Genomic DNA, 72,089 nt, shown 5'->3' on the forward strand with positions numbered 1-72,089 from the left:
TCATGTTCTTTTCTGCAGGTTGAATGTGGCATTTGTTGGACAGAAGCGTCTCATCTCAACAAAAGCACCTCTTCAGTGCTGAGGCATGATGGGGCCAGGCATGAGAATGAAGTCCCAGATCCACCAGGATGAACTCAGGTATACAGCCACTCTCCAACTGACTCACAGTTGCTTCATTGATCATTAATTCCTCTTCATTTCTTCTCTCCTTCATCTTTAACCATCCAGCTTCCAGGAAGCAGATGCTGGATGAGGCTCTGCTGAATTTCATCCTGAAGGACTGCCAGCCCCTCAGCACTGTTGAGAGGGAAGGGTTCAGGGAACTGGTTCAGGTCCTTGAGCCTCATATGTTTGCCAACCAGAAAGGTTTGTGTGGAAATGATCTAAAGCAGTCGTTGATATCTCCAGTTTATTTCATCTCTAATTTCAATGTATTGATTTACTCTGGGTGTCATTTTCAGACCATCAAACAAACGGTGGCCAAAAAGTACCAGGAGGAACGGGAAGGAGTGAAAAAGGAAGTCCAGCTGCCATGTGGACATCTGTGGACATGGAGGCTCCCTTGGCTCTGACCTGTCACTGCATTCGTGAGAATGAATGTGTTGGGAGTGCAAGACTTTCCACAAAGTCACCCTGCTGACAGTTTGGCCCCAGTCCAAAGAGGCCTGATGGAGGACTGGGCCATCACCAACAAAGTCAAGTGTCTTGTGAGCGACGCAGCACCAAACATGACAGCATCCACTAGACAGCTCCAAATTCACCACTCAGTCTGCACTGCACATCGTCTGAATCTAGGAGTCAGAAAATCCTGTGATCAGATCCCCACTTCCATCATCAGACACAAAGCCAGGAACACTGTCACATCCTTCAGATCAGCACTACAGCCAAGGAGAAGCTGGCTCAGGTGCAGCAACAGATGGGAGGGCCAACCCTGAAACTCATCAGTGAGGTGCCAACACGCTGGAACAGCACACACAGCTGTCAGGGCTGCATGATGAGAGGGAACCAGTGTGGGAACCTCTGGCCTCTCTAAGACAGATTTGACTCCACTGACAGCTGAGGAGTTCACCACCATAGGAGAAGCACTTCTAGTAAACAGAGGTCATTCTAGTAGCCTGGTCCCTCTGTGGTTGAGCTATAATTTTAGGAAATATGGTCATTATTCAATGGTGACATCTCTCTGCTGAATAATGTAGAACTGAACGGATCCACTGGACCTTCTTTTTACAAACAGCAGCATGCAGCAGCTGTCCTGAGTGGAAAACTGCACATTTCTGTTGGTGAGAGTTAATCAAGTGATGGACTTTGTCTCTCAACAGAAGCTGTGTGGAAAAACCCTGCAGCTACGAGCGCTTCAGATTCTGAGAGTGATTCTTCCGCCATTGGCTGGTTTAACCTGACGTCTGACCTTGGAGGTGGCCGAGAGGAGTGTGACATGGCTGCACAGGTAAATCAACTAAAGCAGTGTTAGTCTTTGGCAGCAGGCCAGGCCGACAAATGCTAATGTCTCTGACTGACTGACTGATGAAGTTGGACCATTGGTCAGCCACAATGATGCATGACCACAAATAGAGGCCTGGGTCTTGATGAAGCTCACATGACTGTCAGCATCATTTGGAGGATAGTAGCAACTCTCACCACATCACTGTAGCATCATTTCTTAGGTTCATAGCAACTCTCATTACATCACTGTCAGCATCATTTTCAGGTTTTTAGCAAGGATACTACATTACTGTCAGTATCCTTTTGAGGTTTTTAGCAACTCTCACTACATGACGGTCACCATCATTTTCAGGTTAGTAGCAACTCTCACGACATCACTGTAGCATCATTTCTTAGGTTAGTAGCAACTCTCATTACATCACTGTAGCATCATTTTTAGGTTCGTAGCAACTCTCACTATATTACTTTAGCATCATTTTGAGGATAGTAGCAACTCTCACAACATCACTGGAGCCTCATTTTTAGGTTACTAGCAACTCTCATTACATCACTGTAGCATCATTTTGAGGTTCGTAGAAACTCTCACGACATCACTGTCAGCATCATTTTAAGGTTAGTAGCAAGTCTCACTACATGACTGTCACCATTATTTTTAATTTCGTAGTAACTCTCACTACATTACTGTAGCATCATTTCTTAGGTTAGTAGTAACTCTCATTACATCAGTGGAGCCTCATTTTGAAATAAGTAGCAACTCTCATTACATTACTGTAGCATCATTTTGAGATTAGTAGCAACTTGCACCACATCACTGTAGCATCATTTTCAGGTTTTTAGCAACTCTCACGATATCACTGTCAGCATCCTTTTGAGGTTTGTAGCAACTCTCACTTCATCACTTTCAGCATCATTTTGAGGATAGTAGCAACTCTCACTACATTACTGAAGCATCATTTTGGAGGATAGTAGCAACTCTAACGACATCACTGTAAGCATCATTTTTAGGTTAGTAGCAACTCTCACGACATCACTCTAGCATCATTTTGAGGTCGGTAACAACTCTCACCACATCACTGGAGCATCATTTCTTAGGTACATAGCGACTTTCACAACATCACTTTAGCATCATTTTGAGATTAGTAGCAACTCTCACCACATCACTGTAGCATCATTTCTTAGGTTTGTAGCAACTCTCATTACATCACTGTAGCATCATTTTGAGGTTCGTAGAAACTCTCACGACATCACTTTCAGCATCATTTTGAGATTAGTAGCAACTCTCACCATATAACTTTAGCATCATTTTGAGGATAGTAGCAACTCTCACGACATTACTGGAGCCTCATTTTGAGGTTTTTAGCAACTATCACTACATCACTGTGGCATCATTTCTTAGGTTTGTCGCAACTCTCATTACATCACTGTAGCATCATTTTGAGGTTCAAAGAAACTCTCACGACATCACTGTCAGCATCATTTTAAGGTTAGCAGCAAGTCTCACTACATGACTGTCACCATCATTTTGAGGTTAGTAGCAACTCTCACCACATCACTGTAGAATCATTTCTTAGGTTAGTAGCAACTCTCATAACATCACTTTAGCATCATTTTGAGATTAGTAGCAACTCTCACTACATCACTGTAGAATCATTTTGAGGTTCGTAGTAACTCTCACCCCATCACTGTGGCATCATTTCTTAGGTTAGTAGCAACTCTCATTACATCACTGTCAGCATCATTTTGAGGTTTTTAGCAACTCTCACCACATCACTGTGGCATCATTTTAAGGTTTTAAGCAACTCTCACTGCATCACTGGAGCATCATTTTGAGATTTTTCGCAACTCTCACCACATCACTTTAGCATCATTTCTGAGATTAGAAGCAACTGTCACTACATCACTGCAGCATCATTTTGAGGTTTTTAGCAACTCTTCCTACATCACTGCAGCATCATTTTGAGGTTTTTAGCAACTCTTCCTACATCACTGTCACATCATTTTGAGATTTTTAGCAACTCTCACGACATCACTGTAGCATCATTTGGAGGATAGTAGCAACTCTCACGACATGACTGTCAGCATCATTTTTAAAGGTTTTAAGCAAGTCTTACTGCATCACTGGAGCATCATTTTGAGGTTTTTAGCAACCTAATACATTACTGTAGCATCATTTTGAGGATCGTAGCAACTCTCACAACATCACTGTAGAATCATTTTGAGGTTCGTAGCAACTCTCACCACATTACTTTAGCATCATTTTGAGGTTCGTAGCAACTCTCACCACATCACTGTAGCATCATTTCTTAAGTAAGTAGCAACTCTCATTACATCACTTTGGCATGATTTTGAAATTACTATCAACTCTTACCACATCACTGTAGCATCATTTTGAGGTTCTTAACAACTCTCACTACATTACTGTCAGCATCATTTTGAGGTTTTAAGCAACTCTTACTGCATCACTGGAGCATCATTTTGAGGTCCGTAGCAACTCTCACTACATCACTGTAGCATCATTTGAGATTTTAAGCAACTCTCACTACATCACTGTAGCATCATTTTGAGATTTGAAGCAACTCTCACGACATCACTTTAGCATCATTTCTTAGATGAGTAGCAACTCTCACTGTATCACTGTAGCATCATTTTGAGGTTTTTAGCAACTCTCACTACATCACTGTAGCATCATTTTGAGGGTCGTAGCAACTCTCACTACATTACTGACAGCATCATTTTGATTTTTTTTTTCAACTCTCACCACATCACTTTAGCATCATTTTGAGTTTTTTAGCAACTCTTACCACATTACTGTCGCATCATTTGGAGGATAGTAGCAACTCTCACGACATCACTCTAGCATCATTTTGAGGTCGGTAAAAACTCTCACCACATCACTGGAGCATCATTTCTTAGGTACATAGCGACTTTCACAACATCACTTTTGCATCATTTTGAGATTAGTAGCAACTCTCACCACATCACTGTAGCATCATTTCTTAGGTTTGTAGCAACTCTCATTACATCACTGTAGCATCATTTTGAGGTTCGTAGAAACTCTCACGACATCACTTTCAGCATCATTTTGAGATTAGTAGCAACTCTCACCATATAACTTTAGCATCATTTTGAGGATAGTAGCAACTCTCACGACATTACTGGAGCCTCATTTTGAGGTTTTTAGCAACTATCACTACATCACTGTGGCATCATTTCTTAGGTTTGTCGCAACTCTCATTACATCACTGTAGCATCATTTTGAGGTTCAAAGAAACTCTCACGACATCACTGTCAGCATCATTTTAAGGTTAGCAGCAAGTCTCACTACATGACTGTCACCATCATTTTGAGGTTAGTAGCAACTCTCACCACATCACTGTAGAATCATTTCTTAGGTTAGTAGCAACTCTCATAACATCACTTTAGCATCATTTTGAGATTAGTAGCAACTCTCACTACATCACTGTAGAATCATTTTGAGGTTCGTAGTAACTCTCACCCCATCACTGTGGCATCATTTCTTAGGTTAGTAGCAACTCTCATTACATCACTGTCAGCATCATTTTGAGGTTTTTAGCAACTCTCACCACATCACTGTGGCATCATTTTAAGGTTTTAAGCAACTCTCACTGCATCACTGGAGCATCATTTTGAGATTTTTCGCAACTCTCACCACATCACTTTAGCATCATTTCTGAGATTAGAAGCAACTGTCACTACATCACTGCAGCATCATTTTGAGGTTTTTAGCAACTCTTCCTACATCACTGCAGCATCATTTTGAGGTTTTTAGCAACTCTTCCTACATCACTGTCACATCATTTTGAGATTTTTAGCAACTCTCACGACATCACTGTAGCATCATTTGGAGGATAGTAGCAACTCTCACGACATGACTGTCAGCATCATTTTTAAAGGTTTTAAGCAAGTCTTACTGCATCACTGGAGCATCATTTTGAGGTTTTTAGCAACCTAATACATTACTGTAGCATCATTTTGAGGATCGTAGCAACTCTCACAACATCACTGTAGAATCATTTTGAGGTTCGTAGCAACTCTCACCACATTACTTTAGCATCATTTTGAGGTTCGTAGCAACTCTCACCACATCACTGTAGCATCATTTCTTAAGTAAGTAGCAACTCTCATTACATCACTTTGGCATGATTTTGAAATTACTATCAACTCTTACCACATCACTGTAGCATCATTTTGAGGTTCTTAACAACTCTCACTACATTACTGTCAGCATCATTTTGAGGTTTTAAGCAACTCTTACTGCATCACTGGAGCATCATTTTGAGGTCCGTAGCAACTCTCACTACATCACTGTAGCATCATTTGAGATTTTAAGCAACTCTCACTACATCACTGTAGCATCATTTTGAGATTTGAAGCAACTCTCACGACATCACTTTAGCATCATTTCTTAGATGAGTAGCAACTCTCACTGTATCACTGTAGCATCATTTTGAGGTTTTTAGCAACTCTCACTACATCACTGTAGCATCATTTTGAGGGTCGTAGCAACTCTCACTACATTACTGACAGCATCATTTTGATTTTTTTTTTCAACTCTCACCACATCACTTTAGCATCATTTTGAGTTTTTTAGCAACTCTTACCACATTACTGTCGCATCATTTGGAGGATAGTAGCAACTCTCACGACATCACTCTAGCATCATTTTGAGGTCGGTAAAAACTCTCACCACATCACTGGAGCATCATTTCTTAGGTACATAGCGACTTTCACAACATCACTTTTGCATCATTTTGAGATTAGTAGCAACTCTCACCACATCACTGTAGCATCATTTCTTAGGTTTGTAGCAACTCTCATTACATCACTGTAGCATCATTTTGAGGTTCGTAGAAACTCTCACGACATCACTTTCAGCATCATTTTGAGATTAGTAGCAACTCTCACCATATAACTTTAGCATCATTTTGAGGATAGTAGCAACTCTCACGACATTACTGGAGCCTCATTTTGAGGTTTTTAGCAACTATCACTACATCACTGTGGCATCATTTCTTAGGTTTGTCGCAACTCTCATTACATCACTGTAGCATCATTTTGAGGTTCAAAGAAACTCTCACGACATCACTGTCAGCATCATTTTAAGGTTAGCAGCAAGTCTCACTACATGACTGTCACCATCATTTTGAGGTTAGTCGCAACTCTCACCACATCACTGTAGCATCATTTCTTAGGTTAGTAGCAACTCTCATTACATCACTTTAGCATCATTTTGAGATTAGTAGCAACTCTCACCCCATCACTGTGGCATCATTTCTTAGGTTAGTAGCAACTCTCATTACATCACTGTCAGCATCATTTTGAGGTTTTTAGCAACTCTCACTACATGACTGTAGCATCATTTTTTAGGTTAATAGCAACTCTCACCACATCACTGTGGCATCATATTAAGGTTTTAAGAAACTCTTACTGCATCACTGGAGCATCATTTTGAGATTTGAAGCAACTCTCACCACATCACTTTACCATCATTTCTTAGATTAGTAGCAACTCTCACTACATCACTGCAGCATCATTTTGAGGTTTTTAGCAACTCTTCCTACATCACTGTAGCATCATTTTGAGGATAGTAGCAAATCTCACTTCATGACTGTCAGCATCATTTTGAGGTTCGTAGCAACTCTTACTACATCACTGGAGCATCATTTTGAGGTTCGTAGCAACTCTCATTACATCACTGTAGCATCATTTTGAGGTTCGTAGCAACTCTCACCACATCACTGTAGCATCATGTCTTAGGTTAGTAGCAACTCTCACTATATCACTTTAGCATCATTTTGAGATTTTTAGCAACTCTCACCACATCACTGTCGCATCATTTCTTAGGTACATAGCAACTGTCACAACATCACTTTAGCATCATTTTGAGATTAGTAGCAACTATCACTACATCACAGTGGCATCATTTCTTAGGTTTTTAGCAACTCTCATTACATCACTGTAGCATCATTTTGAGGTTCGAAGAAACTCTCACGACATCACTGTCAGCATCATTTTAAGATTAGTAGCAACTCTCACGACATCACTGTAGCATCATTTCTTAGGTTAGTAGCAACTCTCATTACATCACTGTAGCATCATTTTTAGGTTTGTAGCAACTCTCACTATATTACTTTAGCATCATTTTGAGGATAGTAGCAACTCTCACGACATCACTGGAGCCTCATTTTTAGGTTAGTAGCAACTCTCATTACATCACTGTAGCATCATTTTGAGGTTCGTAGAAACTCTCACGACATCATTGTCAGCATCATTTTAAGGTTAGTAGCAAGTCTCACGACATGACTGTCACCATCATTTTTCATAATGTAGTAACTCTCACTACATTACTGTAGCATCATTTCTTAGGTTAGTAGCAACTCTCATTACATTACTTTCGCGTCATTTTGAGATTAGTAGCAACTTGCACCACATCACTGTAGCATCATTTTCAGGTTTTTAGCAACTCTCACTACATCACTGTCAGCATCCTTTTGAGGTTTGTAGCAACTCTCACTTCATCACTTTCAGCATCATTTTGAGGATAGTAGCAACTCTCACTACATTACTGAAGCATCATTTTGGAGGATAGTAGCAACTCTAACGACATCACTGTAAGCATCATTTTTAGGTTAGTAGCAACTCTCACGACATCACTCTAGCATCATTTTGAGGTCGGTAAAAACTCTCACCACATCACTGGAGCATCATTTCTTAGGTACATAGCGACTTTCACAACATCACTTTAGCATCATTTTGAGATTAGTAGCAACTCTCACCACATCACTGTATCATCATTTCTTAGGTTTGTAGCAACTCTCATTACATCACTGTAGCATCATTTTGAGGTTCGTAGAAACTCTCACGACATCACTTTCAGCATCATTTTGAGATTAGTAGCAACTCTCACCATATAACTTTAGCATCATCTTGAGGATAGTAGCAACTCTCACGACATTACTGGAGCCTCATTTTGAGGTTTTTAGCAACTATCACTACATCACTGTGGCATCATTTCTTAGGTTTGTCGCAACTCTCATTACATCACTGTAGCATCATTTTGAGGTTCAAAGAAACTCTCACGACATCACTGTCAGCATCATTTTAAGGTTAGCAGCAAGTCTCACTACATGACTGTCACCATCATTTTGAGGTTAGTAGCAACTCTCACCACATCACTGTAGAATCATTTCTTAGGTTAGTAGCAACTCTTATTACATCACTTTAGCATCATTTTGAGATTAGTAGCAACTCTCACCCCATCACTGTGGCATCATTTCTTAGGTTTTTAGAAACTCTCATTACATCACTGTAGCATCATTTTGAGGTTTTTAGCAACTCTCACGACATCACTGTCAGCATCATTTTAAGGTGAGTAGCAACTCTCACCACATCACTGTAGCATCATTTCTTAGATTAGGAGCAACTCTCACGACATCACTGCAGCATCATTTTGAGATTTTTAGCAACTCTCACGACATCACTGTAGCATCATTTGGAGGATAGTAGCAACTCTCACTACATGACTGTCAGCATCATTTTTAAAGGTTTTAAGCAACTCTTACTGCATCACTGGAGCATCATTTTGAGGTTTTTAGAAAACCGAATACATTACTGTAGCATCATTTTGAGGATCGTAGCAACTCCCACTATATCACTGTAGCATCATTTTGAGGTTTTTAGCAACCTAATACATTACTGTAGCATCATTTTGAGGATCGTAGCAACTCTCACTACATCACTGTAGAATCATTTTGAGGTTCGTAGCAACTCTCACCACATTAATTTAGCATCATTTTGAGGTTCGTAGCAACTCTCACCACATCACTGTAGCATCATTTCTTCAGTAAGTAGCAACTCTCATTACATCACTTTGGCATGATTTTGAAATTACTATCAACTCTCACCACATCACTGTAGCATCATTTTGAGGTTCTTTACAACTCTCACTACATGACTGTCAGCATCATTTTGAGGTTTTAAGCAACTCTTACTGCATCACTGGAGCATCATTTTGAGGTCCGTAGCAACTCTCACTACATCACTGTAGCATCATTTGAGATTTTAAGCAACTCTCACTACATCACTGTAGCATCATTTGGAGGATAGTAGAAACTCTCACCATATCAGTGTCGCATTTTTTTAAGATTTTAAGAAACTCTCACCACATCACTGTAGCATCATTTTGAGATATGAAGCAACTCTCACTACATCACTTTAGCATCATTTCTTCGATGAGTAGCAACTCTCACTGTATCACTGTAGCATCATTTTGAGGTTTTTAGCAACTCTCACTACATCACTGTAGCATCATTTTGAGGGTCGTAGCAACTCTCACTACATTACTGACAGCATCATTTTGATTTTTTTTTTCAACTCTCACCACATCACTTTAGCATCATTTTGAGATTTTTAGCAACTCTTTCCACATGACTGTCGCATCATTTTGAGGTTTGGAGCAACTCTCACTACATTACTGGTGCATCATTTTGAGGTTCGTGGCAACTCTCACTACATCACTGTAGCATCATTTTGAGGATTTTAGCAACTCTCACCACATCACTTTAGCATCATTTTGAGATTTTTAGCAACACTTACAACATTACTGTAGCATTATTGAGGTTCGTAGCAAGTCTCACTTCATTACTTACAGCATCATTTTGAGATTTTTAGCAACTCTCATCACATCACTTTAGCATCATTTTGAGGATAGTAGCAACTCTCACTACATGACTGTCAGCATCATTTTAAGGTTTTAAGCAACTCTTACTACATCACTGGAGCATCATTTTGACGTTCGTAGCAACTCTCACTACATCACTGTAGCATCATTTTGAGGTTTTAGCAACCTAATACATTACTGTAGCATCATTTTGAGGATCGTAGCAACTCTCACTACATCACTGTTGCATCATTTGAGATTTTAAGCAACTCTCACTACATCACTGTAGCATCATTTGGAGGATAGTAGCAACTCTCACCACATCACTGGAGCATCATTTTGAGGTTCGTAGCAACTCTCACTATATCACTTTAGCATCATTTTGAGATTTTTAGCAACTCTCACCACATTACTGTCAGCATCATTTTGAGGTCTTTCGCAACTCTTACCACATCACTGTCGCATCATTTTGAGATTTTAAGAAACTCTCACCACATCACTGTAGCATCATTTTGAGGTTTTAAGCAACTCTTACTGCATCACTGGAGCATCATTTTCAGGTCCGTAGCAACTCTCACTACATCACTGTCGCATCATTTTGAGGTTTTAAGCAACTCTCACCACATTACTGTAGCATCATTTTGAGGTTCCTAGCAACTCTCACTACATGACTGTCACCATCATTTTGAGGTTTGTACCAACTCTCACTTCATCACTTTCAGCATCATTTTGAGGATAGTAGCAACTCTCACGACATCACTGTAAGCATCATTTTTAGGTTAGGAGCAACTCTCACGACATCACTCTTGCATCATTTTGAGGTCGGTAACAACTCTCACCACATCACTGTAGCATCATTTCTTAGGTACATAGCAACTTTCACAACATCACTTTAGCATCATTTTGAGATTAGTAGCAACTCTCACTACATCACTCTAGCATCATTTTGAGGTCGGTAACAATTCTCACCACATCACAGTAGCATCATTTCTTAGGTACATAGCAACTCTCACAACATCACTTTAGCATCATTTTGAGATTAGTAGCAAGTATCACTACATCATAGTGGCATCATTTCTTAGGTTTGTAGCAACTCTCACCACATCACTGTAGCATCATTTTGAGGTTCGTAGAAACTCTCACGACATCACTTTCAGCATCATTTTGAGATTAGTAGCAACTCTCACCATATAACTTTTGCATCATTTTGAGGATAGTAGCAACTCTCACGACATTACTGGAGCCTCATTTTTAGGTTTTTAGCAACTATCACTACATCACTGTGGCATCAGTTCTTAGGTTTGTCGCAACTCTCACCACATCACTGTAGCATCATTTCTTAGGTTAGTAGCAACTCTCATTACATCACTTTAGCATCATTTTGAGATTACTAGCAACTCTCACCCCATCACTGTGGCATCATTTCTTAGGTTAGTAGCAACTCTCATTACATCACTGTCAGCATCATTTTGAGGTTTTTAGCAACTCTCACTACATGACTGTAGCATTATTTTTTAGGTTAGTAGCAACTCTCACCACATCACTGTGGCATCATTTTAAGGTTTTAAGCAACTCTTACTGCATCACTGGAGGATCATTTTGAGATTTGAAGCAACTCTCAACACATCACTTTAGCATCATTTCTTAGATTAGTAGCAACTCTCACTACATCACTGCAGCATCATTTTGAGGTTTTTAGCAACTCTTCCTACATCACTGTAGCATCATTTTGAGGATAGTAGCAAATCTCACTTCATGACTGTCAGCATCATTTTGAGGTTCGTAGCAACTCTTACTACATCACTGGAGCATCATTTTGAGTTTTTTGAAACTATTACCACATCACTGTCACATCATTTTGAGATTTTTAGCAACTGTCACGACATCACTGTAGCATCATTTGGAGGATAGTAGCAACTGTCACTACATGACTGTCAGCATCATTTTTAAAGGTTTTAAGCAACTCTTACTGCATCACTGGAGCATCATTTTGAGGTTTTTAGTCAACCGAATACATTACTGTAGCATCATTTTGAGGATCGTAGCAACTCTCACTACATCACTGTAGCATCATTTTGAGGGTTTTAGCAACCTAATACATTACTGTAGCATCATTTTGAGGATCATAGCAACTCTCTCTACATCACTGTAGAATCATTTTGAGGTTCGTAGCAACTCTCACCACATCACTGTAGCATCATTTCTTAGGTTAGTAGCAACTCTCATTACATCACTTTAGCATCATTTTGAGATTAGTAGCAACTCTCACCCCATCACTGTGGCATCATTTCTTAGGTTAGTAGCAACTCTCATTACATCACTGTCAGCATCATTTTGAGGTTTTTAGCAACTCTCACTACATGACTGTAGCATCATTTTTTAGGTTAGTAGCAACTCTCACCACATCACTGTGGCATCATTTTAAGGTTTTAAGCAACTCTTACTGCATCACTGGAGGATCATTTTGAGATTTGAAGCAACTCTCAACACATCACTTTAGCATCATTTTGAGGATTTTAGCAACTCTCCCCCCATCACTTCAGCATCATTTTTAGATTTTTAGTAACTCCTACTACATTACTGTAGCATCATTTTGAGGTTCGTAGCAACTCTCACTACATCACTGGAGCATCATTTTGAGGTTCGTAGCAACTCTCACTACATTACTGACAGCATCATTTGAGGTTTTGAGCAACTCTCATCACATCACTTTCGCATCATTTTGAGATTTTTAGCAACTGTCACGACATCACTGTAGCATCATTTGGAGGATAGTAGCAACTGTCACTACATGACTGTCAGCATCATTTTTAAAGGTTTTAAGCAACTCTTACTGCATCACTGGAGCATCATTTTGAGGTTTTTAGTCAACCGAATACATTACTGTAGCATCATTTTGAGGATCGTAGCAACTCTCACTACATCACTGTAGCATCATTTTGAGGTTTTTAGCAACCTAATACATTACTGTAGCATCATTTTGAGGATCATAGCAACTCTCTCTACATCACTGTAGAATCATTTTGAGGTTCGTAGCAACTCTCACCACATCACTGTAGCATCATTTTGAGGTTCATAACAACTCTCACTACATTACTATCAGCATCATTTTGAGGTTTTAAGCAACTCTTACTGCATCACTGGAGCATCATTTTGAGGTCCGTAGCAACTCTCACTACATCACTGTAGCATCATTTGAGATTTTAAGCAACTCTCACTACATCACTGTAGCATCATTTGGAGGATAGAAGCAACTCTCACCACATCACTGGAGCATCATTTTGAGGTTCGTAGCAACTCTCACAACATCACTGTAGCATCATTTGGAGGATAGTAGCAACTCTCACCATATCACTGTCGCATCATTTTAAGATTTTAAGAAACTCTCACCACATCACTGTAGCATCATTTTGAGATTAGAAGCAACTCTCACTACATCACTTTAGCATCATTTCTTCGATGAGTAGCAACTCTCACTGTATCACTGTAGCATCATTTTGAGGTTTTTCGCAACTCTCACTACATCACTGTAGCATCATTTTGAGGGTCGTAGCAACTCTCACTACATTACTGACAGCATCATTTTGATTTTTTTTTTCAACTCTCACCACATCACTTTAGCATCATTTTGAGATTTTTAGCAACTCTTACCACATTACTGTCGCATCATTTTTAGGTTCGGAGCAACTCTCAGTACATTACTGGTGCATCATTTTGAGGTTCGTGGCAACTCTCACTACATCACTGTAGCATCATTTTGAGGATTTTAGCAACTCTCACCACATCACTGTCACATCATTTTGAGATTTTTAGCAACTCTTACCACATCACTAGAGCATCATTTTGACGTTCGTAGCAACACTCACTACATCACTGTAGCATCATTTTGAGGTTTTAGCAACCTAATACATTACTGTAGCATCATTTTGAGGATCGTAGCAACTCTCTCTACATCACTGTTGCATCATTTGAGATTTTAAGCAACTCTCACTACATCACTGTAGCATCATTTGGAGGATAGTAGCAACTCTCACCACATCACTGGAGCATCATTTTGAGGTTCGTAGCAACTCTCACTATATCACTTTAGCATCATTTTGAGATTTTTAGCAACTCTCACCACATTACTGTCAGCATCATTTTGAGGTCTTTCGCAACTCTTACCACATCACTGTCGCATCATTTTGAGATTTTAAGAAACTCTCACCACATCACTGTAGAATCATTTTGAGGTTTTAAGCAACTCTTACTGCATCACTGGAGCATCATTTTCAGGTCCGTAGCAACTCTCACTACATCACTGTAGCATCATTTTGAGGTTTTAAGCAACTCTCACCACATTACTGTAGCATCATTTTGAGGTTTTAAGCAACTCTCACCACATTACTGTTGCATCATTTTGAGCTTCGTAGCAACTCTCACTACATTACTGTAGCATCATTTTGAGGTTCGTGGCAACTCTCACTACATCCTGTAGCATCATTTTGAGGATTTTAGCAACTCTCCCCCCATCACTTCAGCATCATTTTTAGATTTTTAGTAACTCCTACTACATTACTGTAGCATCATTTTGAGGTTCGTAGCAACTCTCACTACATCACTGGAGCATCATTTTGAGGTTCGTAGCAACTCTCACTACATTACTGACAGCATCATTTGAGGTTTTGAGCAACTCTCATCACATCACTTTCGCATCATTTTGAGATTTTTAGCAACTGTCACGACATCACTGTAGCATCATTTGGAGGATAGTAGCAACTGTCACTACATGACTGTCAGCATCATTTTTAAAGGTTTTAAGCAACTCTTACTGCATCACTGGAGCATCATTTTGAGGTTTTTAGTCAACCGAATACATTACTGTAGCATCATTTTGAGGATCGTAGCAACTCTCACTACATCACTGTAGCATCATTTTGAGGTTTTTAGCAACCTAATACATTACTGTAGCATCATTTTGAGGATCATAGCAACTCTCTCTACATCACTGTAGAATCATTTTGAGGTTCGTAGCAACTCTCACCACATCACTGTAGCATCATTTTGAGGTTCATAACAACTCTCACTACATTACTATCAGCATCATTTTGAGGTTTTAAGCAACTCTTACTGCATCACTGGAGCATCATTTTGAGGTCCGTAGCAACTCTCACTACATCACTGTAGCATCATTTGAGATTTTAAGCAACTCTCACTACATCACTGTAGCATCATTTGGAGGATAGAAGCAACTCTCACCACATCACTGGAGCATCATTTTGAGGTTCGTAGCAACTCTCACAACATCACTGTAGCATCATTTGGAGGATAGTAGCAACTCTCACCATATCACTGTCGCATCATTTTAAGATTTTAAGAAACTCTCACCACATCACTGTAGCATCATTTTGAGATTAGAAGCAACTCTCACTACATCACTTTAGCATCATTTCTTCGATGAGTAGCAACTCTCACTGTATCACTGTAGCATCATTTTGAGGTTTTTCGCAACTCTCACTACATCACTGTAGCATCATTTTGAGGGTCGTAGCAACTCTCACTACATTACTGACAGCATCATTTTGATTTTTTTTTTCAACTCTCACCACATCACTTTAGCATCATTTTGAGATTTTTAGCAACTCTTACCACATTACTGTCGCATCATTTTTAGGTTCGGAGCAACTCTCAGTACATTACTGGTGCATCATTTTGAGGTTCGTGGCAACTCTCACTACATCACTGTAGCATCATTTTGAGGATTTTAGCAACTCTCACCACATCACTGTCACATCATTTTGAGATTTTTAGCAACTCTTACCACATCACTAGAGCATCATTTTGACGTTCGTAGCAACTCTCACTACATCACTGTAGCATCATTTTGAGGTTTTAGCAACCTAATACATTACTGTAGCATCATTTTGAGGATCGTAGCAACTCTCTCTACATCACTGTTGCATCATTTGAGATTTTAAGCAACTCTCACTACATCACTGTAGCATCATTTGGAGGATAGTAGCAACTCTCACCACATCACTGGAGCATCATTTTGAGGTTCGTAGCAACTCTCACTATATCACTTTAGCATCATTTTGAGATTTTTAGCAACTCTCACCACATGACTGTCAGCATCATTTTGAGGTCTTTCGCAACTCTCACCACATCACTGTCGCATCATTTTGAGATTTTAAGAAACTCTCACCACATCACTGTAGAATCATTTTGAGGTTTTAAGCAACTCTTACTGCATCACTGGAGCATCATTTTCAGGTCCGTAGCAACTCTCACTACATCACTGTAGCATCATTTTGAGGTTTTAAGCAACTCTCACCACATTACTGTAGCATCATTTTGAGGTTTTAAGCAACTCTCACCACATTACTGTTGCATCATTTTGAGCTTCGTAGCAACTCTCACTACATTACTGTAGCATCATTTTGAGGTTCGTGGCAACTCTCACTACATCCTGTAGCATCATTTTGAGGATTTTAGCAACTCTCCCCCCATCACTTCAGCATCATTTTTAGATTTTTAGTAACTCCTACTACATTACTGTAGCATCATTTTGAGGTTCGTAGCAACTCTCACTACATCACTGGAGCATCATTTTGAGGTTCGTAGCAACTCTCACTACATTACTGACAGCATCATTTGAGGTTCGTAGCAACTCTTACTACATCACTGGAGCATCATTTTGAGTTTTTTGAAACTATTACCACATCACTGTCACATCATTTTGAGATTTTAAGCAACTCTCACTACATCATTGTAGCATCATTTGAAGGATAGTAGCAACTCTCACCACATCACTGTCGCATCATTTTGAGATTTTAAGCAACTCTCACAACATCACTGTAGCATCATTTGGAGGATAGTAGCAACTCTCACCATATCACTGTCGCATCATTTTAAGATTTTAAGAAACTCTCACCACATCACTGTAGCATCATTTTGAGATTTGAAGCAACTCTCACTACATCACTGTAGCATCATTTTGAGGTTTTTAGCAACTCTCACTACATCACTGTAGCATCATTTTGAGGGTCGTAGCAACTCTCACTACATTACTGACAGCATCATTTTGATTTTTTTTTTCAACTCTCGCCACATCACTTTAGCTTCAGTTTGAGATTTTTAGCAACTCTTACCACATGACTGTCGCATCATTTTTAGGTTCGGAGCAACTCTCACTACATTACTGGTGCATCATTTTGAGGTTCGTGGCAACTCTCACTACATCACTGTAGCATCATTTTGAGATTTTTAGCAACTCTTACCACATCACTGGAGCATCATTTTGACGTTCGTAGCAACTCTCACTACATCACTGTTGCATCATTTTGAGGTTTTAGCAACCTAATACATTACTGTAGCATCATTTTGAGGATCGTAGCAACTCTCTCTACATCACTGTTGCATCATTTGAGATTTTAAGCAACTCTCACTACATCACTGTAGCATCATTTGGAGGATAGTAGCAACTCTCACCACATCACTGGAGCATCATTTTGAGGTTCGTAGCAACTCTCACTATATAACTTTAGCATCATTTTGAGATTTTTAGCAACTCTCACCACATTACTGTCAGCATCATTTTGAGGTCTTTCGCAACTCTTACCACATCACTGTCGCATCATTTTGAGATTTTAAGAAACTCTCACCACATCACTGTAGAATCATTTTGAGGTTTTAAGCAACTCTTACTGCATCACTGGAGCATCATTTTCAGGTCCGTAGCAACTCTCACTACATCACTGTAGCATCATTTTGAGGTTTTAAGCAACTCTCACCACATTACTGTAGCATCATTTTGAGGTTTTAAGCAACTCTCACCACATTACTGTTGCATCATTTTGAGCTTCGTAGCAACTCTCACTACATCCTGTAGCATCATTTTGAGGATTTTAGCAACTCTCCCCCCATCACTTCAGCATCATCTTTAGATTTTTTGTAACTCCTACTACATTACTGTAGCATCATTTTGAGGTTCGTAGCAACTCTCACTACATTACTGTAGCATCATTTTGAGGTTCGTAGCAACTCTCATCACATCACTTTCGCATCATTATGAGATTTTTAGCAATTCTCACCACATCACTGTAGCATCATTTTGAGGATAGTAGCAAATCTCACTTCATGACTGTCAGCATCATTTTGAGGTTCGTAGCAACTCTGACTACATCACTGGAGCATCATTTTGAGTTTTTTGAAACTATTACCACATCACTGTCACATCATTTTGAGATTTTAAGCAACTCTAACTACATCATTGTAGCATCATTTGAAGGGTAGTAGCAACTCTCACCACATCACTGTCGCATCATTTTGAGATTTTAAGCAACTCTCACTACATGACTGTCAGCATCATTTTAAGGTTTTAAGCAACTCTTACTGCATCACTTTAGCATCATTTTGAGATTAGTCGCAACTCTCACCCCATCACTGTGGCATCATTTCTTAGGTTAGTAGCAACTCTCACTACATCACTGTCAGCATCATTTTGAGGTTTTTAGCAACTCTCACTACATGACTGTAGCATCATTTTTTAGGTTCGTAGCAACTCTCACCACATCACTGTAGCATCATTTCTTAAGTAAGTAGCCACTCTCATTACATCACTTTGGCATGATTTTGAAATTACGATCAACTCTCACCACATCACTGTAGCATCATTTTGATGTCATGAGCAACTCTTACTACATCACTGTAGCATCATTTTGAGGTTATTAGCAACTCTCATTACATCATTTTAGCATCATTTTGACATTAGTTGCAACTCTCACTACAACACTGTAGCATCATTTCTTAGGTTCGTAGCATCTCTCATTACATCACTTGATTATCATTTCTTATGTGAGAAGAAACTCTCACTACATCACTGTAGCTTTATTTTCAGTTAAGAAGAAACTCTCACTACATCACTGTAGCTTTATTTTCAGTTAAGAAGAAACTCTCACTACATTACTGTAGCTTTATTTTCAGTTAAGAAGAAACTCTCACTACATTACTGTAAGCATCAATTTGAGGATAGTGTCAACTCTTACTTCATCACTGCATCATTTTGAGGTTCGTAGCAACTCTCACTCCATGACTTTAGCATCAATTTTTAGGTTTTAATCAACTCTCACTACATTACTGTCAGCATCAATTTGAGCTTCCTAGTAACTCTCACTACATCACTGTCGCATCATTTCTTAGGTTCGGAGCAACTCTCATTACATCACTTTAGCATCATTTTTAAATTAGTAGCAACTGTCATTACATCACTTGAGCATCATTTTGAGGTTCGTAGAACTCTCACCACATCAGTGTAACATCATTTTGAGGTTAGTAGCAACTCTCACTACATCACTGAAGAATCATTTTGAGAATAGTTGAAACTCTCACTACATCACTGTAGCCTTATTTTGAGTTTAGCAGAAACTCTCACTACATTACTGTCAGCATCATTTTGAGGTTTTTAGCAACTCTCACCACATCACTGGAGCATCATTTCTTAGGGTAGTAGCAACTCTTACTACATCACTGAAGCATCATTTTGAGGATAGTAGTAACTCTTACTACACCACTGTCGAATCATTTAAAGGTTCGTAGCAATTCTCACTACATTACTGTCAGCATCATTTTGAGGTTCGTAGAACTCTCACCACATCACTGTAGCATCCTTTCTTAGGTTAGTAGCAAGTCTCATTACATCACTTCAGCATCATTTTGAGGTTCGTAGCAACTCTCATGACATCACTTTAGCATCATTTTTAAATTAGTAGCAACTGTCATTACATCACTGTAGCATCATTTTGAGGTTCGTAGAACTCTCACCACATCAGTGTAACATCATTTTGAGGTTAGTAGCAACTCTCACTACATCACTGAAGAATCATTTTGAGAATAGTTGAAACTCACACTACATCACTGTAGCCTTATTTTGAGTTTAGCAGAAACTCTCACTACATTACTGTCAGCATCATTTTGAGGTTTTTAGCAACTCTCACCACATCACTGGAGCATCATTTCTTAGGGTAGTAGCAACTCTTACTACATCACTGAAGCATCATTTTGAGGATAGTAGTAACTCTTACTACACCACTGTCGAATCATTTAAAGGTTCGTAGCAATTCTCACTACATTACTGTCAGCATCATTTTGAGGTTCGTAGAACTCTCACCACATCACTGTAGCATCCTTTCTTAGGTTAGTAGCAAGTCTCATTACATCACTTCAGCATCATTTTGAGGTTCGTAGCAACTCTCATGACATCACTATCAGCATCATTTTGAGGTTAGTCGCAACTCTCACTACATTATTGTGGCATCATTTTGAGGTTTTTCGCAACTCTCACTACATCACTGTAGCATCATTTGTTTGGTTAGTGGCAATTCTTATTACATCACTGTAGCATCATTTGAGCATCGTAGCAACTCTCACTACATCACTGTAGCATCATTTTGAGGATTTTTGAAACTCCCACTTCATGAGTGTCAGCATCATTTTGAGATTAGTAGCAACTCTCACTACATCACTGTAGCATCAGTTTGAGGTTTTTAGCAACTGTCACAACATTACTGATAGCATCATTTTGAGATTTTTAGCAACTCTCACTACATCACTATCAGCATCATTTTGAGGTTGGTAGCAACTCTCACTACATCACTGTAGCATTATTTTGAGTTAACAGAAACTCACACTACATTACTGTCAGTATCATTTTTAGGTTTTTAGCAACTCTCACTAAATGACTTTAGCATCATTTTGAGGTTCGTAGCAGCTCTCATGACATCACTTTGGCATCATTTTGAGGTTTGTAGCAACTCTCACTACATTACTGTAGCTTTATTTTGAGTTAAGCAGAAACTGTCACTACACTACTGTCAGTATCATTTTTAGGGTTTTAGCAACTCTCACTACATCACTGTAGCATTATTTTGAGATAAGTAGCAACTCTCACTACATCACTGAAGCATCATTTTGAGATTTTTAGCAACTCTCACTACATAACTGTAGCATCATTTGGAGGATAGTAGCAACTCTCACTACATCACTGTAGCATCATTTGGAGGATAGTAGCAACTCTCACTAAATGACTGTCAGCATCATTTTAAGGTTTCAAGCAACTCTCACCACATCACTGTAGCATCATTCATAGATTTTAAGCAACTCTCACTACATAACTGTAGCATCATTTTGAGGTTAGTAGCAACTCTCACTACATCACTGTAGCATCATTTTGAGGTTTTTCGCAACTCTCACCACATCACTGTAGCATCATTTTGAGGTTCGTAGCAACTCTCACTACATTACTGTTAGCATCATTTTGAGGTTCGTAGCAACTCTCACTACATTACTGTAGCATCATTTTGAGGTTTTTCGCAACTCTCACCACATCACTGTAGCATCATTTTGAGGTTCGTAGCAACTCTCACTACATTACTGTTAGCATCATTTTGAGGTTCGTAGCAACTCTCACTACATTACTGTAGCATCATTTTGAGGTTTTTCGCAACTCTCACCACATCACTGTAGCATCATTTTGAGGTTCGTAGCAACTCTCACTACATTACTGACAGCATCATTTTGAGGTTTTAAGCAACTCTCACTACATTACTGTAGCATCATTTTGAGGTTTTTAGCAACTCTCACCACATCACTGAAGAATCATTTTGAGATTTTTAGCAACTCTTACTACATCACTGTAGCATCATTTTGAGGAAAGTAGCAACTCTCACTTCATGACTGTCAGCATCATTTTAAGGTTTGAAGCAACTCTCACTACATCACTGGAGCATCATTTTGAGGTTTTTAGCAACTCTCACAACATCACTGAAGCATCATTTTGAGATTTTTAGCAACTCTTACGACATCACTGTAGCATCATTTTGAGCTTCGTAGCAACTCTCACTACATCACTGTAGCATCATTTTGAGGTTTTAAGCAACTCTCACTAAATCACTGTTGCATCATTTCTTAGGTTTGTAGCAATTCTTTTTACATCACTGGAGCATCATTTCTTAGATTAGTAGCAACTCTCACTACATTACTGGAGCATCATATTGAGGTTCGTAGTGTCACGTCCCCATGGTCACGGGCATGGGGGCGTTGCATTATTTTTGACTTCCTTCCCTTCTCAGGTTCGAGCTTCATGGGGCGGAGCTGCTGACTAATTGGGAGCACCTGGGCCCGGCGTCTCCCAGCTATAAAGCAGGCGATCAACCTGGCCGGTTGTCTCTCGCTCACTCCTCCTGGCCCACGTCGGAGCGATGGTTGTGTTTCTTGAGTTATGTCTTGTTTCGTTCTCTGCATCCATCACACCGCACACATACACCCCCTGTACACTCATGCACACACTCGCACTCACCACTGACACTACTGATAACCACACTCCACTGTACGTTATGGTTTGCCTTGTGTTGATTTTGCGTTACTAATAATAAATTATTAGTTGTGTTTCACGTTTAGTCTGCGTCTCCCTCCTTCGATGTCACGATTTCTGAGCCGGGTCGTGACAGAAGCAACTCTCACCACATCACTGTCGCATTATTTTGAGATTTTAAGCAACTCTCAGTACATCACTGGAGCATCATTTTGAGGTTCATCGAAACTCTCACTACATCACTGTAGCATCATTTGGAGGATAGTAGCAACTCTCACTACATGACTGTCAGCATCATTTTAAGGTTTTCAGCAACTCTCAGTACATCACTGGAGCATCATTTTGAGGATAGTAGCAACTCTCACCACATCACTTTCGCATCATTTATTAGGTTAGAAGCAACTCTCATGACATCACTTTCGCATCTTTTTGAAATTAGTAGATACCCTCATTACATCACTGTCAGCATCATTTTGAGTTCATTATTATCATTGAGGTTATTCGAATCTTTCACTGCATTACTGTTAGCATTATTTTGATTTCATTAGCAATTCTTACGACATCTCTGTCGCATTATTTTGAGGTTATTAGCAACTCTTCCTACATCCCTGTAGCATTGTTTTTGAGGTCGTTAGCAACTCTTCCTACATCACTGTAGCATTTTTTGAGGTTATTCGCAAATCTTACGACATCACTCTCAGCATCATTTTGAGATCATTAGTAACTTTAATTACATCACTGTAGCATCGTTTTGAGGTTCGTAGCAAATATTACTACAAGACTGTCAGCATCACTTTGAGGTTATTCGAAACTTTCACTACATTACTGTCAGCATCACTTTCAGTTTGTTAGCAATCCTTAGAACATCACGGTAGCATCATTTTGAGGTTCGTAGCAACTATTACTACAATAATGTCAGTATTATTTTGAGTTTATTAGCAATTCTTACGACATCACTTTCGCATTATTTTGAGTTTTTTAGCAACTCTTACTAGATTACCGTCAGCATCATTTTGAGTTCATTAGCAATTCTTACAACATCACTGTCGCATCATTTTGAGTTCATTAGCAATTCTTACGACATCACTGTCGCATCATTTTGAGGTTATTAGCAACTATTACTACATTACTGTCAGCATCACTGAGTTTATTAGCATCCATCACCACGTGACTGTTAGCATCGTTTTGAGTTCAATAGCAATTCTTACGACATCACTGTCATCATCATTTTTAGGTTACTCGCAGCTCTAACCACATGACTGTCAGCATCACTTTGAGGTTATTCGAAACTTTCACTACATTACTGTTAGTATCATTTTGAGTTTATTAGCAATTCTTACGACATCACAGTAGCATTATTTTGAGTTTCGTAGCAACTCTTACTACATGACTGTCAGCATCACTTTGAGGTTATTCGAAACACTTACTACATTGCTGTAAGCATCACTGAGTTGATTAGCAACTATCACTACATTACAGTTAGCATCATTTTAAGTTCATTAGCAATTCTTCCAACATCACTTTCAGCATCATTTTGAGGTTATTACCAATTCTTCTGACATCACTGTCGCATTATTTTGAGGTTGTTAGCAACTCTTACTACATTACTGTTGCATTATTTTAAGCAACTCTTTCTAACTGACTGTCAGCATCACTTTGAGGTTGTTCAAAACACTGACTAATTACTTTAAGCATCACTGAGTTAATTAGCAACTATCACTACATTACTGTTAACATCATTTTGAGTTCATTAGCAATTCTTCCGACATCACTGTCGCAATATTTTGAGGTTCGTAGCAACTTTTACTACATTACTGTCAGCATCACTTTTAGGTTATTCAAAACTTTCACTCCATTACTGTTAGCATCATTTTGAGTTCATTAGCAATTCTTACTACATCACTGTCGCATCATTTTGAGATCATTAGCAATTCTTCCGACATCACTATCGCATTATTTTGAGGTTTGTAGCAACTCTTTCTACTTTACTGTTGCATTATTTTGACGTTATTAGCAGCTCTCACTACATTACTGTCAGAATCATTTTGAGGTTATTAGCAGCTCTCACTAGATTACTGTCAGCATCATTTTGAGTTCATTAGCAATTCTTACTACATTACTGTTGCATTATTTTGAGGTTAGTAGCAACTCTTACTACATGACTGTCAGCATCACTTTGAGGTTGTTTGAAACACTTACTACATTACTGTAAGCATCACTGAGTTTATTAGCAACTATCACTACATTACTGTTAGCATCATTTTGAGTTTATTAGCAATTCTTACGACATCACTGTATTATCAATTTGAGGTTAGTTTCAACTTTTCCAAAATTACCGTCAGCATCATTTTGAGTTCATTAGCATTTCTTCCGACATCACTGTCGCATTATTTTGAGATTATTAGCAATTCTTCCGACATCATTGTCGCATTATTTTGAAGTTCATAGAAACTCTTAATACATGACTGTCAGCATTACTTTGAGGTTATTCGAAACTTTCACAACATTACTTTTAGCATCATTTTGAGTTCATTAGCAATTCTAATGCGGCTCGAGGCCACGCTGGTTCACCGAGCGACAAAGTGAGCCTTGAAAACGGCATCGGTCGAGCTTCCCGGGCTTGGGATATCCGACATCTGGCATCGTTGTGAGAAACAAAGGGGGCTGCGCACGCGGCAGATTGGCACAAGGTAGGAAAGATCAGGCGCTGTGTCGGCCTCCCTGCCTGTCAGTCAGAAGGCTGTGTCCCTGGAGCTCATGTCTGTTCCTAAGCTCAGCGAGTCATACTTACCTGGCAGGGGAGATACCATGATCAGCAAGGTGGTTCTCCCCGGGTGAGGCTCAGCCATTGCACTGGGGCTGTGCTGACCCTGGTGAATTCCCCAAATGTGGGAATCTCAACTGCATAATTTCTGACAGTGGGGGACTGCGTCCGCGCTCTCCCCTGTGATCGTGTGAAAAAAGGAAAGAAAGAAAGAAAGGCCGACCACGGCGGCAACAACAACAACGGTGACCGCCGTTCCCGGCCAGTTGGCGGTCTCCTCTTGTGCTGGCCAGCCTGAGGAGACCGCGGAGGACGTAGCCTCGATGAGCTCCCAGTATCTCTCACACCTTCCAGCCCTAAATGAAGAGGGCAGGGTTTCTGCCACATTTAGTTGAGGGTCATGGTATCTGACAAGCCCTGGGCTCAGGACAATACATCCACGGCTCGTCTTCGCAGTAAGTGGAATGATACCAGAGAATTCATGCGTGGGAGGAGATCAACTTGGAAAACCCCGACTCCAGGATGAGTCGCTGGCTTGTGGCTTTGAACACCGCTTTGTTTTACTTTGAGTCGCCCCACTAGCATAGCAGGGTGAAGGCACCGATTGCCTTTGCTTTGGATAGCAGTGGGGACAACCAGTGTGCCAGATGTTGTGTTTATGGCACTGCATTTTGTGTCGCCACCCAAAATGTTGCAGTTCCTGCCCACAGCCGCGGCCGGGATTGGCTGTACCGGGGGTGCTGGCTCTCACGTCGAGTGGCTGACAGGCATCGCTTCTCGGCCTTTTGGCTAAGATCAAGTGTAGTATCTGTTCTTATCAGTTTAATATCTGGTACGTTCCCTATCCGGGAACCATATATTAAATTGCTTTTTGGAACAGGGAGATGGAATGGGAGCTTGCTCCGTCCTTTCCACGCATCAACCTGGTATTGCAGTGTTGCCAGGAGTGGTGCAATGCCCCGCATTTCTCGTCGGAAATAAAACAAGCCTCCGCCAGGCACTCGCTCACCTGCTCCACCCAAAGCCGGACCAGGGTTCTCCTCCTGCACTGCAGCTTTTCCTCAGCCTGCGGCCGCAATGGCCTTCCAGGAACAGTGCGGGCCCCTCCCCTTTTGTCAGGAGCAAATCCCGTGCTCTTCAGGCCAACTCTCCAGTGCTGCACATGAGGCCGGGGCTGGATTTCCGCCCGCGCTGCCGCTGGGCGTCAAGTTGTGGCTCCGTTTGCACTCCAGATAAGGATGGAGGACCGCTGACGGCACTGCTCTCGGAGCCTTTCCCAAAAGGCTTTGGAATGCACTCTGAAAGATCTGAACCTTCAATGTGCCTGAGCTTCCCGGGCTTGGGATATCCGACATCCGGCATCGTTGTGAGAAACAAAGGGGGCTGCGCACGCAGCAGATTGGCACAAGGTAGGAAAGATCAGGCGCTGTGTCGGCCTCCCTGCCTGTCAGTCAGAAGGCTGTGTCCCTGGAGCTCATGTCTGTTCCTAAGCTCAGCGAGTCATACTTACCTGGCAGGGGAGATACCATGATCAGCAAGGTGGTTCTCCCCGGGTGAGGCTCAGCCATTGCACTGGGGCTGTGCTGACCCTGGTGAATTCCCCAAATGTGGGAATCTCAACCGCATAATTTCTGACAGTGGGGGACTGCGTCCGCGCTCTCCCCTGTGATCGTGTGAAAAAAGGAAAGAAAGAAAGAAAGGCCGACCACGGCGGCAACAACAACAACGGTGACCGCCTGTCCCGGCCAGTTGGCGGTCTCCTCTTGTGCTGGCCAGCCTGAGGAGACCGCGGAGGACGTAGGCTCGATGAGCTCCCAGTATCTCTCACACCTTCCAGCCCTAAATGAAGAGGGCAGGGTTTCTGCCACATTTAGTTGAGGGTCATGGTATCTGACAAGCCCTGGGCTCAGGACAATACATCCACGGCTCGTCTTCGCAGTAAGTGGAATGATACCAGAGAATTCATGCGTGGGAGGAGATCAACTTGGAAAACCCCGACTCCAGGATGAGTCGCTGGCTTGTGGCTTTGAACACCGCTTTGTTTTACTTTGAGTCGCCCCACTAGCATAGCAGGGTGAAGGCACCGATTGCCTTTGCTTTGGATAGCAGTGGGGACAACCAGTGTGCCAGATGTAGTGTTTATGGCACTGCATTTTGTGTCGCCACCCAAAATGTTGCAGTTCCTGCCCACAGCCGCGGCCGGGATTGGCTGTACCGGGGGTGCTGGCTCTCACGTCGGGTGGCTGACAGGCATCGCTTCTCGGCCTTTTGGCTAAGATCAAGTGTAGTATCTGTTCTTATCAGTTTAATATCTGGTACGTTCCCTATCCGGGAACCATATATTAAATTGCTTTTTGGAACAGGGAGATGGAACGGGAGCTTGCTCCGTCCTTTCCACGCATCAACCTGGTATTGCAGTGTTTCCAGGAGTGGTGCAATGCCCCGCATTTCTCGTCGGAAATAAAACAAGCCTCCGCCAGGCACTCGCTCACCTGCTCCACCCAAAGCCGGACCAGGGTTCTCCTCCTGCACTGCAGCTTTTCCTCAGCCTGCGGCCGCAATGGCCTTCCAGGAACAGTGCGGGCCCCTCCCCTTTTGTCAGGAGCAAATCCCGTGCTCTTCAGGCCAACTCTCCAGTGCTGCACATGAGGCCGGGGCTGGATTTCCGCCCGCGCTGCCGCTGGGCGTCAAGTTGTGGCTCCGTTTGCACTCCAGATAAGGATGGAGGTCCGCTGACGGCACTGCTCTCGGAGCCTTTCCCAAAAGGCTTTGGAATGCACTCTGAAAGACCTGAACCTTCAATGTGCCTGAGCTTCCCGGGCTTGGGATATCCGACATCCGGCATCGTTGTGAGAAACAAAGGGGGCTGCGCACGCGGCAGATTGGCACAAGGTAGGAAAGATCAGGCGCTGTGTCGGCCTCCCTGCCTGTCAGTCAGAAGGCTGTGTCCCTGGAGCTCATGTCTGTTCCTAAGCTCAGCGAGTCATACTTACCTGGCAGGGGAGATACCATGATCAGCAAGGTGGTTCTCCCCGGGTGAGGCTCAGCCATTGCACTGGGGCTGTGCTGACCCTGGTGAATTCCCCAAATGTGGGAATCTCAACCGCATAATTTCTGACAGTGGGGGACTGCGTCCGCGCTCTCCCCTGTGATCGTGTGAAAAAAGGAAAGAAAGAAAGAAAGGCCGACCACGGCGGCAACAACAACAACGGTGACCGCCTGTCCCGGCCAGTTGGCGGTCTCCTCTTGTGCTGGCCAGCCTGAGCAGACCGCGGAGGACGTAGCCTCGATGAGCTCCCAGTATCTCTCACACCTTCCAGCCCTAAATGAAGAGGGCAGGGTTTCTGCCACATTTAGTTGAGGGTCATGGTATCTGACAAGCCCTGGGCTCAGGACAATACATCCACGGCTCGTCTTCGCAGTAAGTGGAATGATACCAGAGAATTCATGCGTGGGAGGAGATCAACTTGGAAAACCCCGACTCTCAATTCTGACGACATCACTGTCGCATCATTTTGAGATCATTAGCAATTCTTGTTACATCACTGTCGCATTATTTTTAGTTTCATAGCAACTCTTACTACATTACTGTGTCATTATTTTAAGTTTTTTAGCAACTCTTCATAAATTACTGTCAGCATCACTTTGAGTTTATTAGCAACTATCACTACATTACTGTCAGCATCATTCTTGAATTCATTAGCAATTCTTCCGGCATCACTGTAGCATCTTTTTGAGATCATTAGCAATTCTTACTACATCACTGTCACATCATGTTGATATCATTAGCAATTCTTACGACATCACCGTAGTATTATTTTGAGGTTAGTAGCAACTCTTACTACATGACTGTCAGCTTCACTTTGAGGTTGTTCAAAACACTTACTACGTTACTGTAAGCATAACTGAGTTTATTAGCAACTATCACTACATGACTGTCAGCATCACTTTGAGTTCATTAACAATTCTTCCGACATCACTGTAGCATTATTTTGAGGTTATTAGCAACTCTTACTACATTACTCTCAGCATCATTTTTAGGTTACTCGCAACTCTAACCAGGTGACTGTCAGCATCACTTTGAGGTTATTCGAAACTTTCACTACATCACTGTCGCATCATTTTGAGATCATTAGCAATTCTTCTGACATCACTGTCGCATTATTTTGAGGTTCGTAGCAACTCTTACTGCATGACTGTCAGCATCACTTTGAGGTTATTCGAAACTTTCACTACATTACAGTTAGCATCATTTTGAGTTCCTTAGCAGTTCTTCCGACATCACTGTCGCATTATTTTGAGGTTCGTAGCAACTCTTACTACATGACTGTCAGCATCACTTTGAGGTAGTTCGAAACACTTACGACATTACTGTAAGCATCACTGAGTTTATTAGCAACTATCGCTACATTACTGTTGGCATTATTTTGAGTTCATTAGCAATTCTCACTACATGACCGTCACATCATTTTGATATCATTAGCAATTCTTACAACATCACTGTAGCATCATTTTGAGATCATTAGCAGCTCTTACTAGATTTCCGTCAGCATCATTTTGAGTTTATTAGCAATTCTTCCGACATCGCTGTCGCATTATTTTGAGTTTTGTAGCAACTCTTACTATATGACTGTCAGCATCACTTTGAGGCCATTCGAAACTTTCATTCCATTACAGTTAGCATCATTTTGAGTTCATTAGCAATTCTTGCTACATCACTGTCGCATCATTTTGAGACCATTAGCAATTCTTCCAACATCACTGTCGCATTATTTTGAGGTTCGTAGCAACTCTTACTACATTATTGTCAGCATCACTTTGAGGTAGTTCGAAACACTTACTACATTACTGTTAGCATCATTTTGAGTTTATTAGCAATTCTTATGACAACAGTGTAGCATCATTTTAACGTTAGTTTCAACTCTTCCTACATTACCGTCAGCATCATTTTTAGTTTTTTAGCATCTCTTACTTCATCACTGTAGCATCATTTTGAGTTCATTAGCAACTCTTCCGACATCACTGTCGCATTATTTTGAGTTTAGTAGCAACTCTTACTACATGACTGTCAGCATCATTTTGAGGGAGTTTGAAACTCTTCCTACATTATTGTAAGTATCACTGAGTTCATTAGCAACTATCACTACGTTACTGTTAGCATCATTTTGAGTTCATTAGAAATTCTTCTGAAATCACTGTCGCATTATTTTGAGGTTATTAGCAACTCTTAATACATTACTGTCCTTATCATTTTTAGGTTACTCGAAACTCTTACCACATGACTGTCAGCATTACTTTGAGGTTATTCGAAACTTTCACTACATTACTGTTAGCATCATTTTGAATTTATTAGCAGCTCTTACTAGATTACCGTCGCATCATTTTGAGATCATGAGCAATTCTTCCGACATGACAGTCGCATTATTTTGTGGTTTTTAGCAACTCTTACTACATGACTGTAAGCATCACTGAGTTTATGAGCAACTATCACTACATTACTGTTTGCATCGTTTTGAGTTTATTAGCAATTCTTACGACATCACTGTCGCATCATTTTGAGATCATTAGCAATTCTTCTGAAATCACTGTCCCATTACTTTGAGGTTCGAAGCAACTCTTACTACATTACTGTCAGCATCACTTTGAGGTTAATCGAAACTCTAACCACATGTCTGTCAGCATCACTTAGTTTATTAGCAACTATCACTACATTACTGTTAGCATCAATTTGAGTTCATTAGCAATGTGGGGCTTTGATTGGGAATTGTAAGAAAAATCACTGAATGAACAACACAAACACAGACTGTGTCTGAAATTCCACACCTGCACTTGAAACCAGTGTGGAATCAATTGTATCCACTGTCAATCCTGATTCTGGAGAAATTTCTTTGTGTGTTTTGATGGACGCGAGCCAAGCAGAAATTTCCCACAATGCAATAGGGCGGCGTTTGGTCAGTGTTGAGCAGGCGTCAGTCTGACAATGATGTCATATTATTGTGTCATCACTTGACCAGACCCAAAAGTAGGCTCAGGTATCAGTTTCTTCTCAATGCTAATGTCTGCTAGCTTAGTCTGCTACTTTGATGGCTCTGCCTGCTCAAAGGTCCAGACCCCTGGATGTGGTGGTTCCTACCTGAACGTAGATTCTGTCAGCTCATGTTGTTAAATCAACTCACCAGGAACACCAGTAGATTTCAATGGACTGACAATGAGTCTCATTGAATGGGTGTCTCGTCCAATGAGAAACAATCAGTCTCAGGTTGAAGCTCATCAATGAGGTCTTGTGGATCAGTGGCTTGCATGAATGAATGAGTTGGAAGACTTCTTGGAAATTAAAGAGGATTTAATACAATTAAGAAAACACTTAAGACAGAGTGACAATTCCAGCAGAGTAATTAAGGCCCATATTGAGTAGCAGGTATGAATTAGCCTGGATTTATCTGAGCTTCAAGTAGACGGCTAAGAGGCAGGTGGAAAGGTGTGTAGGATGAACGATGGTGACCTCCAACCAAATGAAGAGGACTGAGTGGAGGCTGACCAGCTCTACGGAGTCAGGCGGAGTTTGGCAGCGAGACAGGAGTCCAGGCCTGAATCGGTGAAAACCAACGTAACCGGCTTACGTTCTCAGCTGGATTCTCCCATCGATGTACGACACCTCTCCAACGAACTGGTGGGAGGACGGCCTCCAAAGCCTCCACCTCGTCGACCGTGGCTCCCGCTGAGATTCGCTCGATGAAGAAGGGAAGCGCGTTGATTGGCTACCCTCTGGTCTCAGGCTGCTGGCTGCCTGGACTAAGCTGCTCTTCTCCAACACAAAGGTGGCTTCTCTCTCTTCAAGGCTCACAGGAGGTCAAGAGTGTAGCGACCGTGAGCCGAGATCGATGATGAATTACAAAAATAGAAAATCAAAAAATAAATTAGAGGAATAGAAAAGAAAAGGGGGGGGGCGGACCAGCTGCTCTAGGAGCTCACACACAAAGGGCAGAAACAAGAAGCACTGAAGAGAGCGCCAGCAGTGGATGGTGCCACCACTGTTACAGTAAACTGGTCCGCCTCAGAGCAGTGACCTTTGACCTGTGAGGGGTTGTTGGCCAATCAGCACACTTTGCTGTCTTCAGTCCTTCTCAGATATCAACAAATGAAGCTGGTTGAACAGACAGCAATCATCATCACTCAGAGACATCACCTGGAGAGGAAGACTGCTCAGAGTTCTGACAATGACAGTGAAGAGACAAGGAGAGCTGGACAACCACAGACAGTGAAACATTCGGAACATCATGTTGATACACGTGTGTGTGTGTGTGTGTGTGTGTGTCAGAATCGGAATCAGAATCTTTTATTTTCGTTGTAGGGGGGGGGGGGTACAGTGACAATAGTTAGAGCGCTCTTCCAGAGCCACCGTGCACCACAGAATGCAGATACAAAGAAAAGATAGAAAAGATAAAAGCAAGATAAAAGACACTGTTAGAACAGAAAGATCCATCAACCCACCAACCAGAGGTGTGTCTGGTACAGATGTGGAATTATTGGCTCACACAATGTTGAGGACACTGGAAGAAGACAAACAAAAAAGGCTGGTGTGATCCAGACCTTCATCAAAGATGGTCCTGGAGAACTGTTCAATGTGTCAGGACTTCTGTCCATTGTCTTCTGCTTATCCTGTTCAGGGTCATGAGGGGGTGGAGCCTATCCCAGCAGCTTTTGGGCGACAGGCCGTGTTCACCCTGGACAGGTCACCAGTCCATCACAGGGCCAACACATCCACAGACAAACATTCCAAGCCAGACTCAGGAGGATCTCTCCACCCTACAGACTGTAAAGGAACCATCAAAGATGGCAGTTGGAGTTCTGTGGATCTGTGCTGGATTCCTCATCCTCACGGACCAGAAGTCTGTCTGAAATACTGCACTGATTGATGATCTTTTCATGAATCTGGAAAAGCTTCTAAAATGAAAGGAAAACAATCCTATCTTCTTCATGCCTCAAGCCAAATCAAACCAAGAGTTCTTTTATCATATTTTTTTAACCGGACGTCTGCTTTGACTGGTTGGTTGTTGAAAGAGAGCAGGACAGGACAGACAGCAGAAGACAAATATAGAGAAGGAAAGACAAAAGACAGAGAGAAAGGAGGGAGAGAATGACAAAAAGATGGGAACAAGATGAGGGTGAAAGACAAGCAGAGAGAAAGACAGAGGGACAGGGGGATGGAAGACAGACACACAACCAACAACAGCAGCAGCAATAATAGTAAACTAGCTGCCAATGATAACATCTCCTGGTCGCTGAAGCAATCAACTTCATAATAGGAGGATTGAAGAGCCAGGAAATAAAATATTAGCACAATACTGATGTGAATGTTCGTGCAATACTGAGAACACTGATATGTAGACGACTAGTAGGGGCGGCACGGTGGTGCAAGAAGACAAACAAAAAAGGCTGGTGTGATTCAGACATCCATCAAAAATGGTCCTGGAGAACTGTTCAATGTGTCAGGACTTCAGAAGCTCCAATCCTCTCTAAGGTCCAGTGAGAGTGGAAGAGATTATAAATGAGAGAAGCAGGGCCCTCACTCAGAACTGAACCAGCTCAGTTGGGAGAGCCTTAGACTGAAGATCTAAAGGTCCCTGGTCCGATCCCAGGTTTCAGCAGAGGAGCAGCATTGACTTTACTTTCCAGTGGAGGAACTGCAGACATGAAGGCAACTAACATCTTGTCCTGTGCATTCTTGTGACATTCAGGACATTTTTGGAGCCTTTTGTTGGATTTTGCCACAGAGAATCAGAGCCAATCAAAAGCATGGTGGACTTCAACATGGAGGACTGAACAAGTCAAGAAAGCATCAGTTTGACCTTCACAGGTGTTTCTGTTCCTGTCTCAATGCTGTAGAAAGAGCCTGAGGAGCTCAGAGGGTAGAGCATCAGACTTTTAATCTGAGGGTCCAGGGTTCAAGTCCCTGTTCAGGTGCTGTGGAGGTTCCAGTGTTTGACAACATGGTACTGGATGAAGTTCAGTGTTGAACAAACTGTCAACATTAAAAGTAGAAGTGTTCTTGTCTTGCCACTGTGAGACAGTCGCTAGAAAACTGACCAACAATAATTTCATGTGGCATGCAATTAACAAAAGACCTACACTGATGGTCGAGGGGGGGGCTGGAGCCTATCCCAGCATCTACAGGCCAGAGGCGGGGTTCACCCTGGACAGGTCACCAGTCCATCACAGGGTCAGCATACAGAGACGAACAACCATTCACACTCACATTCATACCTACGGTCAATTTAGAGTGTCCAATCAGCCTCGTCCCCAATTACATGTCTTTGGACAGTGGGAAGGAGCTGGAGTACCAGAGAGAACCCACGCATTCATGGGGAGAACATACAGGCTCTACACAGAAAGATTCCCCACCCGAGCCTGGACTCAAACCAGAACCTTCTTGCTGTGAGGCCACAGTGCTCACCACTGCACCATCATGCTGCCATGCTCTCTTCTACTTTCCTCAGTTGTGTTTCTTTCATGTCCTCCTGAGATCAAAGACAGAATTCTAGCTATTGTCAAAGCCCTGATGACATCATCAGGAATTCTGACTTTGATCTGGAGACTCTTGCTTTAATCTGAATTTGACCTGACTAATGTTTTAGTTTAGGTTGCATGATACCGACCACCTCATTTCTCCTGATGGACTGGTGACCTGTCCAGGGTGAACCCTGCCTCTTGAACAATGTCACCTGGGATCGCCCCCCCCCCCCCCCCCCATGACCCCATACCCCCTTCCCTCATGTGACTCTTTCATGCGGGCCTCTCAAAACAAAAACATGGCCGCCGCTCCTGTCATTTTCGGAGGAAAGTGCCTTCTTCCAAGATAGTTTTGATTTAATAAAGCATTCTGATGACATTTCTAGAGAGAAATATGCATTTTGTTTTCATAATCTTTGCTCAGTTCTTGTGTTTAATCTTTGGTTTGTTCGTTATTACGGTGAATCTTTCACCTCTCGGAAGAGAGTCGTTACAGTGTCACATTTCTACTGTTGCTATGTTGGTTGCTAAGGAAGCCATTACGGACGAGTGTCATTTCAAGATAGGTTTGATTTTTAAAAAGCATTTTAAGGACATTTCTGGCGAGAAATATAAATTTTATTTCCATAATATTCGCTGTTCAAGAAAGAATAATATGAAATGGATTTTAGTGCCCCAGGAATTACAAACATCTGCTTCCGTGGAAGTCGCCCCCCGTTCTTCTGTGAGAAAATCCGGTAGTTGTCGCTCACTCCGAGGAAAAAAAACAAATATTTTTAATACTTCATCTTTTGATTAATAAGACAATCTACAAATTCATTTAATTTCTGGATGTTTATTCTACCTACGAAGTCCATTTGTCACCATTATAGATCGACCAATCAGCATTAAGAATATAAACAATGACTCAAACTAATGGCGGTCTGCTGACGTCACATCCGTCACAGAGGCTCACTCCTGCACTCAGAGGTGGCCTTTTAGTTCCATCACTTCACGCTATATTTACAGATTTATGATTGAGGGGAACAAACCACTCTGATGTCTGGGTTCATCAAGGATATCATTAAAGAAATCCTAACTATCTGGCCAGTTAAATTGATCCTAACTGTTCTTCAGATGTTGTGCTGGTAATGTCATGTAGTTTCTTTTCCAATGTAACTTTGTTGTTATGATGTGTGTATTTTTACTGCTCCAACAAAGCTGTTCCTCTTCTGGGGAAATCAATCATTCAGGCAATCAATAACTGAGTGTCTCTGATGCTGTACTGTAGTATTGCAGTACAACAACACTCTGATCCTTCCTTTTCAAATGTTTTTATTGTGTTTCTCTCATCAGGTGTTCAAAATGATGACAATAAAAATCAATAATTGATATTCAGCTTTGTTTCAACAATAATAATTGATCAGAAATGAGGCCTGATGGCTGCAATAGCAGCTTTGTGCTGTTCAGTGACTCCTGCTATAAAAAGGAGTCAAGGCCGTCTTAAAGATGTGAAAATGTTCCAAAGATCCTTCTTCATGTTGGTCCTGAACAAGATTGGTGTCAGGCCTTTTTTCAAAGGAGCTCCAAAAGGCTCACTTAACCCTTTGAGGCCTGGCTGAGACACGAGGCCTGTTGACCTTTGACCCTGTTGCTCTTTTGCTCTCATTGGCCTCTCCAGTGGATACAGACCTGAAACTTTATGAAATCCTAATCTGGTGGAATAATTCTAGAACCCCCTCCCAAACAGGAAGTAGCTTCAGGAAGGAGGTGGGGCTTCAAAGTTTTAAATATTGGTTTCTGGCAGAGGTGTGAGCTCCTCCCAGAAAGCTCATCTCATTTGGAGCAACTTTGACCAGTTATGATGCTTAAGTTAAAGACTTTACTGGACTTTGCCACACCCTTTATGGACAGCAGAAAGGACTTAGGGGGGTCAAACCAGCACAGATGCGATCCTTCAAGAACAGAACAACACACTCAAATTTCAACTTCCTCGGTTCAAAGAGAAAAAACTATCCCCTTGTGAAACTGGGCAAAATCAGGGTCTGGGACTGCTGCACTCCGAGAGCCTTTTGGAGCTGAATTGAGGATCAAATCTGGGTTCTGGTGTTTCTACTTGGGCTACATCCACCAAACTTTACACACATAGTGTGATGCCCCAGAGTAGCATGTGCTGGGAATTTCAGCCATCTAGGTGCTAAGGGGCCCAAGCACAGTCCCGGGGCATCCACTAACCCTAAGGGGCTGCTCAAAGTCTGGCCCCTCTTCCCTGGTTTCATTTGAGCTGAAGCCACCAAAAGTCACACCAATGGTTGATGTCAGTGAGAGGACTGATTCTGACATTTTCAGCCATCCAGAAGTTACAGAGCTGAAACACAAGACCCCAAAGCCCCTTCCATGTTTGTTGCCAGAGATATCGTAGTCATGACAGTGCACCTCCTTTATGAAGAAAAACAAAACAACTACTGCTTTGGGGCTTGTGTTTAGGGTTATTATATTATATTATTATATTATATTATGTGTGTAAAGTTTGGTGGATGTAGCCGGATGGGCCGGTGTGAGCAGGCATTTCAAAATATATATTTCTGGTAAAAACGCAGAAACAGCGGTGTTTTTGTGTTAAGATGAGAAACAGACCCATCCAGTTGTAGTGCCACCACTCAGCGGCCGCCTTGCAGTCAGAAGCCATGAAGAATGTTGCCCAGTAAGAGGAAGGAGAAAGGAGGAGCCGAAAAAGAGACACTCACGAGAAGAAAAGCAGACGAATTTCCAAAACTCGACGCGTTCTTCCAGGGCTGGACTGGGAAGAAGAGATGTCAGGTGTTGGAACGTGTAGTGGAAGAAGAAGGTCTCTGTGAGTAGTGAAAGAGTATCATTCTTTTAACATGGTTACTGTCTTCCATGTAGAATACTGCACTTTATTTTAATTTTTGAAACTTCAAAATGTGCGCATACATCCTCTGGTATGGCGTGTGCTTACACATATCGTGTAAATATCCATGGAGGGCTGCCAGGGATGAAAAATGCCAGGGCCATTTTTTGGTCCCAGTCCAGCCCTGCTTCTTAACCTGCTCACGGTGTCCTGTCAGCTGTCTTCCCTCAAGGAGGTGGCCAGTCTTGCTCTGGAGCAGTTTCAAAAATAGGCCTCAGCACACTGCCTCTGTGCCATGCCTCTCTCATGCTCCTCTACTCTTTGGTGCACATGCCTCCAGTCTGTCAGGCCTCTAATGAAGACACTTGGATCACTGGGCTTGCTAAAAGCAGGGCAAACAAAACAAAACAAAGCATGACGTTGACCACAATAAGTCAGCCATTTCCACGTCGTGCCGTCCGTTCTAACGAAGAGCCTCTGGACGACAGGGTTTATGGAATCTTGTTGAGGATGAAACTTTAAAAAATCAGTCCTCTGTGTGGAAGAAGGGCGACTAAAATAGTCTCCAACTGTCTGATCTGACTCCTCCACTTCCATTGCAACAGCATGGCTTGACTAAGAGAAAGAGAGAGAGCTGAGAGATTTCATTGGACGAGCCCAATGTCCTTCAAGAAAATCAACCAATGGGCCGCGTTTCGCGTCTCCGATACCGTTACGTTCGATTAAAATCTATACACTTTTGAAAAAAAAATTATGACAGTTATGGGCCGGCCCAAAGATGTGCATCGGCCAGGTGGCCAGTCCAGCCCTGGGTTCACCCTTGATGGGTCACCAGTCCATCCCAGGACCAACACACACACACAGACAGACAACCATTCACACTCACAGTCATTTAGAGTGTCCAGGTAACCACTACCCTCTTGATGTCTGGACCGTGGGAGGAAGCTGGAGTACCAGAGAGAACCACCACAGAGACAGGGAGAACCTGCAGGAGGGGTGGAGGTCGATGAGTCCTGGAGACGTTCAATAATGTCCACAACTTTGGCACCAAGAAGACAGCAGGTGATGGCACCTGGGAGTTCAACAGACCTGATGATTGAACCACCAATCACAAGGATTTCAGCCTCCATTGTAAACAGAGAGTTTAGAGAGAACCTGCTGTCAGCCTCACCAGTCAGGGCAGTGGCAGAGGCAGCAGAGTTGAATGAAGCAGGATCACCTGGCAGGTCTCAGCTGGAGGTGATGACATCACTGGCCTCAGTCCTCACCAGTGCTCTGCCTAGCAACAGGGACGATGGGGAGAAACCAGTAGTAGCGCTCTGAGAGTTGGAGACAGCAGGAGAGAGACCATGACAGAGTCACCCATGGGAAACTGTTGGATCCACTCAGGACCGGCTGGACAGACACAGATCAAAGACAGAATTGATGATGTCATCAGGAGGCTTTGATGGTGTCTTTATTTGTACCTAGAATTCTGTCTTTGATCTCAGGAGGACATGAAAGAAACACAATTGAGGAAAGCAGAGGAGAACATTCAGCTTCATTAGAAACACTTGAACTGTTGAACAGTAAAATTTGTTTGAAACAGTTTACAACACTGAGTGACAGGATTGAAGAGGGAAGAGTTTTGTGTTTTCAGTTTAATTCTAACTTTAAACTGGGCATGAACATTTTTAGTCGTTCATATTCTAACATACAGAGGAAGTCATGACATTCCCTTTTTTTAACCTGTCCTGTTCAGGAAATGGAAATGGAAATTTAGCTGCTATGTTGAATCAGAAAAACCTTTTGAAGTCTACTTTTGCTTCAGTCAGAAAGTGGACTGTTGTTAACTCTCACAATGGTTGGTGATTCTGGAGGAAGACAAAATCCTTATGAACCTCTTTTTAACAGACACACATTTCTAAAGACACTGGTTCATTTTATTTTTCTTCTTTCAGCAGAGGATGGTTTTGATCCATCGACCTCTGGGTTCTGGGCCCAGCACGCTTCCTCTGCGCCACTCTGCTCTACCATTGATGGTGCCAGGAGGCCTAAAAACACACAAACACCAATTCAATCCAGGACCTTGGATCCTAAACTGAAACTCCATCACACGGTGGCTCTGCTGGGGCTCCCACAGGTGAGTGAGGCTGAGCTCCAGTCTGCTCTGAGGAGGCAGCAGACATCTGCACCACTCAGAGGTTTGGTTGGTGGCTTTGACAAAATCCCAACAAACTCAAATCCTGTTGAATCAGGAAGTTCTAGTTGAACTCTCATCCACGTCACATGACCAAGAAAACCTCCTCTTTCATTCAGACCAGAACAGACAAACATAGAAACATTGTTTCAGCTTCTGATCAAACAATAACATGTTCTTGTTTGTTTGCCATGTTCTATTAATCAGACTGATGATCTCTGGATGTTCTAGGAGAGGGGTCTGTTTCTGATGAAGCCTGTTTGGTCTGGGGGGGTTCAGATGGTGGGGCTGTTTCAGTTCTAGTGCTGAAGGCTTTCACCATGACAGTCAGACTCTCCTCTGTCCTTCATGGTCCCTCAAATGTGCAGTGTGGACCTCACACACTGAATTTAGCCTGAAAACTCTTCATGAAAAGCAGGTGACTCAGAGTCTCTGTGGCGCAATCGGTCAGCGCGCTCGGCTGTTAACCGAGAGGCTGATGGTTCGAGCCCACCCAGGGACGATGAACAGGCTCTACTGGTGCTTAGGAGTCGCTGTGTTAATGATCTGAATGTGGAGGAGGCCTGCTGGCTGTGGGTAAAGTGGGGGCTCAGAGTTCGTGGAGTCGGCTCTGGAGTGAAGGGGGTCAGTGTTTGGTTCTCAGATGCTCCAGCTCAGGTTAGCGAGGTGGGGGAGAAACCAGTGAGAGCTCTGCCAGCTGGAGCCTCTTGGGTCCTGGGAGGCTTCACTCCTGGAGGTGGAAATGATAAGTTTTAAAATCTGCTCCTCTTCTTTCACGCTGACTTGTTTTCTTGGGTTCCCTCTTTCATTCATGTGTGATTTTAGTCTCAGCTCTCTAAACCTGAACGGAGCCAGAACCCATTTTAAAAGAGCTGCTCTTTTAAACTCCTGGAGATCAAGAGGATCCTGCCATGTTTATCCAGGAGACCCACAACACAACAGTCAGTGAATGGGGATGCAGGCAGGCTTTTAATGGGGGTCATTTGAAGTCCCAAGTCCAGTTGGAGCAGAGGCTGGAGTTTGATTCTCCAGGAGTTTTTGTTGTTGTTTTTTTCACCAGTTTCTTTTGGTTTGGAAGGAAATCATTCCAGGTGTTTGAAAGAAAGTGAGAGCAACTTTGGAAAATGTTCAACTGGTGTTTTTAAATGTCTTTGCACCAACAAATGGTGGACAGGACAGCTTTGGAAACATTTTAATGCCACCGTTCAACAGTGAATCTGCTGGTTTCCTGTTTTTAGGAGCTGATGGGAGCTGCACAGAGAAGCTCTTTGAGACAGGAACCATTCAGAGCTCCATCCTGCTTCTTCCAGCAGGATCCACAGATCCACCAACACACCAGCTGTTTGATGAGTGGAGGCTTTTGACCAGGATTCCTGGACAGCACAGCTGGACTCACTCAACAGCTAACTTGTTAGCACCGACTAGACAGGAGCGCTTCTATGGTTTTACTCAGTGGTTCAATGTTTTTAAGAGATGTCCCATTCAGCCTGTGGGTTTGAGTGATCACTCTTCAGTCTCCTGTTCTGTTTTATTAAAATATTCATTTAAAAGCTCCTGAGAGAGAGAGAGAGAGAGAGGGAGGGAGAGAGAGAGAGGGAGAGAGAGAGAGAGGGGGGGGTAGACAGAGAGAGGGGGAGAGAGGGGGGAGACAGAGGGAGAGAGAGGGGGAGAGAGGGGGGAGACAGAGGGAGAGAGGGGGGGAGACAGGGAGAGAGAGGATCAAACTGATCTCAAACTTGACTTCAAAATTCTCTGATTATAATCATTTTTACTCCTTGATAGATTCATCACTGCAGTGTCATAGAGGGTCCATTACTATTGCAGTATATTAAAGAATATAAGAACGAGGTTACCATTCATGTAAATATAATATTTCATGTATTGCAGTATATTTTCAAAGATATAACACTTTAATTTTTTTAATAAGAGACTTTAATGTGAGACTTTAATGTCTGTCTTTGATCTCTAACTCTGACTCTGATGTCATTGGTGGTGACTGAACTCTACCCCCTGAAAGACTGGGAAGGCTCCTATTGGTGATGTCATCATAAATACATGAAGGTCTTTTTTCAATGGTATAACATTAAAGCTCATCTTAGTAAAACAATCAAGTTACTAAATTCTTGAAAAAATGACTGTCACTGACTTAAATAAATCAAATCTACTTCAAAGTTCCTTCTGTTGTCATAAGTCAGCCATTTTAAGTGTACTTGTAGTTCCAGAACATTCCAAGAGGAGATGATATGAATCATTTTGTTAGATGAACTCAGTTCCTCTGCTTTGATGTTGGTGGACTGAGGGGAGTTTGCCTGAACCTGCTTGGACCTGCTGGCTCCTGCTCAGTCCCTCACTCAGCCTCACTCAGCCTCAGCAGCACCGCTCCACTGAGGCCTGATTCAGGTTCCTAGCAACCAAATAGGAGGAGAGCTGAACCTTCTTGCTGGGAGGCCACAGTGCTGACCACTGCACCATTGTGTCCCCTGAAAATGCCACCACCTTGTTGGGATTTTCTGTAAAAGCAAGCACACATGAACACAGCAGCTTCTTCACAGGGCTGGTGGCGCAATGGATAACGAGTCTGACTACGGATCAGAAGATTCTAGGTTCAACTCCTGGCCGGCTCGCTTTGAACTTTATACTGAGAAGATGAAGTGAGAACCACTGATCAGAGTCACTGAAGTCCTCCCAGGTTCCCTCCTTGTCTGCTGGAAACATGAACACATGAATGATCCTGCTACCTCTCATGTTAAGCTGCACTTGACAGTGACAGCAGGAGAACAAAAATCCCAGTGTGTCATCAACATTTCCTGTCAATCAATGATAGAAGCTGTTGAGTTTCTGGATCAGAACAAGGAGAAAGGAGCCCCAATGAAAGAGTGATGGTTCTTGATTCTGATTTTGTTCTTCACTCCTACACCAGAGAGTGAAAGTGTGGGCTGGAGCAACTGCCTGCTTCAGAGTGGGAGGAGCCTCAGGACGTTCCAGTGAGAGCTGCAAACTTCCACCAGCGCCCAGTGCCAGCAGGTCTTCATGATGGAGCTGAGAAGAACACAACAACACCAGAGCACTGGAGAGGAGCACAACACTTCTTTGCTTCCAGGCCTCTCTCATGTCTGTCTGTCCATCTGGAGCTGGGGGGAGGAGCTTCACATGTTTTTCTTTTTTAAAAAAGGGAATGACATGACTTCCTCTGTATGTTAGAATATGAACGACTAAAAATGTTCATCCACAGTTTAAAGTTAGAATTAAACTGAAAATACAAAACTCTTCCCTCTTCAATCCTGTCACTCAGTGTTGTAAACTGTTTCAAACAAATTCTACTGTTCAACAGTTCAAGTGTTTCTAATGAAGCTGAATGTTCTCCTCTACTTTCCTCAATTTAGTTTCTTTCATGTCCTCCTGAGATCAAAGACAGAATTCTAGTTACTGTCAAAGCCCTGATGACATCATCAGGAACTCTGACTTTGATCTGGAGACTCTTGCTTTAACCTGAATTTGCTCTGACTAATGTTTTAGTTTAGGTTGCATGATACCGACCACCTCATTTCTCCTGATGGACTGGTGACCTGTCCAGGGTGAACCCTGCCTCTTGCCCAATGTCACCTGGGATCGCCCCCCCCCCATGACCCTTAAAGGATAAGAACAGAAAGTGGATGGAGGGATGGACTCAGCACTGAAATCAGCTGATCTGATCCACATTCTAATGTTTCCTGTCCCTCTTCAGGAGTCAGTCAGAATAGTAGTGTATATAATCATGTATATCCAACCTTGTAGTATCTTTCCAAAGCTTTTAGTATTTCTTCTTGTTTCTACTTGTAGTTTTAGTGTCTGGATCTTTTCTTTTGATGTCCTGCTGTCTGCTCTTTGCTTTTGGAGCTTCCTTCCCAACAACTACCAGGCCTCCTGGGTACTGTAGGAAACATGGTCAAGTTCTTCTGACTTCTCCAGGAACGTCCTGCTCACATTGGTCTGTCTTCATTTTGACTCCTCCCACTGCCACAATGACCAGCCTTTATACTCTTGGTGACTGGGGCCCTGGTTGCTGCAGGCCTCAACACCAGCCTGTGGTTGTGAGCAGGGCAGAACAGAACTGACAGTATCTCCCATGCAGGACCTGGGTCAGCACCTGGTGCCAGCTGGGGCACCGCTTTAACCTGGACCCCTAGAAGATCTTCTCCAGGAACTGGCCTTTTTCAATCGAAACAGCATGAAACTTCAAGTAAAGAATTAAAATTATTTAATTCACAATGAGGCCTCTGTCATAAAACAAAGGAACAACTGACTACCTCCCCATGACTTCACCCTGATAACCAGGAGGTAACCTGGTAGTCAGAGGAGCGATGCTCAGGTCTGTGGACTCAGAGGAGGGTTCTTCTTTTGGTCACAGGTTTGAAGATATCAGTGGAAGAGAGAGGAGAGGCTGTGAGAGACCTGCCACACCTCTCCAGTGACCTGGGACATGATGGCAGTGGTGGGATTTGAACCCACGCCTCCTCAGAGGACTGGAGCCTTAATCCAGCACCTTAGACCGCTCGGCCACACTACCTCACTGTGCTGCTCTCTGAGTTGGTCTGCTAAAGGCATGTTGAAGAGGAAGTAACATCATGATATCAAACTTATTCTGAAGGGGGACCCCTTTCCTCCACGGTCACAGGAAGTGACAACAGCGCTGCTAGAAGCAGGAAAGAAATGGTAAAAGGACTCAGTTTGTACAGAGCCTTTCTACCTCAGCAGCACTCAAGGAGCTGAACAATGTCCTCTCATTCACACACACTCACACACTGATGCTGAAGGCTGCCATGCAAGGAGCCAACCTACTCATCAGAAGTATTTAGGGGTTCAGTATCTCACTCAAGGACACTTTGACATGGTCACTGGAGAAAGTGAGGATCAAACCAGCCACCCTTTGGTTGCCAGACGGCCACGCTACTCCTGAGTCATGTGACCTGGATAAGATGGTGAACTACAGCTGATCGCCATGCTAGCAAACCCCTTTTGTTTGGTTTGGTTGTTGTTTAGTGACTGTGGATGAATACACAGGAGAAGTTGAGCATAAATTTGTGTTCCCTGTTCACTTGAATGTATGCAGGAGTGTGAGGTGGAAATAATACTTGGAGGAGAATGAGAGTTCAGTCTCAGCGCTATGACCTGTGCTGACACTAAAACATGTCAGCCCACAGAACAAAGATGGCAGTCCTCTTGGAAAGCAGGTACACCACACATACATGAAGAAACCCTACAGGAAACAAATATGTTGCCAGAGACTTTTACTCTGTTTTTGTTGTTTACCCAAGAACAGGATTGGAGGGAGACTGATGGTCGCTGTTTGGGTTTTTGGAAAACAAGGAGGCTGTGGGTTCAAGCTGGATTCTCAGAGACGATTTCCCCAACCTCTACATTGGCATCTACACTGTCATCTAGTCACGTGACTGAAGTCATCCAGTCACGTGACTGAAGTCATCCAGTCACATGACTGAAGTCATCCAGTCACGTGACTGAAGTCATCCAGTCACGTGACTGAAGTCATCCATTCATGTCAGTGATGTCATTTGGCAGGACTGTCATTGCCGTCTCATTCTAGAAAAGAATCCAGACTCCACCTGTGGCTCCATGATAACTGATGGACCTCTGGTTGGAGGCTGGACGATGATGTTTGGACTGGAAGGAAAACTCCTTGTCCAAATTCCATTGTGTTCAAATTTAAAGTCCCACAATAAGAAGTAGCTGAATCTGACAGGTGGAGGTTTGGAACTACAAGATGGTGATGTTTTCTTGACTTGATGCTCTGACTGTCAGGGTGGATGACAGCTTCTTCTGCTGCTGCATCTGAGTGGCTAGGATTGGAGCTTTTACCCTCCAAGGTTGTTTGGTTCCAGGGGAAATTCTAAAATTCCAGTCCCCAACCTGGGCTGTTCTGAAACTCTTCTCCTGAATCACTCCTGAGCTGCAGCAAGAACAAATACCAGTGCCAACCAGATCAACTTCATGGCTGCTAACAGCCTCAGACACTTGATTTCCATCAATCTGGAGCCAAGAAGGCCCTCACCTGTGGTTCTCCTCCAGGAGGGTCCAGGTTCTGCCATTGTGGCTCCTGGTGCCACTGCCAGAGAGCCTCAGCTGCACACTGCAACATTTCAACAGGAGATTGACATTCCTTCAAATGTCCTGACATCTGATTCCAATGGTTCTGTTCCATATTTATATTTTAAAATGAATCACACAATGAAAGCTGCCTCAGCTGCTTTAAGAGAGAGAACAAGCTAAGAGATCTGAAACCAGTAAAATATGCTTTTCTGTGTGCAAACTAGTGAGGGGCATGGAAGGATATTTTACCACCAATACAGAACCCAGACTTTAGTCATGTGATGAGATGGAGACTCTGATGATGAAGTTAATGGACAAAATGTGACTTGAGAGAAAACACATTTCTTCAGCAGACTTTGATCCAACATTGAAGTTAGATTTTGGTGGCTGCTCCATGTTGGAGGAAACCAGGCGATGTTGGACCGTCACAGGGAAGCTCCTTTGCCTCCTCTGCTGCCAGTTCAACCACTCACTCCCATCAGTGGAGAGCAGCTTCAACTGGGTTTGGAATGTACCATTGTGGATGCATAGGAATGTGGAGAAAATGTCCTTTGTCAGAAGTGGGATTCAAACACACACCTCCAGGAGCGACTGCGACCTGAACGCAGCGCCTTAGACCGCTCAGCCATCCTGACAGACACTTAGATGAAGACTGAATTAATTCACTTACAAAGTAGAATTTTTTCCACAGGAGCTACTGGCTCCTTAGTTGTTGCATTTATTGTTAACATTAAACACACAGTCTGAGTTCATGGCAGGAAGAAATGAACCAGAACATTAGAACCACATTGCATCTCTTGATCAGTTTGTTACATGGGACACATTCCAGACAGGAAGGTCCTTCTGAGACTTGAACTGGGATCACTGGATCCAGAGTCCAGAGGGCTCACCCTTCCACCATGGAACCAAACACAAGGAGGCAGTTCCTCTAAATACCACTTGACATCACCTGCAATCAACCTGTTGCTATTTGGAGGTTCATCTTGTTCTTGTTCCAGACTACATTGGCAAAAGGATCATGAACCACAAGGAAATCATGGAACTCCAGATTTATTATGACTTTCTAACTCCATCGTATGACCTGGGAGCAAAGACTGGCCAGGCCTTCCTTAATTTATCAGTTAATTACTGCTTCAACAAACATGCCACTTAATTAAGTTACCAGAATTTCTCTCATTGAAAAACCCACCAGCCTGATTTCTTGACATGACATGAAAAATTCTCCAAGAACCCACAGTTGGGTGGAAAGATACCAGGTTAACCAGGAGGAGTCCTGTTCCTGAACCATGGATGGAACAAAGTCCACTGGAAAACTCAGCAGTTCCTGAGTGCCAGATCCATCCAGGAGCTTGGGTCTCCCCTTGACTGTGGTGATCCATGAGATCAAGGAGGACAGAGGAAAGAAGGATCCTGTTGGAGATCTCCTCCCTTCTTCCTCCACTTCACTACTACTTGGATGTCAGGAATATGAGGTACTTTACTCAAATGACGTATTAGGAGTTTCCTGTTTGACAAGAAGGAAGTCAGAGGTTCATCCCTCACTTGTTGGTGGTGCCCTCAACCTGCTGAGAGCATCACTTAGTTCTCTACAGAGAAACATGGCAGCTCTGCTGAAGGCTGCAGGAAACCTGCTGGAACTGAGACTTGGACTTAGGTCACTGGATTCAAAGTCCAGGGTGCCAACAGGTCCACCAGGGCATCTGTGCTTTACTTACCGTGTAAAAAGGACCACAGTGGTCGTCTGGTTTTAATTTAACAAAAAAATACGGTTGAAAACTTTGAGACAGTGACACAGGGCTCTTATTTGAAGGGCCATGGGATGGGAAATATCCCAGACCTCTGAGATCAGAGCGCTCACTTTGATCTCAGGGTCCTGACTTTGGGGGTTCTTCCTTTGGTCTTCAAATACTCGTGGTTTTTATTGGCAGAACTTTCAACTTGCATGCAAAAAGAGAATCACAGTCAATGTAAACCCAGCAGACAGTGTTTATTTCTGATAAATCAGACAATCACTCAAATGAGAATGAAAGGAAAAAACAATAAAATGTTTTAAAATCCTTCTCCACTCTAAAGCTTTTTAAAGTTCACTTGAAGGTTCAAAGGTGGAGGTGAGGAGGTCACCCTGATCCTGCCTGTCGTCACTGCCAGGATTCTGTCTTCTGGTGCTGTGGTTCTTCTGATGAAGGGGGCGTGATGTTTGCTGTCTCAGGCTCCACCAAATGTCCTCTTTAGGACGCCACAATGTGGCCTCTTCACTGCTCCATCTTCCCTGCATCGGAGACACCAGGGTTCCTCCTGGTGCCGACCCCATCGTCCTTCTACCCAATGGTGCGGCCATGGATCCTCAGAGGAGGCTGGGATCCTTCTTCTCATCAGAGCCACAGTTTTTCCTGTAGGGAACAACAGGAGCTTTGTTGTAATGTTTTGCTCGGTGTTTCCTGCACAGACCGTCAGGATCTGTGACGCCATCTTGTGGTAGGGGGTCATCATCTTGTTGTGTGGTAGTGGATTCATTGATCTGCTGTTTCAACACATTCAAGTTCATTATCCTACAAGTCAAAGTACATTTGGTGTGGAGTTTTAGTTTCTGGCCTCAATCATAACGTGTGCCTTTCTTCTTCATGAACATTTCTCAGCTTTGTAAGTTTATTCTAGTTTTTCTTCCTCTCTTTTCTATTCCATTGTTGTTGAAGATTCTACTGCAGGTTGGAGTTCCCTGCTGACTGAAGCAGAAACAGGAACAAAAAGCTGGAGGCTGTCAGAGCCCCAAGTTGGGGGCTGATATTAAAGTAGGAGATGAACACATCCAGGTTAGCATCCCTCTCAGAAGCTGCTACTTTAGCTCTTCGGGATACAGCAGCCTAGCATAGCTTCATCTGGCCAGTTAGTGGCCCACTTTGATGTCTGGGATATCAGGTTCAAGGTTCTTCACAGCTCTGAATGAAGGCTTTCTAAAGTGTTAACCAGTACTCCAGTTGTAAAAAACAATCAGGGGGGATGGTAGATTTTGATGTTTAGGAACAGATCATTTGTGCTGATGACAGCGCATCAGGTGAGAGACCAACAGTGTACCCTTACTCCTCTCAAACAACAAGCATGCTATGGATATTACCTGTCTGCTACTCCTGTCATTGATCTTGACCAAGCCCCCAGGCTGACACTGCTACCACTGCTCCTACATAGTTACAGTCAAATGCAGAGGACATTTTCCCACTGGGTGCAAGTGCAACTTCATACTCATGCTACCTATAAATCTGGGAATTCTTCTATATTTTGAAACAAAACATTCTCAAGTCCAGTCCATTTTAATTAAAGTGCAAGAGCAAAAGAATGAAACAAATGTACTGTGGCAGGATAGCGCTACACTCCCCACCATGAGGGGCAGTGTGGCAGACGATAGTGAGTGGTCACCTAGAAATAGACCTGGTCCGACCCTTCTCCGTCCTTTCCACTTCCTCTCCCTCCTTTACGGAGCCGACAGCCGTGCGTGGTGGCGTCTCGCTGGTCAGCAGATCGGTTACAAACAAAGGTACCTCAAAACCTCAAAATAATGCTACAGTGATGTCGGAAGAATTGCTAATGAACTCAAAATGATGCTAACAGAAATGTAGTGAAAGTTTCGAAAAACCTCAAAGTGATGCTGACAGTCATGTAGTAAGAGTTGCTAAGAACCTAAAAATAATGCTACAGTGATGTCGGAAGAATTGCTAATGAACTCAAAATGATGCTAACAGTAATGTAGTGATAGTTGCTAATAAACTCAGTGATGCTAACAGTTATGTCGTGAAAGTTTCAAATAACCTCAAAATAATGCGACAGTGATGTTGGAAACATTGCCAATGATCTCAAAATGATGCGACAGTGATGGAGTGATAGTTGCTATAAACTCAGTGATGCTTTCAGTAATGAAGTGAAAGTTTAGAACAACCTCAAAGTGATGCTTACAGTCATGTAGTAAGAGTTGCTACGAACGTCCAAATAATGCGAAAGTGATGTCGGAAGAATTGCTAATGATCTCAAAATGATGTGACAGTGATGTCATAAGAATTACTAATGAACACAAAATAATGCTAAAAGTAATGTAGTTATAGTTGCTAATAAACTCAGTGAGGCTGACAGTAATGTAGTAAGAGTTGCTACGAACCTCAAAATAATGCTACAGTGGGAGTGAACGTTTCGAATAACCTCAAAGTGATGCTGACAGTCATGTACTAAGAGTTGCTACGAACCTCAAAATAATGTGACAGTGATGTCAGAAGAATTGCTAATGATCTAAAAATGATGCGACAGTGATGTAGTAAGAATTGCTAATGAATTCAAAATGACGCTAACAGTAATGGAGTGAAAGTTTCGAATAACCTCAAAGTGATGCTTACAGTCATGTAGTAAGAGTTGCTGCGAACCTCAAAATATTGCGACAGTGATGTCGGAAGAATTGCTAATGAACTCAAAATGATGCTAACAGTAATGTAGTGATAGTTGCTAATCAAGTCAGTGATGCTTCCATTAATGTAGTCAGTGTTTCGAACAACCTCAAAGTGATGCTGACACTAATTTAGTAAGAGTTGCTACGAACCTCAAAATAATGCGACAGTGATGTCAGAAGAATTGCTAAAGATCTCAAAATGATGCGACAGTGATGTAAGAAGAATTGGTAATGATCTCAAAATGATGCTAACAGTAACGTAGTGATAGATGCTAATAAACTCAGTGATGCTTACAGTAATGTAGTAAGTGTTTCGAACAACCTCAAAGTGATGCTGACAGTCATGTAGTAAGAGTTGCTACGAACCTTAAAATAATGCAACAATAATGTAGTAAGAGTTGCTACGAACCTCAAAATAATGTGACAGTGATGTCAGAAGAATTGCTAATGATCTCAAAATGATGCGAGAGTGATGTAGTAAGAATTGCTAATGAACTCAAAATGATGCTAACAGTAATGGAGTGAAACTTTCGAATAACCTCAAAGTGATGCTTACAGTCATGTAGGAAGAGTTGCTACGAAACTCAAAATAATTCGACAGTGATGTCGGAAGAATTGCTAATGATCTGAAAATGATGCGACAGTGATGTAGTAAGAATTGCCAATGAAATCAAGATGATGCTAAAAGTAATGGAGTGAAACTTTCGAATAACCTCAAAGTGATGCTGACAGTCATGTAGTAAGTGTTGCTACGAACCTCAAAATAATGCGACTGTAATGTAGTAAAAGTTGCTACAAACCTCAAAATACTGCGACAGTGATGTCGGAAGAATTGCTAATGAACTCAAGATGATACTCACAGTAATGTAGTGATAGTTGCTAATAAACTCAGTGATGGTTACAGTAATGTAGTAAGAGTTTCGAACAACCTCAAAGTGATGCTAACAGTCATTTAGTAAGAGTTGCTAATGAACTCAATTCAATGCGACAGTGATGTCGAATGAATTGCTCATAAACTCAAAATGATGCTAACAGTAATGTAGGTATAGTTGCTAATAAACTCAAAGTGATGCTGACAGTAATGTAGTAAGAGTTGCTACGAACCTTAAAATAATGCAACAATAATGTAGTAAGAGTTGCTACGAACCTCAAAATAATGTGACAGTGATATCAGAAGAATTGCTAATGATCTCAAAATGATGCGACAGTGATGTAGTAAGAATTGCTAATGAACTCAAGATGATGCTAACAGTAATGTAGTGATAGTTGCTAAGAAACTCAGTGAAGCTTACAGTAATGTAGTAAGAGTTTCGAACAACCTCAAAGTGATGCTGACAGTCATTTAGTAAGAGTTGCTAATGAACTCAATTCAATGCTACAGTGATGTCGTGAGAATTGCTCATGAACTCAAAATGATGCTAACAGTAATGTAGTAAGAGTTGCTACGAACCTTAAAATAATGCAACAATAATGTAGTAAGAGTTGCTACGAACCTCAAAATATTGTGACAGTGATGTAGTAAGAATTGCTCATGAACTCAAAATGATGCTAAAAGTAATGGAGTGAAACTTTCGAATAACCTCAAAGTGATGCTGACAGTCATGTAGTACGTGTTGCTACGAACCTCAAAATAATGCGACAGTAATGTAGTAATGTTGCTGCAAACCTCAAAATACTGCGACAGTGATGTCGGAAGAATTGCTAATGAACTCAAGATGATGCTCACAGTAATGTAGTGATAGTTGCTAAGAAACTAGGTGATGCTTACAGTAATGCAGTAAGAGTTTCGAACAACCTCAAAGTGATGCTGACAGTCATTTAGTAAAAGTTGCTAATGAACTCAATTTAATGCTACAGTGATGTCGTGAGAATTGCTCAACAACTCAAAATGATGCTAACAGTAATGTAGTGATAGTTGCTAAAAAACTCAAAGTGATGCTGACAGTAATGTAGTAAGAGTTGCTCCGAACCTTAAAATAATGCAACAATAATGTAGTAAGAGTTGCTACGAACCTCAAAATAATGTGACAGTGATATCAGAAGAATTGCTAATGATCTCAAAATGATGCGACAGTGATGTAGTAAGAATTGCTAATGAACTCAAGATGATGCTAACAGTAATGTAGTGATAGTTGCTAATAAACTCAGTGAAGCTTACAGTAATGTAGTAAGAGTTTCGAACAACCTCAAAGTGATGCTGACAGTCATTTAGTAAGAGTTGCTAATGAACTAAATTCAATGCTACAGTGATGTCGTGAGAATTGCTCATGAACTCAAAATGATGCTAACAGTAATGTAGTGATAGTTGCTAATGAACTCAAAGTGATGCTGACAGTAATGTAGTAAGAGTTGCTACGAACCTTAAAATAATGCAACAATAATGTAGTAAGAGTTGCTACGAACCTCAAAATATTGCGACAGTGATGTTGGAAGAATTGCTAATGAACTCAAGATGATGCTCACAGTAATGTAGTGATAGTTGCTAAGAAACTAGGTGATGCTTACAGTAATGCAGTAAGAGTTTCGAACAACCTCAAAGTGATGCTGACAGTCATTTAGTAAAAGTTGCAAATGAACTCAATTTAATGCTACAGTGATGTCGTGAGAATTGCTCAACAACTCAAAATGATGCTAAAGGTAATGTAGTGATAGTTGCTAAAAAACTCAAAGTGATGCTGACAGTAATGTAGTAAGAGTTGCTACGAACCTTAAAATAATGCAACAATAATGTAGTAAGAGTTGCTACGAACCTCAAAATAATGTGACAGTGATGTCAGAAGAATTGCGAATGATCTGTAAATGATGCGACAGTGATGTAGTAAGAATTGCTAATGAACTCAAAATGATGCTAACAGTGATGGAGTGAAACTTTCGAATAACCTCAAAGTGATGCTGACAGTCATGTTCTGAGAGTTGCTACGAACCTCAAAATAACGCGATAGTAATGTAGTAAAAGTTGCTAAAAACCTCAAAATATTGCGACAGTGATCTTGGAAGAATTGCTCATGAACTCAACATGATGCTAACAGTAATGGAGTGAAACTTTCGAATAACCTCAAAGTGATGCTGACAGTCATGTAGTAAGTGTTGCTACGAACCTCAAAATAATGCGACAGTAATGTAGTAAAAGTTGGTACGAACCTCAAAATATTGCAAAAGTGATGTCGTGAGAATTGCTCATGAACTCAAGATGATGCTAACAGTAATGTAGTGATAGTTGCTAAGAAACTCAGTGATGCTGACAGTAATGTAGTAAGAGTTGCTACGAACCTTAAAATAATGCAACAATAATGTAGTAAGAGTTGCTACGAACCTCAAAATAATGTGACAGTGATATCAGAAGAATTGCTAATGATCTCAAAATGATGCGACAGTGATGTAGTAAGAATTGCTAATGAACTCAAGATGATGCTAACAGTAATGTAGTGATAGTTGCTAATAAACTCAGTGAAGCTTACAGTAATGTAGTAAGAGTTTCGAACAACCTCAAAGTGATGCTGACAGTCATTTAGTAAGAGTTGCTAATGAACTAAATTCAATGCTACAGTGATGTCGTGAGAATTGCTCATGAACTCAAAATGATGCTAACAGTAATGTAGTGATAGTTGCTAATGAACTCAAAGTGATGCTGACAGTAATGTAGTAAGAGTTGCTACGAACCTTAAAATAATGCAACAATAATGTAGTAAGAGTTGCTACGAACCTCAAAATATTGCGACAGTGATGTAGTAAGAATTGCTCATGAACTCAAAATGATGCTAACAGTAATGGAGTGAAACTTTCGAATAACCTCAAAGTGATGCTGACAGTCATGTAGTAAGTGTTGCTACGAACCTCAAAATAATGCGACAGTAATGTAGTAATGTTGCTGCAAACCTCAAAATACTGCGACAGTGATGTTGGAAGAATTGCTAATGAACTCAAGATGATGCTCACAGTAATGTAGTGATAGTTGCTAAGAAACTAGGTGATGCTTACAGTAATGCAGTAAGAGTTTCGAACAACCTCAAAGTGATGCTGACAGTCATTTAGTAAAAGTTGCTAATGAACTCAATTTAATGCTACAGTGATGTCGTGAGAATTGCTCAACAACTCAAAATGATGCTAAAGGTAATGTAGTGATAGTTGCTAAAAAACTCAAAGTGATGCTGACAGTAATGTAGTAAGAGTTGCTACGAACCTTAAAATAATGCAACAATAATGTAGTAAGAGTTGCTACGAACCTCAAAATAATGTGACAGTGATGTCAGAAGAATTGCGAATGATCTGTAAATGATGCGACAGTGATGTAGTAAGAATTGCTAATGAACTCAAAATGATGCTAACAGTGATGGAGTGAAACTTTCGAATAACCTCAAAGTGATGCTGACAGTCATGTTCTGAGAGTTGCTACGAACCTCAAAATAACGCGATAGTAATGTAGTAAAAGTTGCTAAAAACCTCAAAATATTGCGACAGTGATCTTGGAAGAATTGCTCATGAACTCAACATGATGCTAACAGTAATGGAGTGAAACTTTCGAATAACCTCAAAGTGATGCTGACAGTCATGTAGTAAGTGTTGCTACGAACCTCAAAATAATGCGACAGTAATGTAGTAAAAGTTGGTACGAACCTCAAAATATTGCAAAAGTGATGTCGTGAGAATTGCTCATGAACTCAAGATGATGCTAACAGTAATGTAGTGATAGTTGCTAAGAAACTCAGTGATGCTGACAGTAATGTAGTAAGAGTTGCTACGAACCTTAAAATAATGCAACAATAATGTAGTAAGAGTTGCTACGAACCTCAAAATAATGTGACAGTGATATCAGAAGAATTGCTAATGATCTCAAAATGATGCGACAGTGATGTAGTAAGAATTGCTAATGAACTCAAGATGATGCTAACAGTAATGTAGTGATAGTTGCTAATAAACTCAGTGAAGCTTACAGTAATGTAGTAAGAGTTTCGAACAACCTCAAAGTGATGCTGACAGTCATTTAGTAAGAGTTGCTAATGAACTAAATTCAATGCTACAGTGATGTCGTGAGAATTGCTCATGAACTCAAAATGATGCTAACAGTAATGTAGTGATAGTTGCTAATGAACTCAAAGTGATGCTGACAGTAATGTAGTAAGAGTTGCTACGAACCTTAAAATAATGCAACAATAATGTAGTAAGAGTTGCTACGAACCTCAAAATATTGCGACAGTGATGTAGTAAGAATTGCTCATGAACTCAAAATGATGCTAACAGTAATGGAGTGAAACTTTCGAATAACCTCAAAGTGATGCTGACAGTCATGTAGTAAGTGTTGCTACGAACCTCAAAATAATGCGACAGTAATGTAGTAATGTTGCTGCAAACCTCAAAATACTGCGACAGTGATGTCGGAAGAATTGCTAATGAACTCAAGATGATGCTCACAGTAATGTAGTGATAGTTGCTAAGAAACTAGGTGATGCTTACAGTAATGCAGTAAGAGTTTCGAACAACCTCAAAGTGATGCTGACAGTCATTTAGTAAAAGGTGGTAATGAATTCAATTTAATGCTACAGTGATGTCGTGAGAATTGCTCAAGAACTCAAAATGATGCTAACAGTAATGTAGTGATAGTTGCTAAAAAACTCAAAGTGATGCTGACAGTAACGTAGTAAGAGTTGCTACGAACCTTAAAATAATGCAACAATAATGTAGTAAGAGTTGCTACGAACCTCAAAATAATGTGACAGTGATGTCAGAAGAATTGCTAATGATCAGTAAATGATGCGACAGTGATGTAGTAAGAATTGCTAATGAACTCAAAATGATGCTAACAGGGATGGAGTGAAACTTTCGAATAACCTCAAAGTGATGCTGACAGTCATGTAGTAAGAGTTGCTACGAACCTCAAAATAATGCGACAGTAATGTAGTAATGTTGCTGCAAACCTCAAAATACTGCGACAGTGATGTCGGAAGAATTGCAAATGAACTCAAAATGATGCTAACAGTAATGTAGTGATAGTTGAGAATCAACTCAGTGATGCTTACAGTATTGTAGTATGTGTTTCGAATAACCTCAAAGTGATGCTGACAGTCATGCAGTAAGAGTTGCTCCGAACCTAGAAATAATGCAATAGTGATGTCAGAAGAATTGCTAAAGATCTCAAAATGATGCGACAGTGATGTCAGAAGAATTGGTAATGATCTCAAAATGATGCTAACAGTAATGGAGTGAACGTTTCGAATAACCTCAAAGTGATGCTGACAGTAATGTAGTAAGAGTTGCTACGAACCTTAAAATAATGCAACAATAATGTAGTAAGCGTTGCCACGAAACTCAATGCGACAGTAATGTATTAACGTTGCTACAAACCTCAAAATATTGCGAAAGTGATGTCGGAAGAATTGCTAATGAACTCAAGATGATGCTAACAGTAATGGTGTGAAACTTTTGAATAACCTCAAAGTGATGCTGACAGTCATGTAGTAAGTGTTGCTACGAACCTCAAAATAATGCGACTGTAATGTAGTAAAAGTTGCTACAAACCTCAAAATACTGCGACAGTGATGTCTGAAGAATTGCTAATGAACTCAAGATGATGCTCACAGTAATGTAGTGATAGTTGCTAATAAACTCAGTGATGCTTATAGTAATGTAGTAAGAGTTTCGAACAACCTCAAAGTGATGCTGACAGTAATGTAGTAAGAGTTGCTACGAACCTTAAAATAATGCAACAATAATGTAGTAAGAGTTGCTGCGAACCTCAAAATATTGCGACAGTGATGTCGGAAGAATTGCTCATGAACTCAAGATGATGCTAACAGTAATGGAGTGAAACTTTCGAATAACCTCAAAGTGATGCTGACAGTCATGTAGTAAGAGTTGCTACGAACCTCAAAATATTGCGAAAGTGATGTCGGAAGAATTGCAAATGAACTCAAGATGATGTTAACAGTAATGTAGTGACAGTTGCTAAGAAACTCAGTGATGCTGACGGTCATGAAGTAAGAGTTGCTACGAACCTCAAAATAATGTGACAGTGATATCAGAAGAATAGCTAATGATCTAAAAATGATGCGACAGTGATGTAGTAAGAATTGCTAATGAACTCAAAATGATGCTAACAGTAATGGAGTGAAACTTTCGAATAACCTCAAAGTGATGCTGACAGTCATGTAGTAAGTGTTGCTACGAACCTCAAAATAATGCGACAGTAATGTAGTAAAGGTTGCTACGAACCTCAAAATATTGCGACAGTGATGTCGGAAGAATTGCTAATGAACTCAAAATGATGCTAACAGTAATGTAGTGATAGTTACTAATCAACTCGGTGATGCTTAATGTAATGTAGTAAGTGTTTCAAATAACCTCAAAGTGATGGTGACAGTCATGTAGTAAGAGTTGCTACGAACCTCAAAATAATGCGACAGTGATGTCAGAAGAATTGCTAAAGATCTCAAAATGATGCGACAGTGATTTAGTAAGAATTGCTCATAAACTCAAAATGATGCTAACAGTAATGGAGTGAACGTTTCGAATAACCTCAAAGTGATGCTGACAGTCTTGGACTAAGAGTTGCTATGAACCTCAAAATAATGTGACAGTGATGTAGTAAGAATTGCTAATGAACTTAAAATAATGCTACAGTGATGTCGTGACAATTGCTCATAAACTCAAATAATGCAAACACTAATGTAGTGATAGTTGCTAATAAACTCAAAGTGATGCTGACAGTAATGTAGTAAGAGTTGCTACGAACCTTAAAATAATGCAACAATAATGTAGTAAGACTTGCTATGAACCTCAAAATAATGTGACAGTGATGTCAGAAGAATTGCTAATGATCTCAAAATGATGCTAACAGTAATGTAGTGATAGTTGCTAATAAACTCAAAGTGATGCTGAAAGTCATGTAGTAAAAGTTGCTACGAACCTCAAAATATTGCGACAGTGATGTCGGAGGAATTGCGAATGAACTCGAAATGATGCTAACAGTAATGTAGTGATAGTTGCTAAAAAACTCAAAGTGATGCTGACAGTCATGTAGTAAGAGTTGCTACGAACCTCAAAATATTGCGACAGTGATGTCGGAAGAATTGCTAATGATCTCGAAATGATGCTACAGTGATGTAGTAAGAATTGCTAAAAAACTCAAAATGATGCTAACAGTGATGGAGTGAAACTTTCGAATAACCTCAAAGTGATGCTGACAGTCATGTTCTGAGAGTTGCTACGAACCTCAAAATAACGCGATAGTAATGTAGTAAAAGTTGCTAAAAACCTCAAAATATTGCGACAGTGATCTTGGAAGAATTGCTCATGAACTCAACATGATGCTAACAGTAATGGAGTGAAACTTTAGAATAACATCAAAGTGATGCTGACAGTCATGTAGTAAGTGTTGCTACGAACCTCAAAATAATGCGACAGTAATGTAGTAAAAGTTGGTACGAACCTCAAAATATTGCAAAAGTGATGTCGTGAGAATTGCTCATGAACTCAAGATGATGCTAACAGTAATGTAGTGATAGTTGCTAAGAAACTCAGTGATGCTGACAGTAATGTAGTAAGAGTTGCTACGAACCTTAAAATAATGCAACAATAATGTAGTAAGAGTTGCTACGAACCTCAAAATAATGTGACAGTGATATCAGAAGAATTGCTAATGATCTCAAAATGATGCGACAGTGATGTAGTAAGAATTGCTAATGAACTCAAGATGATGCTAACAGTAATGTAGTGATAGTTGCTAATAAACTCAGTGAAGCTTACAGTAATGTAGTAAGAGTTTCGAACAACCTCAAAGTGATGCTGACAGTCATTTAGTAAGAGTTGCTAATGAACTAAATTCAATGCTACAGTGATGTCGTGAGAATTGCTCATGAACTCAAAATGATGCTAACAGTAATGTAGTGATAGTTGCTAATGAACTCAAAGTGATGCTGACAGTAATGTAGTAAGAGTTGCTACGAACCTTAAAATAATGCAACAATAATGTAGTAAGAGTTGCTACGAACCTCAAAATATTGCGACAGTGATGTAGTAAGAATTGCTCATGAACTCAAAATGATGCTAACAGTAATGGAGTGAAACTTTCGAATAACCTCAAAGTGATGCTGACAGTCATGTAGTAAGTGTTGCTACGAACCTCAAAATAATGCGACAGTAATGTAGTAATGTTGCTGCAAACCTCAAAATACTGCGACAGTGATGTCGGAAGAATTGCTAATGAACTCAAGATGATGCTCACAGTAATGTAGTGATAGTTGCTAAGAAACTAGGTGATGCTTACAGTAATGCAGTAAGAGTTTCGAACAACCTCAAAGTGATGCTGACAGTCATTTAGTAAAAGGTGGTAATGAATTCAATTTAATGCTACAGTGATGTCGTGAGAATTGCTCAAGAACTCAAAATGATGCTAACAGTAATGTAGTGATAGTTGCTAAAAAACTCAAAGTGATGCTGACAGTAACGTAGTAAGAGTTGCTACGAACCTTAAAATAATGCAACAATAATGTAGTAAGAGTTGCTACGAACCTCAAAATAATGTGACAGTGATGTCAGAAGAATTGCTAATGATCAGTAAATGATGCGACAGTGATGTAGTAAGAATTGCTAATGAACTCAAAATGATGCTAACAGGGATGGAGTGAAACTTTCGAATAACCTCAAAGTGATGCTGACAGTCATGTAGTAAGAGTTGCTACGAACCTCAAAATAATGCGACAGTAATGTAGTAATGTTGCTTTAAACCTCAAAATACTGCGACAGTGATGTCGGAAGGATTGCAAATGAACTCAAAATGATGCTAACAGTAATGTAGTGATAGTTGCGAATCAACTCAGTGATGCTTACAGTATTGTAGTATGTGTTTCGAATAACCTCAAAGTGATGCTGACAGTCATGCAGTAAGAGTTGCTCCGAACCTAGAAATAATGCAATAGTGATGTCAGAAGAATTGCTAAAGATCTCAAAATGATGCGACAGTGATGTCAGAAGAATTGGTAATGATCTCAAAATGATGCTAACAGTAATGGAGTGAACGTTTCGAATAACCTCAAAGTGATGCTGACAGTAATGTAGTAAGAGTTGCTACGAACCTTAAAATAATGCAACAATAATGTAGTAAGAGTTGCCACGAAACTCAATGCGACAGTAATGTATTAACGTTGCTACAAACCTCAAAATATTGCGAAAGTGATGTCGGAAGAATTGCTAATGAACTCAAGATGATGCTAACAGTAATGGTGTGAAACTTTTGAATAACCTCAAAGTGATGCTGACAGTCATGTAGTAAGTGTTGCTACGAACCTCAAAATAATGCGACTGTAATGTAGTAAAAGTTGCTACAAACCTCAAAATACTGCGACAGTGATGTCTGAAGAATTGCTAATGAACTCAAGATGATGCTCACAGTAATGTAGTGATAGTTGCTAATAAACTCAGTGATGCTTACAGTAATGTAGTAAGAGTTTCGAACAACCTCAAAGTGATGCTGACAGTAATGTAGTAAGAGTTGCTACGAACCTTAAAATAATGCAACAATAATGTAGTAAGAGTTGCTGCGAACCTCAAAATATTGCGACAGTGATGTCGGAAGAATTGCTCATGAACTCAAGATGATGCTAACAGTAATGGAGTGAAACTTTCGAATAACCTCAAAGTGATGCTGACAGTCATGTAGTAAGAGTTGCTACGAACCTCAAAATATTGCGAAAGTGATATCGGAAGAATTGCAAATGAACTCAAGATGATGTTAACAGTAATGTAGTGACAGTTGCTAAGAAACTCAGTGATGCTGACGGTCATGAAGTAAGAGTTGCTACGAACCTCAAAATAATGTGACAGTGATATCAGAAGAATAGCTAATGATCTAAAAATGATGCGACAGTGATGTAGTCAGAATTGCTAATGAACTCAAAATGATGCTAACAGTAATGGAGTGAAACTTTCGAATAACCTCAAAGTGATGCTGACAGTCATGTAGTAAGTGTTGCTACGAACCTCAAAATAATGCGACAGTAATGTAGTAAAGGTTGCTACGAACCTCAAAATATTGCGACAGTGATGTCGGAAGAATTGCTAATGAACTCAAAATGATGCTAACAGTAATGTAGTGATAGTTACTAATCAACTCGGTGATGCTTAATGTAATGTAGTAAGTGTTTCAAATAACCTCAAAGTGATGGTGACAGTCATGTAGTAAGAGTTGCTACGAACCTCAAAATAATGCGACAGTGATGTCAGAAGAATTGCTAAAGATCTCAAAATGATGCGACAGTGATTTAGTAAGAATTGCTCATAAACTCAAAATGATGCTAACAGTAATGGAGTGAACGTTTCGAATTACCTCAAAGTGATGCTGACAGTCTTGGACTAAGAGTTGCTATGAACCTCAAAATAATGTGACAGTGATGTAGTAAGAATTGCTAATGAACTTAAAATAATGCTACAGTGATGTCGTGACAATTGCTCATAAACTCAAATAATGCAAACACTAATGTAGTGATAGTTGCTAATAAACTCAAAGTGATGCTGACAGTAATGTAGTAAGAGTTGCTACGAACCTTAAAATAATGCAACAATAATGTAGTAAGACTTGCTATGAACCTCAAAATAATGTGACAGTGATGTCAGAAGAATTGCTAATGATCTCAAAATGATGCTGACAGTAATGTAGTAAGAGTTGCTACGAACCTTAAAATAATGCAACAATAATGTAGTAAGAGTTGCTGCGAACCTCAAAATATTGCGACAGTGATGTCGGAAGAATTGCTCATGAACTCAAGATGATGTTAACAGTAATGTAGTGATAGTTGCTAAGAAACTCAGTGATGCTGACGGTCATGAAGTAAGAGTTGCTACGAACCTCAAAATAATGTGACAGTGATATCAGAAGAATAGCTAATGATCTCAAAATGATGCGACAGTGATGTAGTAAGAATTGCTAATGAACTCAAAATGATGCTAACAGTAATGTAGTGAAAGTTTCGAATAACCTCAAAGTGATGCTGACAGTCATGTAGTAAGAGTTGCTACGAACCTATAAATAATGCGACAGTAATGTAGTAAAAGTTGCTACGAACCTCAAAATATTGCGACAGTGATGTCGGAAGAATTGCTAATGAACTCAAAATGATGCTAACAGTAATGTAGTGATAGTTGCTAAGAAACTCAGTCATGCTTACAGTAATGTAGTAAGTGTTTTGAATAACCTCAAAGTGATGCTGACAGTCATGTAGCAAGAGTTGCTACGAACCTCAAAATATTGCGACAGTAATGTAGTAAAAGTTGCTACGAACCTCAAAATATTGCGACAGTGATGTCGGAAGAATTGCTAATGAACTCAAGATGATGCTACAGTGATATCGTGAGAATTGCTCAACAACTCAAAATGATGCTAACAGTAATGTAGTGGTAGTTGCTAGTCAAGTCAGTGATGCTTACAGTTATGTAGTAAGAGTTTCGAACAACCTCAAAGTGATGCTGACAGTCATTTAGTAAGAGTTGCTAATGAACTCAATTCAAAGCTACAGTGATGTAGTGAGAATTGCTCATAAACTCAAAATGATGCTAACAGTAATGTAGTGATAGTTGCTAATAAACTCAAAGTGATGCTGACAGTAATGTAGTAAGAGTTGCTACGAACCTTAAAATAATGCAACAATAATGTAGTAAGACTTGCTATGAACCTCAAAATAATGTGACAGTGATGTCAGAAGAATTGCTAATGATCTCAAAATGATGCTAAAAGTAATGTAGTGATAGTTGCTAATAAACTCAAAGTGATGCTGAAAGTCATGTAGTAAAAGTTGCTACGAACCTCAAAATATTGCGACAGTGATGTCGGAGGAATTGCGAATGAACTCGAAATGATGCTAACAGTAATGTAGTGATAGTTGCTAATAAACTCAAAGTGATGCTGACAGTCATGTAGTAAGAGTTGCTACGAACCTCAAAATATTGCGACAGTGATGTCGGAAGAATTGCTAATGATCTCAAAATGATGCTACAGTGATGTAGTAAGAATTGCTAAAAAACTCAAAATGATGCTAATAGTAATGGAGTGAAACTTTCGAATAACCTCAAAGTGATGCTGACAGTCATGTAGTAAGTGTTGCTACAAACCTCAAAATAATGCGACAGTAATGTAGTAAAGGTTGCTACGAACCTCAAAATATTGCGACAGTGATGTCGGAAGAATTGCTAATGGACTCAAAATGATGCTAACAGTAATGTCGTGATAGTTGCTAATCAACTCAGTGATGCTTACAGTATTGTAGTAAGTGTTTCGAATAACCTCAAAGTGATGCTGACAGTCATGTAGCAAGAGTTGCTACGAACCTCAAAATATTGCGACAGTAATGTAGTAAAACTTGCTACGAACCTCAAAATATTGCGACAGTGATGTCGGAAGAATTGCGAATGAACTCAAGATGATGCTACAGTGATATCGTGAGAATTGCTCAACAACTCAAAATGATGCTAACAGTAATGTAGTGGTAGTTGCTAGTCAAGTCAGTGATGCTTACAGTTATGTAGTAAGAGTTTCGAACAACCTCAAAGTGATGCTGACAGTCATTTAGTAAGAGTTGCTAATGAACTCAATTCAAAGCTACAGTGATGTAGTGAGAATTGCTCATAAACTCAAAATGATGCTAACAGTAATGTAGTGATAGTTGCTAATAAACTCAAAGTGATGCTGACAGTAATGTAGTAAGAGTTGCTACGAACCTTAAAATAATGCAACAATAATGTAGGAAGAGTTGCTACGAACCTCAAAATAATGTGACAGTGATGTCAGAAGAATTGCTAATGATCTCAAAATGATGCGACAGTGATTTAGTAAGAATTGCTAATGAACTCAAAATGATGCTAACAGTAATGGAGTGAACGTTTCGAATATCCTCAAAGTGATGCTGACAGTCATGTACTAAGAGTTGCTACGAACCTCAAAATAATGCGACAGTAATGTCAGAAGAATTGCTAATGATCTCAAAATGATGCGACAGTGATGTAGTAAGAATTGCTAATGAACTCAAAATGATGCTAACAGTAATGGAGTGAAACTTTCGAATAACCTCAAAGTGATGCTGACAGTCATGTAGTAAGTGTTGCTACGAACCTCAAAATAATGCGACAGTAATGTAGTGAAGGTCGCTACGAACCTCAAAATATTGCGACAATGATGTCGGAAGAATTGCTAATGAACTCAAAATGATGCTAACAGAAATGAAGTGATAGTTGCTAATCAAGTCAGTGATGCTTACAGTAATGTAGTAAGAGTTTCGAACAACCTCAAAGTGATGCTGACAGTCATTTAGTAAGAGTTTCTACGAGACTCAAAATAATGCGACAGTGATGTCAGAAGAATTGCTAAAGATCTCAAAATGATGCGACAGTGATATCAGAAGAATTGGTAATGATCTCAAAATGATGCTAACAGTAACGTAGTGATAGATGCTAATAAACTCAGTGATGCTTACAGTAATGTAGAAAGAGTTGCTTTGAACCTCAAAATAATACGACAGTGATGTAAGAAGAATTGGTAATGATCTCAAACTGATGGGACAGTGATGTCGTAAGAATTGCTAATGAACTCAAAATGATGCTAACAGTAATGTAGTAAGTGTTTCGAACAACCTCAAAGTGATGCTGACAGTCATGTACTAAGAGTTGCTACGAACCTCAAAATAATGCGACAGTGATGTCAGAAGAATTGCTAAAGATCTCAAAATGATGCGACAGTGATTTAGTAAGAATTGCTAATGAACTCAAAATGATGCTACAGTGATGTCGTGAGAATTGCTCATGAACTCAAAATGATGCAAACAGTAATGTAGTGATAGTTGCTAATAAACTCACAGTGATGCTGACAGTCATGTAGTAAGAGTTGCTACGAACCTCAAAATATTGCGAAAGTGATGTCGGAAGAATTGCTAATGAACTCAAGATGATGTTAACAGTAATGTAGTGATAGTTGCTAAGAAACTCAGTGATGCTGACTGTCATGAAGTAAGAGTTGCTACGAACCTCAAAATAATGTGACAGTGATATCAGAAGAATAGCTAATGATCTAAAAATGATGCGACAGTGATGTAGTAAGAATTGCGAATGAACTCAAAATGATGCTAACAGTAATGTAGGTATAGTTGCTAATAAACTCAAAGTGATGCTAACAGTAATGTAGTAAGAGTTGCTACGAACCTTAAAATAATGCAACAATAATGTAGTAAGAGTTGTTACGAACCTCAAAATAATGTGACAGTGATGTCAGAAGAATTGCTAATGATCTCAAAATGATGCGACAGTGATGTAGTAAGAATTGCTAATGAACTCAAAATGACACTAACAGTAATGGAGTGAAAGTTGCTCAGAAACTCAGTGATGCTTAAAGTAATGTAGTAAGAGTTTCGAACAACCTCAAAGTGATGCTGACAGTCATTTAGAAAGAGTTGCGAATGAACTCAATTTAATGCTACAGTGATGTCGTGAGAATTGCTCAACAACTCAAAATGATGCTAAAAGTAATGTAGTGATAGTTGCTAATAAACTCAAAGTGATGCTGACAGTAATGTAGTAAGAGTTGCTACGAACCTTAAAATAATGCAACAATAATGTAGTAAGAGTTGCTGCGAACCTCAAAATATTGCGACAGTGATGTCGGAAGAATTGCTCATGAACTCAAGATGATGTTAACAGTAATGTAGTGATAGTTGCTAAGAAACTCAGTGATGCTGACGGTCATGAAGTAAGAGTTGCTACGAACCTCAAAATAATGTGACAGTGATATCAGAAGAATAGCTAATGATCTCAAAATGATGCGACAGTGATGTAGTAAGAATTGCTAATGAACTCAAAATGATGCTAACAGTAATGTAGTGAAACTTTCGAATAACCTCAAAGTGATGCTGACAGTCATGTAGTAAAAGTTGCTACGAACCTATAAATAATGCGACAGTAATGTAGTAAAAGTTGCTACGAACCTCAAAATATTGCGACAGTGATGTCGGAAGAATTGCTAATGAACTCAAAATGATGCTAACAGTAATGTAGTGATAGTTGCTAAGAAACTCAGTCATGCTTACAATAATGTAGTAAGTGTTTTGAATAACCTCAAAGTGATGCTGACAGTCATGTAGTAAGAGTTGCTACGAACCTCAAAATAATGCGACAGTGATTTCGGAAGAATTGCTAATGAACTCAAACTGATGCTAACAGTAATGTAGTGATAGTTGCAAAGAAACTCAGTGATGCTTACAGTAATGTAGTAAGAGTTTCGAACAATCTCAAAGTGGTGCTGGCAGTCATTTAGTAAGAGTTGCTAATGAACTCAATTTAATGCTACAGTGATGTCGTTAGAATTGCTCAACAACTCAAAATGATCCTAACAGTAATGTAGTGATGGTTGCTAATAAACTCAACGTGATGCTGACAGTAATGTAGTAAGAGTTGCTACGAACCTTAAAATAATGCAACAACAATGTAGTAAGAGTTGCTATGAACCTTAAAATATTGCGACAGTGATGTAGGAAGAATTGCTAATGATCTCAATATGATGCGACAGTGATGTAGTAAGAATTGCTAATGAACTCAAGATGATGCTAACAGTAATGGAGTGAAACTTTCGAATAACCTCAAAGTGATGCTGACAGTCATGTAGTAAGTGTTGCTACGAACCTCAAAATAATGCGACAGTAATGTAGTAAAAGTTGCTTCGAACCTCAAAATATTTCGACAGTGATGTCGGAAGAATTGCGAATGAACACAAGATGATTCTAAAAGTAATGTAGTGATAGTTGCTAATCAACTCAGTGATGCCTGCAGTAATGTAGTAAGAGTTTCGAATAACCTCAAAGTGATGCTGACAGTCATGTAGCAAGAGTTGCTACGAACCTCAAAATAATGCGACAGTGATGTCGGAAGAATTGCTAATGATCTCAAAATGATGCGACAGTGATGTAATAAGAATTGCTAATGAATTAAAAATGATGCTAACAGTAATGGAGTGAAACTTTCGAATAACCTCAAAGTGATGCTGACAGTCATGTCGTAAGTGTTGCTACAAACCTCAAAATAATGCGACAGTAATGTAGTAAAAGTTGCTACGAACCTCAAAATATTGCGACAGTGATTTAGTAAGATTTGCTAATGAACTCAATTTAATGCTAACAGTAATGGAGTGAAACTTTCGAATAACCTCAAAGTGATGCTGACAGTCTTGTAGTAAGAGTTGCTCCAAACCTGAAAATATTGCGACAGTGATGTCGGAAGAATTGCTAATGAACTAAAGATGATGCTAACAGTAATGGAGTGAAACTTTCGAATAAACTCAAAGTGATGCTGACAGTCATGTAGTAAGTGTTGCTACGTACCTCAAAATAATGCGACAGTAATGTAGTAAAGGTTGCTACGAACCTCAAAATATTGCGACAGTGATGTCGGAAGAATTGCTAATGAACTCAAAATGATGCTAACAGTAATGTAGTGATAGTTGCGAATCAACTCAGTGATGCTTACAGTATTGTAGTAAGTGTTTCGAATAACCTCAAAATGATGCTGACAGTCATGCAGTAAGAGTTGCTCAGAACCTCAAAATAATGCAACAGTGATGTCAGAAGAATTGCTAAAGATCTCAAAATGATGCGACAGTGATGTCACAAGAATTGGTAATGATCTCAAAAAGATGCTAACATTAATGGAGTGAACGTTTCGAATAACCTCAAAGTGATGCTGACAGTCATGTACTAAGAGTTGCTACGAACCTCAAAATAATGCGACAGTAATGCAGTAAAGGATGCTAGGAACCTCAAAATATTGCGACAGTGATGTCGGAAGAATTGATAATGAACTTAAAATGATGCTAACACTAATGTAGTGATAGTTGCTAATCAGCTCAGTGATGCTTGCAGTAATGTAGTAAGTGTTTCGAATAACCTCAAAGTGATGCTGACATTCATGTAGCAAGATTTGCTACGAACCTCAAAATAATGCGACAGTGATGTCGGAAGAATTGCTAATGATCTCAAAATGATGTGACAGTGATGTAATAAGAATTGCTAATGAATTAAAAATGATGCTAACAGTAATGGAGTGAAACTTTCGAATAACCTCAAAGTGATGCTGACAGTCATGTCGTAAGTGTTGCTACAAACCTCAAAATAATGCGACAGTAATGTAGTAAAAGTTGCGACGAACATAAAAATATTGCGACAGTGATTTAGTAAGATTTGCTAATGAACTCAATTTAATGCTAACAGTAATGGAGTGAATGTTTTGAATAACCTCAAAGTGATGCTGACAGTCATGTACTAAGAATTGCTACGAACCTCAAAATAATGTGGCAGTTATATAGTAAAAGTTGCTACAAACCTCAAAATATTGCGACAGTGATGTCGGAAGAATTGCTAATGAACTCAAGATGATGCTAACAGTAATGGAGTGATAGTTGCTAAGAAACTCTGTGATGCTTACAGTAATGTAGTAAGAGTTTCGAACAACCTCAAAGTGATGCTGACAGTCATTTAGTAAGAGTTGCTAATGAACTCAATTTAATGCTACAGTGATGTCGTGAGAATTGCTCAACAACTCAAAATAATGCTAACAGTAATGTAGTGATAGTTGCTAATAAACTCAGTGATGCTGACAGTAATGTAGTAAGAGTTGCTACGAACCTTAAAATAATGCAACAATAATGTAGTAAGAGTTGCCACGAACCTCAAAATAATGCAATAATAATGTAGTAAGAGTTGCTACGAACCTCAAAATGATGTGACAGTGATGTCAGAAGAATTGCTAAAGATCTCAAAATGATGCGACAGTGATGTCAGAAGAATTGCTAATGATCTCAAAATGATGCTAACAGTAATGGAGTGAACGTTTCGAATAACCTCAAAGTGATGCTGACAGTCTTGTACTAAGAGTTGCTACGAAACTCAAAATAATGCGACAGTGATGTCAGAAGAATTGCTAAAGATCTCAAAATGATGCGACAGTGATGTCAGAAGAATTGCTAATGATCTCAAAATGATGCTAACAGTAATGGAGTGAACGTTTCGAATAACCTCAAAGTGATGCTGACAGTGATGTACTAAGAGTTGCTACGAACCTCAAAATAATGCGACAGTAATGTAGTAAAAGTTGCTAAGAAACTCAGTGATGCTTACAGGAATGTAGTAAGAGTTTCGAATAACCTTAAAGTGATGTTGACAGTCATGTAGCAAGAGTTGCTACGAACCTCAAAATAATGCGACAGTGATGTCAGAAGAATTGCTAAAGATCTCAAAATGATGCGACAGTGATGTCAGAAGAATTGGCCATGATCTCAAAATGATGCTAACAGTAATGGAGTGAACGTTTCGAATAACCTCAAAGTGATGCTGACAGTCATGTACTAAGAGTTGCTACGAACCTCAAAATAATGCGACAGTAATGTAATAAAATTTGCTACGAACCTCAAAATATTGCGACAGTGATGTCGGAAGAATCGCTAATGAACTCAAGATGATGCTAACAGTAATGTAGTGAAAGTTGCTAAAAAACTCAGTGATGCTTACAGTAATGTAGTAAGAGTTTCGAACAACCTCAAAGTGATGCTGACAGTCATTTAGTAAAAGTTGTTAATGAACTCAATTCAATGCTACAGTGATGTCGTGAGAATTGCTCATAAACTCAAAATGATGCTAACAGTAATGTAGTGATAATTGCTAATAAACTCAAAGTGATGCTGACAGTAATGTAGTAAGAGTTGCTATGAACCTTAAAATAATGCAACAATAATGTAGTAAGAGTTGCTACGAACCTCAAAATAATGTTACAGTGATGTCAGAAGAATTGCTAATGATCTCAAAATGATGCGACAGTGATTTAGTAAGAATTGCTAATGAACTCAAAATGATGCTAACAGTAATGGAGTGAACGTTTCGAATAACCTCAAAGTGATGCTGACAGTCATGTACTAAGAGTTGCTACGAACCTCAAAATAATGCGACAGTGATGTCGGAAGAATTGCTAATGAACTCAAGATGATGTTTTCAGTAATGGAGTGAAACTTTCGAATAACCTCAAAGTGATGCTGACAGTCATGTACTAAGAGTTGCTACGAACCTCATAATAATGCGACAGTAATGTAGTAAAAGTTGCTACGAACCTCAAAATATTGCGACAGTGATATCGGAAGAATTGCTGATGAACTCAAGATGATGCTAACAGTAATGTAGTGGTAGTTGCTAATCAAGTCAGTGATGCTTACAATAATGTAATAAGTGTTTCGAACAACCTCAAAGTGATGCTGACAGTCATGTAGTAAGAGTTGCTACGAATCTCAAAATAATGCGACAGTGATTTCGGAAGAATTGCTAAAGATCTCAAAATGATGCGACAGTGATGTAGTAAGAATTGCTAATGATCTCAAAATGATGCTAACAGTAATGGAGTGAACGTTTCGAATAACCTCAAAGTGATGCTGACAGTCATGTACTAAGAGTTGCTACGAATCTCAAAATAATGCGACAGTAATGTAGTAAAAGTTGCTACAACCTCAAAATATTGCGACAGTGATGTCGGAAGAATTGCTAATGAACTCAAGATGATGCTAAATGTGATGGAGTGAAACTTTCGAAAAACCTCAAAGTGATGCTGACAGTCATGTGGTAAGTGTTGCTACGAACCTAAAAATAATGCGACAGTAATGTAGTAAAAGTTGCTACGAACCTCAAAATATTGCGACAGTGATGTCGGAAGAATTGCTAATGAACTCAAGATGATGCTAACAGTAATGTAGTGATAGTTGCTAAGAAACTCAGTGATGCTTACAGTAATGTAGTAAGAGTTTCGAACAACCTCACAGTGATGCTGACAGTCATTTAGTAAGAGTTGCTAATGAATTAAATTTAATGCTACAGTGATGTCGTGAGAATTGCTCAAATACTCAAAATGATGCTAACAGTAATGTAGTGATAGTTGCTAATCAACTCAGTGATGCTTCCAGTAATGTAGTAAGTGTTTCGAATAACCTCAAAGTGATGCTGACAGTCATGTAGTAAGAGTTGCTACGAACCTTAAAATAATGCAACAATAATGTAGTAAGAGTTGCTACGAACCTCAAAATAATGTGACAGTGATGTCAGAAGAATTGCTAATGATCTCAAAATGATGCTAACAGTAATGGAGTGAAAGTTTCGAATAACCTCAAAGTGATGCTTACAGTCATGTAGTAAGAGTTGCTACGAACCTCAAAATGATGCGACAGTGATGTCAGAAGAATTGGTAATGATGTCAAAATGATGCTAACAGTAATGGAGTGAACGTTTTGAATAACCTCAAAGTGATGCTGACAGTCATGTAGTAAGTGTTGCTACGAACCTCAAAATAATGCGACAGTAATGTAGTAAAAGTTGCGACGAACCTCAAAATATTGCGAAAGTGATGTCGGAAGAATTGCTAATGAACTCAAGATGATGTTAACAGTAATGTAGTGATAGTTGCTAAGAAACTCAGTGATGCTGACTGTCATGAAGTAAGAGTTGCTACGAACCTCAAAATAATGTGACAGTGATATCAGAAGAATAGCTAATGATCTAAAAATGATGCGACAGTGATGTAGTAAGAATTGCTAATGAACTCAAAATGATGCTAACAGTAATGTAGGTATAGTTGCTAATAAACTCAAAGTGATGCTAACAGTAATGTAGTAAGAGTTGCTACGAACCTTAAAATAATGCAACAATAATGTAGTAAGAGTTGTTACGAACCTCAAAATAATGTGACAGTGATGTCAGAAGAATTGCTAATGATCTCAAAATGATGCGACAGTGATGTAGCAAGAATTGCTAATG

General features: G+C 40.5%; 6 non-coding genes across 6 annotated transcripts; 5 read left to right on the forward strand and 1 right to left on the reverse strand.

Annotated features, from left to right (window-relative positions):
* Positions 1-25,255: 25,255 nt before the first annotated feature.
* LOC147270391 (U1 spliceosomal RNA) lies at positions 25,256-25,419 on the forward strand. The gene has a single exon (XR_015116921.1). It is a non-coding gene; the product is annotated as a U1 spliceosomal RNA (small nuclear RNA).
* A 586-nt stretch (positions 25,420-26,005) lies between these two features.
* On the forward strand, positions 26,006-26,196 carry LOC147270392 (U2 spliceosomal RNA). Its single transcript, XR_015117068.1, has one exon. It is a non-coding gene; the product is annotated as a U2 spliceosomal RNA (small nuclear RNA).
* Positions 26,197-26,738: 542 nt separating this feature from the next.
* LOC147270393 (U1 spliceosomal RNA) lies at positions 26,739-26,902 on the forward strand. Its single transcript, XR_015116876.1, has one exon. It is a non-coding gene; the product is annotated as a U1 spliceosomal RNA (small nuclear RNA).
* A 586-nt stretch (positions 26,903-27,488) lies between these two features.
* Positions 27,489-27,679, forward strand: LOC147270394 (U2 spliceosomal RNA). The gene has a single exon (XR_015117092.1). It is a non-coding gene; the product is annotated as a U2 spliceosomal RNA (small nuclear RNA).
* Positions 27,680-28,221: 542 nt separating this feature from the next.
* Positions 28,222-28,385, forward strand: LOC147270395 (U1 spliceosomal RNA). Its single transcript, XR_015116883.1, has one exon. It is a non-coding gene; the product is annotated as a U1 spliceosomal RNA (small nuclear RNA).
* Positions 28,386-44,239: 15,854 nt separating this feature from the next.
* Positions 44,240-44,322, reverse strand: trnal-aag (transfer RNA leucine (anticodon AAG)). The gene has a single exon. It is a non-coding gene; the product is annotated as a tRNA-Leu (tRNA).
* Between the last annotated feature and the right edge of the window lie 27,767 nt (positions 44,323-72,089).

Source organism: Aulostomus chinensis, chromosome 1, assembly GCF_037954235.1.
Source record: "Aulostomus chinensis isolate RoL2024-O1b breed Wild chromosome 1, RoL_Achi_v1.0, whole genome shotgun sequence".
In the NCBI taxonomy this organism is placed as follows: domain Eukaryota; kingdom Metazoa; phylum Chordata; class Actinopteri; order Syngnathiformes; family Aulostomidae; genus Aulostomus; species Aulostomus chinensis.